Below are 72089 nucleotides of genomic sequence, written 5' to 3'. Positions count from 1 at the left end.
AGTGTGACCTGCTGCAGCACACTGTGCAAACTTTACAGCTATTCTATGAGCTACATATGTTCAAATATTACCACTCCAAGGACTAGAGTTGCTGCTGTCTCACATATTTCATTCCCTTTGATGCACAGGAGAGTCCCTGCACCGGGAGAAGCCATTCCCTTGCTCCCTGATTTCTCCTGTGCTGTTTCTTTGTTTATATTTGATTCCTCCTTTAAGGAAGGCCTTGAACAATGAGGAGCAGATAGTTCAACACTCTTCATCTGTATTTTCCTGCTTGGAAAGAGCCTCAAGGGGGAAATATATACCAAGAACTTCAGCACACAATGTTGTGATATTTTCCCCTTAAACTGTAATGATAAATACAGGAATATGATATGGGATGATGACACAGTGTTTGCTGTGGGATGTAAAAAGCTGTAGCTTCTAGCCTTGACTTGCATAATCACAGCTTTTTTTGGAAATGTTTTATATTGCATTCTTTCAATGAGTTATAAAAGAGAAACATACAGAGATACGCACAACCCTACTTTTACATATTCATGAATATATTTTTATGCATTTAAGCCTCGATAGTGCCATGGCTGTCAGGCAAAGTTACTGCATGAATGACCTTGAAAACAATAAAATAAAAGGTGATAAATACAAAATGAGGCCAGGTCAGCACCACACCTGGCTGCAATGGAGGCAAAAGGCATTACTGACTGCTCCTGATTTTGCTGAGTAACCTACACTTTCCCTTGGAGGTGGAGCACAGTGTGAGGCTCAGGCATGGTGAAATAAATCCCTGTGAATCCCTCCTTCCTTTCTGGGAGAGAGCTGAGGACAAGCCTTTAGGTGGAGCTCACTTACCACTGCTTTTCCTGCTGGACACAGCTGGGCCAAACCTGCAAGGAGAGAAAGCAGAAATAATCTCCTGATTTTCACAGCTCGGGTTAATAGCCAGGCTCTTCACAAGCTAAAAAATGAGATTGGAGGTGCTTTGAGCATGGGAGCATGGGCCAGTGGATGCAGCCAGCACATCCCACTGGATGGCTGGAGAAGGCTGCACTGGGCTGTGGGACAGAGAGGGCAGAGTGTGACTGGGACAGGAGGGCAGGATTTGTGCTCAGCGTGGGGAATCAGCTGCAAAGTGTGCAGTTCCTAATTCCTCCATCCTTTCTGTCAGATCTGGCCTGCTGGAAAGCAGTAGCAGGAATAGGTGGAAGAAAGCTCTGTGATAGCAGCAAACCCCAAATCAACTGGGGACTGAAATTAGTTAAATTTTTATCTACCAAATCCAGGCTTGTAAAGACCCATTTGTTTCACACTGTAAAAGTGCCACCAGGTATCACAGGCAGGGCCTGTGTCAGCTTAGGAAGATGAAAAATGAGAGTGCCCTTGGTAACATCAAGGGTAGCAGCTCTATACTGCAGTAGAGGACAGGAATGGTCCTTAAATCTACAAAATATGAAAAGGCCAAATTATTGCATTCCACTTTTCTTACACATGAAGCTGCCAGCAACATCACACCCTACTCACAGAGGATCATGACATGACCTCAAATTTTGCCTGCCATGTTTTTACACTCAAGGGTTTCCTGAGGTTTCCTGGTAAATCCCAGATGTTTGGGACAGCAAATTTATACAGAAGTAACTTTACACTGAGGGCATTCTGCTGGCAGCTGTGGGATAGTGAGGATCTTTCATGGATATCACAGAGTGATCAGGAAATGCTACTTTTCTTTCTTGCTTTTTAGTGCCTGCTTGTGTCAGTTGGGTTCTCATAAGTTTCTCATCTTTTTCTCTACTTTTGCAGGAAACCCCAACAACATAATGGTTCTGAAGATCTGTGAAAAAGCAAATTGTTTAGTAATGTTTCCCATAAAGTCTTGGTCAGCTGAAACTACGTCTGTGCCAAAAGTTCTTCACTATTTTGTAATCTCTCACAACCAGCATCCTGACCTCCTCCTCGTGTACTCAAGAGAAGATGTTTTGAGAGAAAATCCAGTTACAAGGGAAATAAATTTAACAGTGTTGCTTCTCATTCTGTTACTACTTTACTTTCCTCCCCAGCCCCTTGGGTTTTTATAGGATAATGCCTAATTACTGTACCTAATTACTGTAAGCAACATTAGTAATTCAGGATGATCTCATAGGTCAGTTAGGAAGATTCACTACCCCTTTCACATTACAGGTCACTACCCACCACTGTAAGAAACTATTGAGATCAGCAATAAAAAATTCCAGTGGTGCGGCATTACTCCAACTTGCACTGTAAATATTAACCTTTCTCTGGTTCTCTTACACACTCTAAAAATGTTCAGCAAAACTTGACTAGAACATCCTGAAGACAGCATGTTATCCTGTGTGTCAAACAGAATTTAGGAGGCAGGATGTGGCTCTTGAATTAAGAGGCTCAGAATTAGGCTGTGTTTGACTTCCTACTGCAGGTGGAGAAAATCCAGGTGAGACAACTGAGCCTAAAGCCAGCTCAGCAGACATTCAGTGTATATCTCTGGGTGAGCTGAGTAGCCTTCTAGGCTGACTGCCCTGACTAGATGCTTGTGGTCTATAACAGGAAATTAGACACCTATTGCAGAGGTAGATGTATCCTCTCCAGTTTTAATCTTTGAACTGAATCCACCTATTTATTAAAAAAAAAAAAAGGAATAATTCAATCAGTCTAATCTATTATTTTACTATCATAGCAGAAAGCCACAGATGCAGACCAATATACAGTACAGAAAAAAAAAGATAATTTTATTTAAAAAAACCCAGCTCCATGTACAGGCATACAGCAGCTGTGGAGACCAATAGGAATCACAGAGATGCTGTTAATGTAGTCTGCCTGCTGATATCCTCACAAATAAGATGAGGAAACATGGTCTAGATGGGTCTTCTGAGAGGTAACACCTAGAGCACCTACCAGGAGTAGCTACTCACAAACACTGTCCAAGTGTGAGATTGCCTCAATTCAGGCCCTTCACATTTCCACTGATGACTGAGATGATGGAATAGAGAGGATGCCTTTTGTATTTGCATGTGGCATTAAGCAGGAGGGGCTGCAAATACAAATTAGTATTCAAAGCAATCCTGACAAATGGAAGGCACTGCCTAAAGCAAACAGAAGGGAAATCTGAAAGATGCAGCAAGATAGGAAAGAATAATCAGCAGTACAAATACAAACCTTCTCCAGGAGGAGATATGGGGATTGTGGTGAGTCACAGCAGAGCATAAGTCAACATTTTATGTTGTTATGTGAAAGCTAAATGCAATACCAGGCAGCATTGTGAGGTACCTGAAGCAACTCTTCCACTTTATTCAGTGTTAGTGATGCTTCAACCAGATTAATGGGATCAATTTTGAGCTCAAAAAAAGATGTTCACTAACTGGGGAAAATAAAGAGGAGAGAAATTCAAATAATCAGAGAGCAGGAAAACATTGCCTGCAAGAAAGAATTGAAGGAATTGAGCTGTACAGTCTAAAGAAGAGAAGGATAAGGGGAAAATCTGTTGAAAATATTAACATAAGCAGCTGCAGGGATTAAACTCACAGTATCCATAATGAAAGAAACATTCTTGCACAGGAAACATGGAAATACAGTAGGTGGCTGTTCAGACACAGACACATCCATAGGAGCCTTTAAGAAGTTTAGATAAATATTTAGGTATAGCAAATCCTGCCTCTAGATGGTGCAGTTAATTAAATGATCTCCCAGATTTCTTTCCATGCTCTGGTATGTGTGCATCATGACCACAATATCTTTCTCTTGGGTAAATTCATGATGCATGACCTCCAAGGAGAGGGTTAAAACAACTGTGTCACTAAATTAAGCAGAGGAGCTCAAGGTTTATGTCCTTGGTGGAGAGGCTGCTCCAGAAAAATTTCATCAAAAGGACTCTGACTGGGAAGCAGAAAAGCAGAATCACTTGCAACTGCCACCAAAACTGAACTAAAAAGACAGCAGAGCTACAGTATTTATAAAAATTAAATATACTGTGAATTTATTTCAACAGCAGGGCAGCCTGAAGAGGCCTGGCAACATCTGGCACACTAAAGTGTAAGTTCAGGTACGCTATTTTTTCTGCCTATTCTTTGGCCAGAGAAAATCTAGCTCTAGCTTGCAGCTGTGAGCATGAAATCTCAGTGCCTGCTGCAGGGGGCTGTAGGTCTGATATAGATTGAACCCATAGTGTTGAAGAAAAAAAAAAACACTAAAAAAAAAAAAAAAAAAAAAAAAAAAAAAAAAAAAGCACTACTTGTGCTTTTACTCCTTTTTCCCCACCTTTTCTTTCCAGGAGTGGTAATTCTGAACAGCTGTGCCACTGGTCTGAAGTACAGTGTCCAGACCGTAAGAGGCTTAGGCTTTATAACTGTGAAGCTACATAGGAAAGGGAATGGTCAAAAAGCAAGGGAAAAGGTGTCTTGAAACCTCACAAAACAGTCCAAGAGAAAATATTTTGAGGGGAGAAGGTAGTGGTGAGAACCACAGAGCAAAAGCCAAAGAACCAGGCAGGTGCTGGTCCCATAGAGAACAGACACAGGGAGCTGCACCCCGAGGGCAGCCCTGTGGGGTGACTGGAGTCTCTGCTGAAGGCAAAGAGCCAAGGGTGAGTGAAGATGTTGGGTGAGCTTCCCTGGGGGAGCCCTGCTGTGTGTATGCTCCTGTAAAGCACTGTAGCTCTGAGATCCCAATTCAGGAGGGCTCTGGGCAGCTTCATTGGCTTCTGGTATTGCACCTTCACCTTTTACTGGCCCTCAGTGATGATTCCTCAGGCTTAGAGTCGACATCCAGGATGAGTTGTTCTATCACCTTCCTGGGGATGAAGGTGAAGCTGATGGGCTTGTGGTTTCCTGGGTCCTGCTTGCTGCCCCTTTTGAAGACAGGAGTGATGGTGACTACCCCAGAGCTCAGGCACCTCTCCTGGGGGATCACCTCCCTTGATCCTTGGGTAGTGCTCCCTGTGCCAAGGGCAGGAGTGGAGATTTCCCCTGGCTAGGGCTGGTGCCTTCAGAATTCAGAATGAGATTATCTGATGACCAATAAGAAACACCATGATTCAGAATTCAGATTGAGATTATCTGATGGCCAATAAGAAACACCATGATCAGGACCTTGTTCAGGATGCACTTTACAGTTGGTGGAATGATGAAGGCAGGCTATGAATGTTAGAAAATGTTTTTTATAAATTATACAGTTTCTGTCCATTACAGCATATAAACAGTTGGATTTGATGATCATAAGAGGTCTTTTTCAACCTAAATGATTCTATGATTATCTGCCTTGATCATTTGGGGAAGAATTATCATGAATGCATAATGCCGTCTTAAAATATAAACCTCAGAAACAGGTTGAAATGTCCCCAAGTTTAAGAAAGTCCTCAAATCCAAAAATGAGTGCCCTGGCCAAATAAGATTTACTGCTTGCCTGCAAGAGATTATGCTGAGTCCGTGGAATCATAGAATGGTTTGGGTTGGAAGGGACCTTAAATTTCCATCTCCCTGTGCCTGGCATTATTAGAGCATGTCCTTTTCCCAGGTTCCACGCCTGTTTCTGCGGTTGTTGGTCAGCTCTCATCTGGAGCCCAGGACACCTTGCATAGGCTGTTTTCATCAGTACTTTTCAGAGAGGAGGGAAGACAAATTACAGCTACTCCTAATGAAGAAATCAATGAACACTGAACAGCTGTCATGACAATGTTCCACAGCTGGATCAATTAAATGTCACTACCTACACTGCTCTACAGTGCCTGTAGACGTGCCAGTATTTGTGTTCCTGCCACCATAAAGTCTTTCATAAACCAGCTTTACCTCCATCACCCTGTGTGCTGTTCACTGCCAAAGTCTTCTACACCTGCCACCTCTTCCTCAGGAACAGCAAACCACTGTGGATGTAGGCTCAGCAGCACTGCCATATCTAGATGACAACTAGGCAACAAAATTTCACAATCTAGTTTAGAAGGCATGGTTGCAGTTCACAAAGAATTGCACAATGGGAAGCCAGCTATGGAAAATTCCAAACAATAACCTGGGAGAGAAAAGTCAAACTTTAAGGCAGAACAGAGTTCCCTGGAAGGAATCAGTTTTGGTTTAAGGCATGGCCCTCCACCACCACAGAGCTCGTATGAACCCTGCATGGGTTTAAAGGTCAATTTATCTCTGATCTTTTCATCAGCCTGAGTAAATACAGGCACTACTGGCCAGCCAGCTCTGCAACCCAGTTTGCAGGTGTTGAACCTAGAAGAGGGTTTTATGCACAGTGATCTCCAGGAGTTGTTCTATTCCATGCTGTGCAACACCTGGTTCATGGGGAAAGCTATACCTGCTTCTCAAGGGAATTATATAGTGTAGCAAAGGCCAGTGTTTGTGGGGATGTAGCTATTTCAGTTTAAAAGATACAGGCACATCAAAGTATCTCATTTCAGAATACCTTCCTTCATTAAGCAAGCCTCATGGTTATATAATGTGCAATCCCAGAGCCTCATATGAAAATGTCAGGATTTTTTTTTTCAGAAATACAAAATACCACATATATTTGCTAATTAATCATAGTGTGTTTACTTTGCTTATGGCTAATCTTTTCATTGGTCAGTCAATCCCTGGTGAAATGCTGACTTTTCTAATGAACTCAAGGTATTTGGAATCACTAACCAGTGTTCAAAAGGCCAGTTCTTTCTGGTGTTGTCTATACACATTCTTCAAGTATGAAAGTATGCAAATACACTTGGTTTATTAAAATTTTACCTCAGTGCTAAGGCACTTATGACTGTGAATTCAAGAGGACTTGACTGACAGAACTGCTTCAATTGCTTCACTTGACTGACATAGATTAAAAGTCATGTTTAATTTTCAAAAGAATTACCAGATAAGATATTTCTTGTACCTTTGTCCAGGTATCTCTGAAGAGGTACCAGCTCCAGAAAGCACTGTGATTTAGACAAATGTCTGTCTGCTTGCACATGTTAAGGTTCTTTTCATTTAAAATCATACCTGAAAAGCAAACCAGTTTTTTTTCCACACCCAGTTGTTTTAGAATAGCAATAAAAACCATAACAGAGTTTTTCAGAAAGCAGTCTCTGACAGCAGCAGGAATTACTTCACTGACCCTTGACAGTCACCAGAACAAGATTGCAAAATACATCAGTGATCTGCAACATGTCAAGCAAAAACACATGGCAGAAGCAGCAGACGAGTCAGCCCCTCCCACCAGAGTCTGCAAGATTAAAAACACCTAAACCATAAAACTTATTTAGTGACCTATCTCCAAACTGGTGGAAACATAGTGGATGAATCACCCCTGAGCTGGACAAACCACAAGCACAAGAGCAGTAAGGAGTGTCACTGCTCTCAGCAAAATGCCACAGTAGTTTTCCCAAGCACTGTGCTTATGTATATATATATATATGTGCAGATACATGCAGAGAATGGGAGTAAAGACTGAAGGAGTTCAGGCTCACACAACAAAAGGAGAGAATGCCAGTTGTGTGGAACCAAAAGTAAATAATGCAAATAATGCAAACCAAGACAGACCAAAAGGATGTTAGCAGGCAAGACTTCAAAGAGGGTACAGACCCAAATCAGTGCATGATCTGATCCCAGGGCATCATCTGGAGTTTTGATGGAACATTAGACAATGCTCTCAGGCACATGGTGGGATTCTGGGGGCTGTTTTTTGCAGGGCCAGGAGTTGGACTTTGATGATCCTTGTGGGTCCCTTCCAACTCAGAATATTCTACAATTCTAAGATTTAAAATAAAACAGTGTTTGAACTAGGAAAGTGGATGGGAATAGCCCTGCAGAGTACACTGCTGCTGAGTGCCTGCACACAAAGATTTACAAATACCTGACACATCCCCATCAGGTACCAACCATTCCCTAGACAGGCATGAGGGAAAGCCATGGCCTCTACATGCAGAAAGGAGTCAACCAGAAAAATGCACACAGTGCATCAGGACCAAGATTTTAATCCCATCAGCGGAAATGTAGAAGGCTCACCTTGATTTCTTTTCTTTTTTGCCATCTGCCATGAAAAGACAATTGCCACAGGGTGGAGGATCTCTGCAATCCTTCTCCCAGGCCTGAGGACAGTAGGGTCAGGTATTTGAACATGACAAGGTTCTGTTTTCACATTGCAGCCTAGATGGTTGATATTCTAGATCCTAGATGATATTCTAGATTCTAGGTGATATTCTGGTTCAAGGATCTTGTTCATGAAGATAGAGCCAAGACCAGGTGAGGTCTTGAAGTAAAATAGTCAAAGTTGCCCTCAGCCCTGGCAATTCCACTCAATGCAGTCACCAGCAACAATAAACTATATATCCTTGAGCTGAGGAATGGGACAAAACAAGGGGCCCTGATGCTGTTTGGTTTCTTGATCACATCTGTAAAGTAGCAGCACTTTAAAATACCCTGCTTGGTACTGATCTCCTCTAAAATTTGCTATTTGTAAAATGCAAGCCACAGTAACACTAACTACGTGCTGGCTACCTCATAAAACCAAAATACCGATCATGAGAAATGTGAGAGAAGATTGAATAATATTTCAATTTGAAAACTATTGTTCAGTGTCTGTATGGACAGCAGTTAAAATTCTGATGTATCCAAACTCATTTTTATTACATTGATAGTAGAAGATTGGCTTCAACAGGAGATGTGTAAACATAAAATGAATACAGCAGCCTCATTTTTCAGAAAACAAAGAGACTTGTGATCCTAGCTGCCCAACACAGAAGTGCTATTATAAACAAAGCCCCTTTGCAAGTTTAACTTATCAAAATCAAAAGAAGACACCTATAAAATGGAAGACAATAAGCAAAGTTAGCCCTAAATACTTAGAGACTAAAAATAGCATGAATAAGAAAAGCCCTGCTTATTGGCAAATCCAGACTCTATGAATTTTAAACTATTGTACATCTAATAAGAGGATAAATATGCAATTTTAAAATTGTTTAGAGGAAGTCTGTGTTTATGGAAATGAGTTAAAGGAAGAAGTATACAAGGAAAAGTTGATGAGAAGCTGGAGTTTGGAATTTATAGGATAATTAAAGATTTTGGATAAAGTTTAGGCCTGAAAAGAATGAAAACTGTATATAGAATAAAAAATAGCATGTGCATAGAAAACCTAAACCAAACCTCAGAGAATGTGATCAAGCCCTGACCTCAGAAGATTTAGCACAGAAAGATCTGGATCAAAACCAGCACTTGGCAATGCTGGGATTTTGTGTATTTAGAAAACACAGAGTGCAAAGGGCAATTGCAAGATAAAAACTTGATTCTGGTCCAGCACACAGCTCATGTTGTTTGTGTCTGTGGGTGCATAAGATCTGTACAATGACATTGAAAGTGTGCAAGGCCCCATCTTTCCCACACTAAAGGGTCCTTTGTGCCCACCCAGGAAGGTGTTTCAGCTTTGTCCCAGGGCACTGAGGATCAGCAGCACCACTCAGATCTTTGCAAGGCAGTCCCAACCTTCCTGGAGGAGCAAGGAGCCAGGTCATCTTGAGCTCACAGCCTCCTGCTGCTTCTCAGGAGCAAAGATCCCATGGTCTGTACAAAATAAAGCCAGTGGTAAGTTTTCAGGGAAGCTTTGTGTTGATTTCTCCCATTTTCCTAGGTCAGAAGTATTAGATACACTTCTGTCACCTTCACTGGAGAGCTGTATGAGTAACTCTTTGCTCCCCAAGCACGTACCTGGAGTAGGAGTGAGTTCACTGGTTCTAATAATCTCAAAGTTTATTTAGCTCAAGTCAATTAGGTGTCCTTTGAGAGAGGAGCAGGAAACTTGTCCTGCCTGTCTTGGTTAACTACTTTAGTACAGTATAAATTAGTCTCTAGAACTACCTGTCCCTCCCATGGCCCAAAGAAGGGATCTTGAGAACCAGTGCAGATGAACAGCATAAGATGAAATAAATCCAATCTGTATAAGCAATAACATCTTTACCTTTTCCTCTTTAAATTTAGATTTTTCACTAGCAAGCATTTTTCCTAATCTATTAATTATTTTCAGGGCTTTTCACTGGAGCCATTCCAGTTTATACTGTGGAAATGTGCAGGGAAAAACATCCCCCCATTATTCACAGCAGCATTGTCATGTACACACATTGTAACACCTAATACATGCACAATAACCTCCTTATCAATACATGATAGCCTGTGTCCTGTTGTTGATTACTTTAATTCTTTCCCAAGTTTGCACTGTAGGAGCCTCTGGAATATCTTCCTCTATGTTTTTCCCTTCAGGATGACATAAGTTAGGGAGTAAGGCAGAGCAAACATGGAGATAGGATAAAAAGAATGAGGAACCAGAGAAATGCAAACCTAGGAGCTTCTTTTGACTCCCATAAAGGTGAAATAAGTCAGCAATGAATTAATAGTGAAGGCTGATAGTGGACAGACTTGTCTCTTCAGGAACTCTTCAGATTAAGTTATTGGTGAAGGATATAGTAGATTTTTTTGTTAAAGGATGAAAGTGTTTCCTCATGTATTCTGAGGCATGCCAGTGCATTTGCACAGGACACTGTCTATTTAGAGGTAGGAGATGGAATTTCACTGTTGTCATCTGCTTTGTATCTTTAGCTTTTGCTCATCTAGTTCAAGAGAAAAAGAGCTGAGCTCAAATATTTAAACAAGGGTAAGTAAAAAATAGGCATTACATAGCAAAGACTGTTTGTTTTCAGTTCAGAACATGTCCTCTGATTGCTACTTTAAAAACACTGATTATTTTTGAGCAAAACACTTTGATTAAGTCTCTGTCTGAAGCAGCAATATGGTACCTTCTAAGGTACTTTAACTTTTGTAACTCCTTTACATCTGCATAAAATCTTGTTTTCCATTCTGTCATTATCCTTGACTGTATGGGTGACTTGTGAGCACCACCAAAAACCTGAAAATGGATTTCTTTTGGGGGAAAATTTCGCAAAAGAAGAGAAGCAATAGGAAATTGGATCAGCCTGAACTGTAGCTAATTGTCAGGAAGAGATTAGCACAGTGCAAGGATGAGCTTGACATTGGGGAATTTATGTTAGTTTAAGTGTTTTCCCCTGCTTTTTCTTTGTTGGTTGTATTAGTAAGTATACATATATTTGCATGATTACCATTATTGTTTTTAATCCTTACATCAGAATGGTGGTTACACCAGTCACATATTTGTAAAAGTGGGCTCATTAGGATAAACAGATGAGAAAAAAAACAGAGATTATGAAGTAGTCTGGAATGATTTGAGATATCACATCAGTTTTCTTCCACTTCTTCTTGGGGTTTCATTACACAGGAAGTTTTGATTAATGGCTTCTCTGTGACATCTAATGAGGGGACATGTGACTGACTCCCTGTTGTGCTAGAGCCTACATGGCCTCCCTCCACTGCTGCCTCTATACCCTTTTGACCAGGAAGATTCTTAGGTCCACACAGATAGATGATGATAATAAGAAAGCTAAAATAATTTTGTTCTAAAAACTTGTGTACTTGTATTAAATAATTATGGCATCAGTAGGGATCTAATTTTGGGTGCTGCTCCTGCCTGGGGGTGGGACAGGCCTGGGCTGTCACCTTCCCTTGGTGGTCCCCATGATCCTTGCCCCCATGCCCAGGCCTGGCTGCATTGTGGTAGTCAGACCTTTGCTCTGTTCTTGTGCTGTGGCTCTGCGTGTGCTCAGAATGTGAATGTTTACATTCACTCATTGCTTCTACTAATAGGCTTAATCTTGTAGGCTTTGCATTTAATGATCAGTCCTACTTTGAACACAATCAGATTGATAAGATATCCAATTTTTGCTTATTAGCTCTAGGTGAATGTCAGGCTGTGTATGCTGGATTAAAACCTTTGTCTCTTAACATTTACCTCTCCAGTTAACATTCACTGCTAATCAAGATACATTTCAGTCATGGCTGATGCCACTGCAGAGTGCAGGGACAGAGCAGACAACCTGCTGAGACACCTCGCAGCAGTTTTCTCCTAGTGGAAAGCCTGGCATGCAGCTTCTGCTCATTTAATTGTGCAGTATTTCAAAAGCTTTCACAATTTCTGCACTGATTGCATGAGGGATATTTGAAACTGTGTAAAATATATGTTTAGCAAGGTATTTAAATCTGCCTGTCTTCTGCAACATCAGTATTCAGCAAGCACAAAGACACTAAGCAGGAGATGGTTTGGTTGCAGATGAGGGAGGTGTCAAGCCATGATCACCCCTCCTTTGAGGGATTCTCCACCAGGGATGAAGTGCAAGCACCAGATTCACTGGGGGCCTGCTCAGTTTATGTCAGGACAGTGGTGGAAAAGGGTGGTGCTAATATAGTCTGCAGGTGACAGAGGAATCCATTCTGATGCTTTGACTGAAGGGGATGTTAATATCCATTTACTTGCCAGCAGGAAATTCCAGAGATGTGAACCAGCTTGTCCTGAAGAAGAGACTTTCCCCCTGAACACGTTGAAGAAAAATTGTGACACATAAACAACATAAAAGTGGGTTTTTAAAATGCACTATTTAAGGAGTAGAAAACTGAGAGGATGTGTAATTTAAAAAGCTGCACAGTGGTTTTACCAGCCACTGACCACATAGTGATCAATAATGTGCCTAAATTCTACCTCTTACACTTTGTAAATGTGGAGATCTTTCTTTGACCCCTACTCCATCAACTTTCCACTAAATTCTCAAAATTTAATCCATGGCTGTTGGTACATTTTCTACCAGACAGCATAGCTGTTATGCCATTTTATTGCCACAGTGTCACAGAGCCTAAGAAAACTTATGAAAACAATGTATTTTATCTCAGACAAGCTCTAGTCTGAGGTGAGAAAATGTGGAGGCTCTCAGCTACTGTTTTCACAGAAAGTTTGCTCTGCTTTTAACATCATGCATTCAAAGAACACTGTGCCAAAATCCAGGCACAAAACAATTTATCTACTTACTTAGTTAGAACCACATGGGATAAGAGGAGTAATAGGACCATAAAAACCAGAAGGTGAATCCTAATGTGATTACATGTGAGGGTTCCAGACCAAAAATAGAAATCAAAACAAAAAAATCATCTTTATGCCATCAAAGAGGCTTTATTAGAGTTATGTACACTATTCTGCTCATACCTGTTGAAGATAGATATTTTTGAACTGGGATCTGTGTATAAAATTGTTATTAGGTTTGGCAAATGTGTATCCCAATATTTGAGGATCTTAAAGTACTTGACAAGCATCACAAAATTGCAAACAGAAAAGCAAAGAGAGGAATACAGAACCTGTTTAAATGTACCATGGTATGCTAGCTCTTGTGATGGGGTTACCATCACACAGGGTGTAAACATTTCAGAAGCAGAAGATGCTGAGATAAAAAAAGAACCTTTGAACCAGACATATGGCAGGAGAGAGGAGGGAAAAAACACCAGCCTGGCTTTGGGAGAGGCTTGGCCTCCTCTGGACAGTGTTGGATTTATTCACTAGCAGGATAATGTCCATGAACATACAGAAACAGAGTTAATGACACAGATGTTTGCTCCACTGTGTCTTAAAAGGAGCCCTTTGAGGGCTTTGTGCCCTCCAACACTGCCATGGACCTTCATAGGATGTGCACCATATACCCTCAAATAAAAGAAACACAGCCTTCTGTTTCAAACACACCTATTAAAAAATAAATAAAAACCATATTGATTCTTAGAGCAATAGGAAGAGAAAAATAGGAACCAGAAGAATCCCAGGAATAAGTATTATATATTGGGAACATTAGGAGGTTGTGGCACCTAGCATTAAATATGTAAATATAGCCATAGTCTATAAAATTTCCCACTTCTGCTTTTGGTACAGCCTTCCCCAATTTTCAGTGTTTCATATGGGATTTGAAATTATTTCTGATAATTTGAAATTGTGTCTCAGGATAAAGAGGTCTTGGAGTTTGATTTAGTCAAACAGATTCTTTTAATCAGAGTAAAAATATGTATTTCTATTTTTATTCTACTTCCTGTACCTTTAATTTTCTTCCCTCACATTTTGCCTAAAAATGCAGGACATTGTAGTCAATATTTGTATTCTCTGTCTCTGAACGCCATAAACTCTCACTTGATTATGGAAGAGGGACAGGGAGCCCTCTCCAGACTCATGGCCTGCTTTTTGCAATGCACAGCTCCAGGACATGGGGAATGACAGAAACTGAGCAAGTGTCTTTGGCTCAGAGGATGCCCTGGAGCTGGGAACCCTCTGCGGGCTGTGGGAGGTAAAACAGAACCCTGAGCAGTGGAAAGCCCTGCTGGGTGTGTGAGGGACCAGCCGAAAGCATCGCGGTGGATTTGGTGACACTGTCGCTTCTGGACGAGCCACCCTTTGCGCTGTGGGGGTGTGCGCCTCTTGGGGGTCCCACTCAGCTCTGTGCTCAGAGGCCGGTCTGCAGGAGCACCGACACATGTCAGAGCCCCCACAGGTTCCTCTGGCTGCCCCAGGGTGGCTGCAGAAGTGGATTCCACGCAGAGAGCCCCGACCGCTGCGCCTTGGGAGCCAAGCTGCTCCAGCATGGCCAAATTCCCTCGCTGCGCCCTGGGAGCCGCGCTGCTCCAGCGTGGCCAAAGTCCCTCCGCAGCCCGTGCGGGAGGCAGGAGAGACCCCCCGGCACGGCTGTCCCTGCCTGGGCCAGTGCCCGGCAGCAGCAGCAGCGCCCAGCCGGCAGGATGCACACACAGGTGGATTTGCCCAGCAGGATGCAAACCCGGGTGGATTTGCCCAGCAGGATGCAAACCCGGGTGGATTTGCCCGGCCGGTGCACACAGACCGGCAGGATGCAAACCCGGGTGGATTTGCCCGGCAGGATGCACACACTGGTGGATTTGCCCGGCAGGTGCACACAGGTCAGCAGGATGCAAACCCGGGTGGATTTGCCCGGCAGGATGCACACACTGGTGGATTTGCCCGGCCGGTGCACACAGACCGGCAGGATGCACACACAGGTGCATTTGCCCGGCTGGTACAAACGGGCCGGCAGGATGCAAACCCGGGTGGATTTGCCCGGCAGGATGCAAACCCGGGTGGATTTGCCCGGCAGGATGCACACACAGGTGGATTTGCCCAGCAGGATGCACACACTGGTGGATTTGCCCGGCTGGTACAAACTGGTCGGCAGGATGCAAACCCGGGTGGATTTGCCCGGCCGGTGCACACAGACCGGCAGGATGCAAACCCGGTGGATGTGCCCGGTCGGTGCACACAGACCGGCAGGATGCACACACAGGTGGATGTGCCCGGCCGGTGCACACAGACCGGCAGGATGCAAACCCGGGTGGATGTGCCCGGCCGGTGCACACAGACCGGCAGGATGCACACAGAGGTGGATTTGCCCGGCCGGTGCACACAGACCGGCAGGATGCAAACCCGGGTGGATTTGCCCGGCCGGTGCACACAGACCGGCAGGATGCAAACCCGGTGGATGTGCCCGGTCCCGCAGCGGGGGCGGTGCCAGCGCGGGGCGGGACCGGCAGAGCCCGGCCGGAGCCGCCGCGGGAGCAGCGAGCGCCCGCAGCGCCATGGCCGAGAGATGCGACGTGGTCGTGGTCGGGGGCGGCATCTCAGGTGGGTGCGGGGCCGGCGGGGCGGGGACGGGGACGGGGCAGAGCCGCGGGGGATGCGCGACCCCCGTCCGGCCCCAGCGCATCGCCACCGGCTCGGAAAAGCCGGCTGAGCGCAGCCCCATGGGTCGGGCGGAGCGCCCTGTGGTGCAGGCAGTGTTTTATTATTATAAACTATTAGTCATGTTTTGTAGTGTTATTTTACTTATTTTTGTCTTATTTTTATTTCATAATTTACTTTGCCTTTGGTTTTATTGTTACTAATTTTTATTATAATTAATTTTTATAATTAATTTTTATTTTTATTTATTTCCATTATTATTTATTTCAAATATTATTTTTGTCCAGTATTATTTATTTCCATCATTATTTATTTATATTGTATTTTTTATAATTATTTTTATTATTGTTTATATCCATTACCATTCATTCTTACTACTATTGTTCATTTTATTTAATTATTTTTTTAAATTCAATCTTATTTTATGGATGTATGTTTTATATCTCTGGTTTTTCACTGTCCAGTCCTGGCGTCCCCTGAACATGTGCAATTTGTCCAGTACCCCTGGATCTTTTGGACAAGCAAGGCTAGAAGCACTCAGCATCCTCTGCACCCAGTCCAGGGGTGTGAGGCAGAGGCCCTCGGTCACATGTGATTAATTTGAATCCTTTGCTGCCTTTTGTTCAGCACAGGTAGAGGCAGAAAGGAAAAATGCCTGCAATCAGCTGGGTGGATAGGAAGTTTCTAGCTCCCCTTTCAGCACGGCTATGGGTTTGAGAGCATGAGCAGCCTGGCAGAATGGACAGACAGCACTGGGGCCCTGGAGCCTTCTTGCACTTGAGTGACAATCAGCTCTTTTTAACCCAACCTGGGCTAGAAAACCTCTGTGCCTATCCACAGTAAATCTCTTCCCTGTGCATTTTGTTCCAAGATACATATGCCAAATAAATTGTGCATGGGCAATAGATATTTTTTTCCCCGTGTCTTTGGCATATCAGTGTTTGCTTTTTGTCCCCTTAGCACAGGGAGGTATGGAGTGATAGCTCCTGTCCCACTGGTGATCTCCTCAGAGCATGAGGAGTGTACACACATCCACAGATCCAGCAATATCTCCTGCCAAACCACAAACAATTACTCGAGATCTGTTACAAAATTTGATTTTGTCCATCCATTTTTCACATGCCTTTTAATTTCCACTCTTATATATAATTGTAGATATCTGTTTAACCATCATGCTAAGGTGTGTAGCACACAATTTGAGTGATACACAAAATGCAGAGAAAAAATCATAGGCATTATTTCCTAAGGATGATTCTCTGATAACAAACTGCTGAATAATGTTTGAATGTTTCAAGTATGTTTATACAAACAGCAAAAATTAACCATTGCTTTTCTATAAAGCACAGTAGATTCTGAACACAGTGTTATGGCTAATTTTTAACTTACACCGTGTGTCACAGTGAAACTCAGTTAAAGTAATTAGCCTATGGTAAATGTCTGCTCATGCCTCATAAACAAAAACATTTCCAGTGACATGGGTTTGTACAGCAGTAGTGCTACATTCCCTCTGTTGAATGAGTTGGAGTGAAAGAGTCAGTGTAACAGCTTTTGAACTGCCCTTGTTATCCATGGTTGCCAAGGGAATATTTTTGTGGCAGGCCTGTGCAGCCCTCTTAGGTTTTTCTGGAAGAGCATCAGAGCAGAGGAGCAGTGCTAAGCTCTGGTCAGTCGTGTGCTTTGTTCTTTACCACCTGTAGACAGCAGCAAGTGGCAGGGGGAACCAATTTTCTATTTATTTCTTTTTACACTAAATATCCACCAAAATGCTCCTGTTTTGTGCTGTATCAACTTTTCTCCTGTCTTCCCACAAAGGCTGGAAGCATACAGGCACAAAAATTGCTATTGACTGAGCACTCCTCTTCAGTCCCTTTCCTCTAGCTGTTGTGTACAGCTCCTGCTTCACCTCTGATCCACACTTGTCTGTAAATCATTGACTTGCAGCCAGGTGATGGAACTGTGGTTTTAGATCTCCTTATACTCATCTAAAACTCCTGCTAACATGCACAGCTGTTGCAGAAATCTCTTCTCCTGTCCACCAGAGAGAGAAGTGTTTGATTTTTAGAATGAGGCACCCCTTGGAGACCTGCTGTTGCTGCTCCAGAATTTGTGTGTGTTCCTTCAGCAAATCTCTGGATTTGTGCTGCCTGAGGCTCTTCTGACCAAAGCTCTGTGGCTGCTGCCTGTGAAAACAGTAGAAGGTTTTTGTCACATTGAGGTGGCTCAAGCCACCTGCTCCAGCCCCCAGCAAAGCAGGGAATTGCAGAGCAAACAAAGACTTGCTGTGCCAGCAGGAGGATGCACACAAACAAGTGTCACGGAGCTGCCATTTGGCCATCTCCTTTCTCTTTATTTCTGCAGGTAAAACAAGCTGTGCATTTGCAGGCTCAGCAGCTCTGCCTGTCTTTTTATCCAGATGTCATTAGTAGGGTTTAAAATGTAAAGACTGAAAACCTGATCATGAAGTAACAGTGCAGGGGCCTTCACAACCCTGGCAGTCTCTGTTCTTCCATCTGAAGATGCCACTTCCTTTGCTGAATCATTTTTAGTGTCCTTTATTGCAGGTTTGATAAAAGGGAAGAATAAAACTAAGGAACTTGCCAATTTAAGTTTTATGTAATGAAAATCTACTCAGAATTAGTCTTCATTTCTTTCAAGTCAAAGTAATGGTCTGTGGCTTTTCTGAAGATGTTAGGTGATCTCAATATTGATGATAATGAAGACCTTTGAGGAGCAGGAGGATTTACTAAGGATAGATTCTGTTTTATGGGTAAAACTTCAGCAAAAGTTTTTGACATTTTTTGCAAATGGTGAAGATTAAAAAGAAATATTTTAAAATAAAATTTCCCAGAGTCAAAAAGCATATATGAAAATGCTTAGCCACACATTGCATGCAGTATGCCTAGTACTAAAGAATATTTAGATCAGAAGCATAACAGACCCTCTTAGAGCTGGAATGTGCATTGTGGCAGGTTCTTTTTGCTTGGAGTCCTGTCTTTTACTTTGAAGGGCTCCTCTAGCATGAGGGTCAAAACAACTATGAGAAAACAATAAAGTTACATCATCAGACTTGTTTATCTTCTTAATTGAGAAACCAATGACTTAAAATAAAATCTTGAAATTGGTCCAGAGATTTTGTTTACAGACTTTCTCTATTTTGTTGTTGCTGTTGTGGGTTTTTTTTTTTTTTTTTTTTTTTTTTTTTTTTTTTTTTTATTCAAAAGTGTTTTCTTGTCCCCGCTTTTGCCTTGGGAGCTGCTTTCCTTGTTGTGTTTTCAAGTAAATTATCAGATTTAATCCTAATTTTATGCCAGTCCTGCTTATGAAAATGCTTCTCTTAAGTCCTGGTGCACAGATTTTACAATGAAAGTGAGGTTAATTAATTTTTTTTTCCTTAAAGGTGAAATCTTTTCTTAATTATAGTGTTATTTGAAGTATGCTTGGTGTTTTGCTGTTCACAACCAACCTGCCATGTTCCTGTAAGCTTAGAACCAAAACATACTGCAAGATAAAGTAACTCTATTGTTATGTTGGATTTTAAAAATATTTCCATACTTATGCTTGCATTATATTGATGCCACTGTGCTCTCTACTCTTCTTAAGCCTCACTTTTAATTTGTGTGACAACTTAATGTGCTGTATAATTACAGTAGCTCTCACTGCATCTGTGAACCACTGACAAGTTACTTCAAAAATAACAATGAAACCAAAACATCCCAAAACAGACCAAGTGTTTTGAGGGCTATTATGTGATGGTATTCTATACGTTTAAAAATAGACTGATGCATAGGGAAAAATTGTTTTTTAAAATCTCGGACATGTTGTAAGAAAACTATAGATGAAATAGATAATTTTCAGTAGGTACTTGTTTCTTTTGGCATCTGATAGTAAATTACAATGTCTCAATACTCCTCCTCTGAAAAGGTGGTTTTCCAAACAAGACAATTTTTTTTGGAGAACATTACTAGTCTGGGAATCCTATGCTGGATGTTCATTTGGAAAAGGAAAAATCCCACAAACCAAAAATAGGGGTGAGTATGAAACAGCTGTTCATGATGAACCAGGTTGCATCGGTCAGTGGAAGAACTCTGACCCTCTGCAGGGAGTGCCACCCTCTCTGGGATGCCCTCTGGCAAAGGGAATCCAGGACATTTTCCTGTCAGTTGGCATGATGAAGCTCTTGGTTCACATTTTCAGTCGCCTGTCTCTGTATCTTAAAGCAGGAATTTATTCCTTTTGTACTCAACCTCTCTCATGGCTAAAGCAGTATGAGCCAGTTAGATGGGATCTGCATTGACTTCTAGACATTTCACATAAAAAAAACTTGGCAATGCACAGTAAACAGAACAGAAAGCAGCTGCATAATGTTGTGAAATGGTTTGGTAGCCTAGGCAGCAGGGGCAGCTCTTGTAATTCTGAGACCTCCTAATTGGTCTGAGAGTTGATTTGATAAGAAGCTTCCCAGCCTACCTGCAGGAGCCATCTCATCTCACAAAGCTCAGGGTGATGCATCATTAAGGAAAGGTTTTTCATTAGCTTATTTAACCATTATGAAAGGGAAAGTTCATTCAGTCTGTTCAGCAAAATGTGAAAACTACTATGGAAGGGGAAAACAGGTAAGTTAGGATGGCAAAACTTTGGGAAAGGAATTGCTGTTGTATCTCTTATGGGAAATATGTTAAACTATTAAGGGAAATAACTACTAGGGAACCAAAGTTTATGTGCAGCAGTGGGTGTTAAAGTTACAAGCTGGAGAGTCCACAAGATTTTCTTATCTGTGCTGCTGAATACCTGGGTTTTTTGTTTTTTTGACAAAATTTTCAGGAGAGACTGAAAGCTCTTTGTAAGCAAGTTCTGTGCATTGTCTGCTTGGACAATCACCTGCAGGGGTGCTTTTAGTTGGTGAGATTTGTCAGAGCTTGGTCTAGTGCTTGACTAGAACCTAACCACATTGGAGGTGGTGATTGGTGTTTGTCTGCACTAGGGAGTTGGTTCAGTTCTAGTGTTTGATGTTCTGCACTATTTTTTCACATAGGCATTTTCAGCTGGTTGTCTTGGGAAACTTAGTTTCCCTGATCAAAGATAGTGACATGGAAAGAGTATTTCAATTTTGTGCTCTTCTTCCTTCCATGAAGACACAGTTACAATTGGTCATCTTTACCAGAGATGTGCACCTGCATCCTTTATGTCCATCCTTTCTGTTTTCTCCTTGCCTGCTTCTCTTTCTTTCATTTTCTTGCAGCATCAAGAGGTTGCCAAAAGATCACATTCTGCATACTTATGAATCATGATTTCCTCATTTTACTCCCTGGCACCATCAAGGTCAGGAGTTATTTTCCAGAAGTGCAATTCATTGTGCTTCCCCTGCTGTAGGAGCGATCAGTGTCAGTCAGCCAGCAGCACCATGTCAGACAGCACAGTGACAAGGTCTGGGTTAAACACTGGTGCCTGTGGTCCCAGTGGCTGTGATGAGCAGCCCTCTGCTCTGGCTCCATCCTGGGGTGTTCAGGCTGTCTAAGATGATCTCAGGAGTGTGTTGACAGGAATGCTGTTGACTACTGGAGGTACTGTTACTGGTGTGTGTTTGCAGTCTTATCCAAAGCTGTGCCAAAAAGCTGTGTATACATGTTTGCAGCCTGAGCAGTGTGGGTTTACACAGCTCTGATAGTCCCAGAGGTAAACTTCCAGTGCTGCTTGTATTATTATAAACCAGCAGAGAGTTGGCTCTATATTTACATACCTTACACAGCAGCTAATGATAAAGAATTAGGCCTTACACTTAATTTAATCAATTCAGAAGGCTTTTCTTCTTCAGAAGTTATTATTCTGTATGTAAACAATCTGGGGATTTTGGCACATTTCCCACTGACACAATTTCCTTCTCCATAGCACAAATGACAGCTGTAATTAAATAGTTATGTTATTTCATGATAAAAAGCCATGTTGTCTCTCTGCCCTTTCCCAAAAGAGGAGTTGTTTGCCTTTGTGTTCTGTCTCTGTTGTGTAGCAGTTATGTAACAGAGTGCACTGATACAGCAGTGAAGTTTATCTTGCTTATAAAAGTTTAGTGAGCAGGGTCCTAGATTACTGAAGACCTTCCTTTGGATTTTCTTTGTTGACAGTATCTCTTGATGTATTTATAAACCACTCAGGGGTGATTCCAAAATCAGTCATCATTCTTGGGGAGTTGTAGTCATAGGACATTTTGGGCTGGAAGGGACCTCTAAAGGTTGTCTGTTCCAACTGCTCTGCAATGAGCAGGGACATCTTCAGTTAGATCACATTGCTCAGAGCCCTGTCCAACCCGGCCTTGAATGTTTCCACCACCTCTCCTGTCCAACCTGTTCCAGCTCTTCACCATCCTCATTGTAAGAAATTACTTTCTTTACATCTAATCTGAATCTACCCTCTTTTAGTCTAAAAATCATTATCACTTGTCTTATTGTGACAGGCCCTACTAAGAATTTCATCCTCATCTTTCTGATAAACCTCTTTAGGCACTGGGAGCTGTTATATGGTTTTCCCTGAGCCTCTTCTCGAGGCTGAACAGCCCAAGTTCTCTCAGTCCTTCCTTGTAGAAAAAATTGTTCCATCACTTGGATCATCTCTGTGGGCCTCCTCTGGACTTGCTGCAATAGGTCCTTGCTTTTTTGTGGTGAGGACTTCAGGGTTTCAGCCAGGCTTTGGTTTCTTGAGGAATTCTATTAATCTCATTAAACTTTCAATCATTTAATTTTTATATAGCCATTTTTGAACTTAATGTGATTTTCCTTTTGGGCAGATAACCTGTTTCATCCTTGTAAACTTATGTCAGATATTATTATTGTTGCTGCCTTGAAGGATGGTTAAAATTGAATCATTCATCTAATCCACTAGTTCTTTTTCCCTTTTAGACTGATTAGAGTCTAAAGTTTATAATTTTGTAATGCTGCATTATTATTTTCTAACTTTTTTTTTTTTGCTGGTTTTAGTGGTCAGTGAGGCTGCACTGCAGGCCATTGGTATTTAAAACATGAGTGACAAGCATTCCTCTAAATAACCCACCCAAACTCTTGTATTTTGCACAACTTTCTCTGTCTTGTCAGATTTCTGTGCAAACAACTTGCTTAAAAGGAAAATAAGTATAAAGTCACTTGGAAAACTGTTTTTTCTCCACACACCATTATTTGGTTTGGGGCTGGAAGGGAAGAGAAAGAAGAATGGTCATTAGGGTCACATTTGGGGAGACCCTGATTTCTGGACAAATTAGTAATAAAAGAGGTGCTGAAAAGTGCTGCTAAGCCAGAGAGGAATTGCATTGACCAAGTCAAGAAACAGTAATAATATTATTTATGGGAAGAGCAGGCTTCTGTCCCTGTGCCACCCACAGCCCCACAGGACTCAACTGTGTGAGTTTTGTGGGCTCTTTACAGCATCAGGAGCAGCAGCAGCAGCAGATGGAGGGCAAGGAACTGCCCATGGAAATTATGAGCATCAGGATTTTTGTAGGGGGTCTCTGGGTGATTGTGTAGGGGAAAGGAGAGCAAGGGAAAGGATGGGGGAAAGCAAAGTGAAAACCATCCCTGGAAGAATGGGTGGTCTAGTCTAGAAAGTCTGAGACCTTGTGGTTTATTTCTAGTAGCTGGCACATCTGGCAAAATAAATCACAGATGCATTAATTTTTACCACTGAAGAGTCTGGCTGTGGTTCATTAGAGACTTGGGCATCTTGCAAAGATTAAGTTATGGTGGTGTCCTGGCTTCTGTTGGTACTTCATTTTTCAGGTGTTTACAAAGTTCCCTGAAGTTTTGATTAATTTTAAAGCTGCTCATTTTACAGATATTACTTTGTACTATTCAACTTTTTCATGCTTTTCAGTTTCACCCAGCTGGAAGTGAGGAGGGTGGGAGGAAAGATGCCCCTGTAGCTTCCTGCCTCCCAGGCAGATGCTCTTTATCTTGATGTTATAATTCATATATAAAACATTGAATTGAGTCTGTTCAGTTGACTGCACGCAGCAACAGCTGATCAAACAGCAGGTTCATGCTGTGCACCATGATTACCTGGATTACTAGGATAGCTTGACTATAAACTGGGCTCATTTTTGCTTGAGTGATAAATCTGTGTTTGAATGTATTAAATATTGGAGCAAGACACCTGTTTTGTTCCGATTTTAATTAATTTTTATGAGGTAGCTTGGCCAGAGGCTGAATCACTGAGTTGTAATAAATAACGAGCACAAATGAGAAAAGGGTGTAAATGCCTTTTTCCCCCCCACTTTAGATATTTCTCTTTTCTTCTATGCTTCCTTCACCATTTTTGCCCCTGCACATTCTATCAGAATGGTACAATTTTAGTGGCAGCATTTTTTCTTTGATATCAGTGACGTTTTTATGAACTGTTTGGCTCAAACTTCCTCCTGCCTGCACATAGAGATGGGTGGATGGAAGTCACAAATCATCTTATTTAGTGGCTCTCTTTTGGGCTTCTCTAGATGACATGTACATTCTCAGCCTTTGGTATCTCAGCTGGGGAATGGTTTGGGCTTTCAACAGGGTTAATCTTAATTTTTTGGTTGTTCAAATAAATAAAATGTTTGCAAATCCTTGTAGGTTTTACAATTTAGCCTCTCTGTGTGTGTGCACACGTACTTGTATTTATGGGCTGTGATGATGATAGAAGTTTTCAAAGAGCCTCTGGGGTGGGGCTGTTTGGAAGTGACTTTGAGAAGTACTCAATATAAATCTGTAATTACTGTGTGCTATTTGTGTGAAAATCATTAGCTGAAGATCAATTAAATTGTGAAATAAAAATGGTAGCCATGGAATGAGGACATGATGAGTCTGCTGAGCTTTGCTGTTGCTCAGCCTGACCTAGGTGAACACCTGAGTCATTAGATGCTAAGAAATCTGGGAAATTACATGTTAATCTTTAATGTCAAGATATGAGAATGATACTCTGTTTATTTTTTAAGTTCACCTCTTCTAGTTAATTGTATTTTTTAAGCATTTACTTTTCTCAGAGAACTAAAAAAAATTGAATTTGTTGCTTGAGAACAAGCAAGACTTGGCAAACCAGATAAGCATTTCTCTTCTGAGACAACTTGCATAATTTTGCAAGAGTTTGTAGATGCAGCTTAACCTTTTTTTTTTCTCACATTGCTGTGTATGGAAGGCAAAACTATTCTTCAGAGTAAATCTGGATGGCATTTTATTTCCTTGTAGATCTCTTCATAATAGTAATGCCTAAAAGGAGCCTTTAGGAAACTGCCTGTATAGACCCTCAGCCAGTTCACTGTGCTTGGCTTTATTTGATCCAGTACTGTGATCTGTTTGCTGTAGCACTTGCAGTTCACTCTGTCCTTTTTTCCTCCTGTGTTATGTCTGTTGTGTTTTGAGGCAGCCCAGATTGAAAACTAGCAGAAAAGGATGACAAAAGCTAAAGGAAGCCCTGGGACTGAGGGTGTGTGATAATATCAGAGTATAAATTATAATTATATCATTAATGTTATTATTAACTTTTTCAGTATATTTTGGAGCCATAACAAAGGACATGCAGAATGTGTTTGGCTTTGGTTTTTTACCTGCCTGAAGCCTAGAAGAAGACTTCTGACATGCTTTTAAAGTATGAGGTAGCCAAGGCTGTTCATGACAAGTCCATTAAATGAAGAGAACACAGTAAATGATTGATACTAGAAATAACTCAACCTTTGAAAATCTGGAGTGCCCAGTTTTGTCAATATGAAGTCTCAAGGGGAACTTCAGATGTAAAAGTGAAGTAGAAATGAGGGAAGCCTTGGGCAGAGCAGCTGTGCCTTCAGTGCTTAAGCCTGAGTACCACTGTACCAAAGGTGTTGAGTTTCCACCCAAATGCTACAAATTGTCTTCATCCCATGCTTGGCAGGGCTTGAGGTTAACACCCCACAACTTTGGTCATCTCACTGATATCTGCTCAGGCTCTGTATCGCTTAACCAGCTGCAATGCTTGGGACAAGCATAGGCTGAATGTTTGTAATTCTGGTTTTAAGAACTTAGTAAATGCTGCTCCTGCACCATGGATGGATCATCCAGGAGCTCTTGCAGGGAGGTCACTGAAAGCTAGAGCTAGAGTTTATGCTCCCTTGAAGTCCCATTAACTCCTACTGACCTCGGTGGCAAAATTACAGAAATTACAGACAGAAAAACTCATTGCCTTGGCTAGACAATGAAATGCCAACAGAAATAAATTATATTTGCTCATAGAGTGCTGTATCTTAGGCAGAAATGTTAGGTTCTTTGTACAAATATTTTAAGTAAATGTACATTTTAAGCAGATAGGTTGATAATGTCTCTTTTTGCTCCTTGGGGTTTCTGAAACTGTAATTTTGTTGTTTTCCTAAGCTCTGTAGTATTCTAAATGACTGATATTCATTTTAATGGCGTTAATTGCAGCATGGTGATACAGTTTAGGAAAACAGAGTATCTCCCCCCATGGCCTAAATACTTGGGTCAAAAAAGAGTTGCTTTGCTAGTTTTCACTGTAGTGTTTAGACATGAAAGCAAGGCATGACTGAGAGTAACAACTTACATTGGCCCAGCTCTACCATGGTTTTAGGTTCTGAACTAAAATTTTTGAATTTTCTTTGATAAGATTGAGTCAGATACCTAAATTAGTATTGTTAAGATGGCCCAAGTTAGAGAAGTTAAAAGGTTGCCGTCACACTGAAGGCACAGTATTCTTCACACGAGCAAAATTCCTCAAACTTCCCATACTGTGAGGAACCTTACAAAACAATCCTGTGCCACCTTAACGCACCCAGACCCTGGGTTGTGCTTTTTTAATGCTGTTGTTTTTTTGCTTTTTGTTTTATTTACAATCCATATCTATAATGCCTTGCAGGCATTACTGTCTCAAGCCATTATTTCAATTAAAACATTTTAGCTGGCAGATGAGGAGTGACAGAGCTAAAGGTGACCAGCGCCAGGTTCGATCTCTCAGTGGTGGAGCAGTAATCAGATTGTGTTCATTAGGGCACAGACAAGACCAAGGCTATTAAATTCCAGTTTCTAGCACAGCGATGCAATAAAGAAGCTGTGGAGCACAAAGGAAAAATCCCACTGGTGCAAAACGGCTGCCTGGCTGTGGGTGAGGTCTTCTCCTGCTCCTGCCCTCTGTCCCTCTGGGTCACAGTGACATGGAAACTCATGCTGGTGGCACTGAATTACAGGATGTTGTGGGGACATTTCTTAGAAGGAGGTCAGAGAGCCCTGAGTATAAACAAGGAGGGGTTTTGTTTGAATAGTCAAGTAATTTGATCTAAACAACAGCAAACTGGATTCTTCCACTAACTGATATAATTTTTACATGCTAGAAACTTAATTCCTGATTGAATGAGTGGTTTTTTTTTTTCTTTTTTTTTTTTTTTGCTTTCTCCCACAATTTACCTCACCTGCCTGGGGCATGTTCCTCTCTTCTTCTTCTTCTTGACCTCATTCACTGCAACTGTGTTGACCATGAATGATGCTGTTCTCCCCAAATGTCCTTCTGCAGCATTAACAAATGGATTTTGTTTCTTTGGGTAAAGTGCAGCAGTTTTGGCCAAATTCTTTTATTTGCTGTATGGATGTTACAAGTATTTTGCAACCATTCCTGAGCATCAAAGGTGGTAGGTCAGGGATACTGTACCAAGACATCTAATAATGAGGAAATTTGTATTTCCCATGTGATCTAACAGCAATAGCAGCTTCTATAACTTTTTATAGGTTTTGACAGATTTCCTATGTTTTTCTTAACATTTTAGATACTTCAGGTGGGGATTTTAAAATTTATTTATTTGGGTTTGGGTTGTTTTTAGTGGTTTTTTTTTGTTTGTTTTTTTTGGTTTTTTGGGTTTTTTTGAGACTCATCACTTAAATTAAGAAAATAAGTTAAATTCATTACATCTCTGGTCCAAATGAGACTTGTATTCAAGATCAAGAAGAGGAATACAAAGATTACTAAAATAACAGCTTCAATGTGTTCAATATCCATGGACATCCATCTGTTGAATAATTGAATGGTTCTGTTAAAAATACTTGAGTCCATCTACCTTAGACCCTGAACTGAAGTCTTACTTATCTCTATATAATCAATTGCAATATGTTTTGGTTTTTTACTGTCATTCTTGTGAAACATTTCTGCATCTCACAGTTTCTCCATTAACAGAGGACTGGGTTTGTTCTGCAGGCTGTTATCCCATTTCCAAGGTGCATTTTTAGGCACATCCTGATGCTGAGCCTGGTGCAATGATTGTTCACTGCTCTGGACTGCACCAGGGCTGCTCTGCCCACTGGCTCTGTGCAAAGCAGCATCTGCTACCTGACATCCCTGCAGACTCACTCATTTAGATGTGGCTGAACAGGTTGACAGCCAGGAAAAAAAACCAAAAAAACCATCATTTGCAAACATATCTTTTGTGTCAGAATAAATACAGGGAGGAAAATGTTGGCAAATTCCATAAATTGAAGGAAGTTCTGCATTAAGACCTGCAAGTTAATACAGCACAAGTACAATGGCAGCATTTCTTCCCACTCAATGTGCAATTTTAGTCAAAGGGAGGAATTTTTATGGTTATAAGGTGAACAATTTTTTTTGTGCCAGCTATTTTAGAAGTTATTAATTGACTGCCTATGGCTTAGAATTTTCTTTGCTCCCCTCCATGAATTAAAATTTAGAATTAGTAGATGATTTTTATAATTATATGTAAGAAGCAATTTTTTTCCTAGAAAGGAGATAATAATTATGGAGGAACATGATAAAGTAGTGAGTAATGCAGAGAAAGTAAAACAGGAATGCCTTCAGAAATTTACAGCTTTTCAGAGATGCAATTTCCAGTCATGTCCTTTCTAGTGGGTTTTTTTTTCTGAAATGCTAAGATTAAAGGGCATTTCAGTAAAATTGCTGATTCCAGGCAGAACAAAATGGTGTTATGAAATTTCATTTTTTTTTTTTTTTAATAGACTTTAGAATACTCTTTGGATAGTCAAATGTATTTGATCATAGGGCTACATTGTAGGGCACATGGGGGTCAGATGAAAAATGAGATTCTTCTCACATTTTTCAATTCAAATATAAATATAATAAATATACTATTTATATTATATATATGCAAGTATATGGAATAAAAATACACACACACACACATATATATATATACGCAAATATATATCATAAACATTAGACTCTGTGATCTTGGAAATATTTCTAAGCTTAATGATTCTATGAAATAGCAGTTTGGATTTTGCCCTAGCATAAGTATTTAAAATTTTTCTGTTTTAAAAAAGAATTACAAATCTGAATTAGTCATTCTCTCAGGATAAGAAAACTGTTGATGTTGGGAAGTGAGGTTATAATGGAGCTGTTCAGTGAAATGGTGCAGTTTAAGGTGTTTAGTAGGTACAGAGACATCAAACAAGAAAGAAAGAAGTTGGAACTGAAGATGAAATAATTACTGTGATGATTACATTTGAGTCCAATCTGTGTGAATGCACAGTACTGCACGATGGGGAAAGAAATGATTTTCGTGACTTGAACTTGTGTTATAAGATTCTGGGGGAGGCAATCTCCCACCAGCATCTCTGGGTGGCTGCTTTGGGTACCGGGTTGCCATGGCAACAGATGGAGACTTGCCCAGTTAAGCATCCTCTAAACACGGTGGTATTTTCAGTCTAGGACTTCAAATAATCATCTTTGCTTCTTTGTTGTTTGCATTAATTATCTGACTATTGGCTCTTTGAGCAGACCTGCAGGTGAGGCTGCTTAACTTTGATTTCTGGTTTATCTCTCTATATATATTTACATATGGCTCTCTGTGGTCCCTTGGAGAAAGCTGACCTGCCCTGGACACTGCACCCAATTTCTGTCTTCTGTGAAGTGATGGCAAAAGTGTCTGAGCCCTTATATTGCAATTCAGGTCTGATTCTACTGAAATGCTCCTGGGGAGGAGGAAAAGGTGCCTCTGGGTGACAAAACACTGTGCATAGGAGCAATAATAGAATCAGTTGCAGTTTTGGATGGTTTTTGCATTTGAATGCAACTCTTTGCCTCACTCATGAGGAATGGGGGAAATGTCAAAGATCTGCCTTCTGTTAGTGATGTGTTAAAGTGGCAGGTAAGCCAGAGGCAGTGCTGGAATGTGTAACATGTGAAGGGTTAAACTTCTCAAGAGGAGACCTTATATCATGTGTGACTGATTTTTTTCCAGGCTTTGCTTCACAGGTATTGTGTGTGCTCTGTTTGCAGCAATCGAGGCACAGAGAGACCACTCTGACTCTTGCCCAGAAAAGAGGTTGTGGTTTGTGGGGTTTTCTGTAGCAGTTGTTAGTTTGTGAAATGCAAATATCAACCTCATGCTCCAATATTCACATTCTAGTGTTCATTTCTATTTTAATATGCTTTTGCTGCTGTTTCTGGTGCCTTGCCTGCCCTTGTACCACTTTGGCTCAGAGCCTTCTCTCCACAACTTCCAGTCCCCTCACTGTTATTCCAGTGGCAGTCCATGACTCCATTTGGGGCCTTGGGTCCAGCTCCAGGAACAGATATGGAGTGATGTGGCATTACTGTGATTCCCAATGTGTGAGGTACCAAAACCAGCAACTTTCCCACCTGGCACTTGCACTGTAATGTGGTATCTGTCACCAGCAGCCTTGAGTTTTCCTGTTCTGTGTGTGCTAAGAGACCTGCTTTAGTCCTTTGCTGTGTCCTCTGGCCCTCCTGAGTCTCTGCTTCTTCCATCTCTTTCCTTATGTGTTTGTGCTGATTTGTGCAGCAAACCTGAGACCAGGACAGAGCTGTGATGTGGCTGAGAGGAAAGGGAGGCCACCAGCCCTTGATTAGGAGATGCTCAGTTTGGGGACCCTGCAGACTGCATCTCCAAGCCGCAGGGACACATCCCTCCCCCTGCAGAGGTCAGATCTGCTGGAGGATGGGCATGGATGGGGCAGTGAGATACAACGAGCCTGATCCTTCCCTCAACACTGTTCTGGTTTTTGTTTTTTGCTTCAGGAAAGAGGAAACTCTTGTCCATCTTTAACAGGTCCATGTGTGAATGTGGCAGGGGGTGGGGGAAATAAACATTGGGGAGTGACTAGTAGGTGCAATCAGATGGATGAAAGGTGCAGGAGGAAATGAGGAGGTGGTGCCTGGGCTGCCAATCAACAGCAGTTCAGTGGAATCTGGAGTTATCCTTTCACAAACTTCTCTGTTGGTTCAGCTCCTGGGAATAAACTGCTTTTGTTCCCAGCTACACTGAAATGTTTATTCATTAGATTTCAATAAAGAAAGTCAAATCTCATATCCCTTAATCAGTGTTGGTAACTGAATGGTATTAATTGATTACTCAATACCTGTTAGCGTGAAAAGCCAGCAGAGACCTTCAGTGACAACAGCCTTCAGTTAATGCATTCGTTCTGTAAATTATTAATAACTAATATTGATCCTCTCCCAACTGATGAAGTATTTGTCTTTTTTTCTTTAACAGATAAGCCAGATTTATTTAGGAATTTTGTTGCTTATTTTTCTCCAGGAGTCAGTTTCTCCTTGCAAGTTGTTTGAAAGGATTGTCCATGTTTACATACCACAGCTGTTTCTGTATTATGTTCTTCCTTGGTATCTTCAAATATTTTTGAGTGTAGTCAAGGCTACAGATCCAGCCAGATGTTTTTGCAATATAATTTCCTCAGTAGGAAGTACAGAAAGACCTTTATCAGTTTCATTACTGGTTTTCTCACCAATACTTATGTGAAAACCCAAGATAAATAAGCCCATGAAACTAGGAAAAAAAAAAAAAAAAGGTGGTGGGAGGGTATGATGTTCTAATGGAAACATCTGCAGCTGTTCTTCAGAAAATGTCAAATTCTTCAGATAGATAAGTCTACACTATTATTTTTTTTTTTATATTTTTTTTTTTTTTTCAGATGGGGAAAGAAAGAGCTTAACTGCAGCACGTTGCAGCAGTTTCACTACGGGGCTGGGAACATTCTCCTACTCCCAGTCCACGAGTTGGTGACCAGAATGTTCTGTAGCCTCTCCCCAGGACTGCTATATTTTCTTCATTTTCATTTCATTCAGTCCTACCATGTTAGCTTGGACCATCTGTTTTTGCTGTCAGTTCTTTTTGCCATTTCTTCCACGGCTGCTTTCTGCTTGGAACAATCTGTTTGGATGACAACCCAAAAACTGCATGTACTAGGACACACAGAGGGAGCTGATTGCATTCTCATGGTAACAAGGCAGGGAGCCAGAAAGAGTAGATAAATTACGATGTAGGAGTGTGGCTTCCAGCCTGGCCTCTTGCTGAACTTTATTCAACACATCCTGTTGGTTCAAAAGGATGATACAACCTGCTAGAATATAACTCTTGTCCTACTAGAAATTCACATGTGGCCGAAGTAAGCACCTCGGTTTATTTAAATCTCAGTTTGTGTGCTGAAGTAAAAGGCAGAGATGATCTCAGGAAGTTGAGAGGTTGTGGGCTGGATTCCCTCCATGTGCACCCTTTCTAGTTCTCTTCATTTCCACAGCAGCTTGACACACCTGCTGCAGGGCTTGACTCTGATATTTTCCACTGTAATTGTGAGGATTTATGACATCACAACTAAAAAGAGATATTGCCTCCTCTGTTTTTACTGTTCCTTCACTTGGGTGTCTCAGCTTTAAGAGTCACAAGATGGAAATAAAATTTATTAAAAAATGGATGAGAAAAAAGCAATTTTTTGGGGTTGTCTTACCCATACTTTTAATTCATGTTGCCACACACAGCTGCACATTCTGTCTCTTAGTCAGACCATGTGTTCTTCTGGAGATGAAACCTCTGACCTGAATGTGTGGGAACTTTGCTACTGTACTTCAAAATATTCAGAACTGGAAAGCAGAGACATAGAACAAGTGTCAGCAAAACCTCACAAATTTAGGACAATCCTAATAACACTTCTTCCTTTTTTGTTGTTTTTGGGGTGATAAAAAATGAAATGTTGGGGAGGACAGCTTTCTGTTTACAAACAGTAAAGTTTTTCAATTCTCTGCTGGCTGATGCATCAGAATTCCTGAGCATGTGGTGCAAAACTTGCTCAGCACATGTAAAATAGGACAACAAATTGTTTAATTAGGTGGCTTCAGTTCCTTTTAATGATTACTGGGTCTTGAGGGTTTTAATTCCACCACCTCACCACTCTGGCTTAGTGTTTGAATGAAAAATTGAGGATTTGGATGGACAGCTATGAGAATATTTACATATCAAGTCACAAGAGCTGTGCAGTGCAGATGTATGCTATAATTGCCTTTCTTTTTCTCTTTTAGGTCTCTCAGCAGCCAAGCTACTGACTGAGTCAGGCTTGAATGTGGTGTTGCTGGAAGCCAATGACAGAGTTGGTGGAAGAACTTTCACCGTAAGGGTAATTATCCCCAGAGCCATTTACATATTCATGCTTACAGTATGTGCCGTGTCGGGGAAAGTTTATAGGGTACCAGCAGGTGGGAAATTTCCTGATACTGTACCAATAAGAGGAGGGAAAGACTGGCATGATGGTGGGGTCATAATATTTCTGTGATCTTTGGGCTCTGGAGTCACCCATCTGGGAAGCAGAACACAATGAGCTAAGTTTCAAATTCATTTCCTGGGGAAAGACACTGCAGAAATCTCTATGGAAGGAACACCCACGAGGCCAGCCATGCTGTGAACAGTCTTGAGCTGAACTGTTGCATGGCCCATACAGAATGGTGTAGGGCTGGTTGGGAAGTAGAACAACTCCCTTCACTCCATTCTTCTGCTCTGTCTTGATGTGGGACATCCCCTCTCACTCTCTGCCCATTAGAAAATCTTGCTTGTGCTGCTTCCTAGGATAGTGTGTTTTAAACTGGTCCCTGGTGAGATGCCTGACTGAGCAAGAGCTGCACAGATGTCTCTGACTTTCTCCTCTCTCTGCCTGCCAGGCTCTTTCCTTTTTTAAGGCTGTAATGTAACAATGGGTAACCTATTCTGGTTATGAGTTCCAAATTATAATCAACATGCTGGTTTTGAACTCAATAATCACCAAACCAGAGCTCTACCAAAGAATTTGTTTTCCATGGGGAGAAGAATCTTAGCCAAAATGCTTTGGGAGTATTTAATTTAATTTCATTCCTCTAGATTGCTCTTTTAACTTGAATGCTATTTACAAAGAGCTTACCTCTTTTGGTTTTGGTTTTTTTCCCTTCCCTTTTGTGTGTGTTGTGTGTGATAAACCAGAATAAGCAAGTTAAATATGTGGACCTTGGAGGGGCTTATGTGGGGCCAACACAGAATCGTCTCCTGCGGCTCTCTAAAGAGTTGGGGATAGAGACATACAAAGTGAATGAAGTTGAGCACCTGATTCACCATGTCAAGGTAAGAGATGCTCTCAAGCTGCTGCTGTAAAACATGAACGTTGTAGTGCTGTCCTCTCTCCTTGTTTCCCACTCTTGCTGCAATAGAGAATGCCTGTTTGAGTATGCAGCATCTGAGTTTGTTCGTTAAAAAATAAGTGTGTTGGTAATGAAATCACCAGCAAATTGCTATGCTAGTACAAATTATGACACACACACATATTTATGTGTGTACCCCATGGGTGCATCCTGTTAGCTCATGCTGTGGCTCAGGTTAGATGAAAGATCTCAGAAAACTTCTTTGTTTTTTGAGAGTCACAGCAACTCTGACTCTTCTGTGCAGGTCAGCTCTGATATGCATTGCCCAAAGTATCTGAAAATCCCTTTCAGAAGTCCTGGATGTATCTCCAGGGGGGGCTGAAAGTCTCTCAGGATGGGCTTCCTAAACCAGTGACAGTAATTATGCCAATGAAAGAAATGTGAAAGTCTGTGTCTGGTTTGTGCTGATGGGGAGACTTAACATGCAGAGCAGCAAAATAGTAACTGCAAAAGGCTCTGGGAATCACAGTCTTGTGGAGGCAGATCTGAGCCTCCACATGGTCTGAAATAGAACAGATATGGCAAAGCTGTTAAAAAGCCCACGTATTCTCAGTAGTCATTCTCCAAAAGAGCATCCTTTCTCCTTTCCTGATACAGACCAGCGCTGCACTTGCACAGAAAAGAAACTTTCCTTTTCAGACCCAAGGAAATTAACTCTGGGTTTCATTGTGTGCTTAGGAAAAGCCATTGTACAATGACTGGCAAAATATTTGTAGTTGATATTTGATCAAAGGTTAAAGACCTTGACAGTTTTTAAAACAGCTGCAGAGAGAAGATGTCCTGTCATGTTTTCCATTATTGTTTCCACTCAATTGTTATAAAAAAGAAGAGTGTTCTCAAAGTAATTGTAATTACCATTTCTGTGGTAGAGCTAATGATACTTCCACGCTGCTCTGTTTTGTGTGCCTCTGGCATCATCTTCAAAGCCAAATTTTCTGTTTGCTCACAGTATTTAGCCTTCAAATCCTCCCAAACAGTGATAGGATGTCATACCACGAGGGGAAACACTTGATATGGCCAGTCAGGATGCCCAGCTTTTCAGGGCAACCTGTTCTAGCATGGTGGCATTCCAAAATACTACTAGAAATCAGTTTCTTGAGGTTGTTCCCAGTCAAGTGTTCAAAGTCTCCAAGGAGAGAGATCCCAGCTGCTGGCTGAGTACTCCCAAGCCATGCTAAGAACCTAAAGGTTATATGGAAATATTTTTTATGCTCAATTACCTGTAGGAACTCCTGAAGAGAGGAGGGAGACAACTGTGTGCCAGATCTCCCTGGTAGCCAGGCAAGAGGTAAAGAGAAGAGATAATTCCACACTCAACAGCCCATCCTTTGCATTTTGTGATTTCATTAATTTAAAATAATTTATTTCCATTTTTCTCCTGTGTTTATCATTAACATAGTTGAAGAATTACTCACAGTTAAATAATCAGAATGTGAGCACTATGTAATAAACATATGCACTGGCTAAATTTTTAGCATTTCATGTATCTTCAACACATTCCTTGCAGGTTTTTGAGCCATGGGACTTGTCCATGGTTTCCCTGAAAATGAACAGTGCTTGTGTGCTCCTTGAAATCTAGGCAGTGCTCCCAAGTTGTAGATTCAAACTACACAAAAGGCCGTGTTCCCTGTGTGAATTTGAATTCACATGCTGACCCAAGCTTTGTGACTGTGGTCAAATGTAGTTAAATTCTGGACCACAAAATTATCTGAGCCCAAAGAGGCAATGAAACCTAAAGGTTTTAATTCTTCTTTTGCTGCACAAAAATCAGGCATCACAGTGCATCTTGTAAAATCAGTCGCTGTTTTTACTTATACCCAAAGGCAAAATAAAGCCTTTCATAGTTAATTAAATTCATTTTAGAGGCTTTTTAATACAAGTAATATATGCAGCTTCTTTGTACTACAAAATTAAAAGAATTCATTTTGTTGATCTCTGGGTGGGTCTTTGCTAATTAGGCTTTACTAACTTGATTGGGTTGCATGGTTCTTTTCTCCTTTAATCTTTTTTAATGCTAGGTTCTATTGTGAGATTATTTTTGGTCTTGCTTATATTACGTGTGATATCTTCACAGAAACTCAAAATTATGTTTCTTGCCCTACATTTTTTTATTTTCCCTCCACTTGTTAAGCAGCCTTTTCCATGGTCTTTGAAAAGAGATTAGTATGTTCTTTTCATTTTTGTAAATAGTGGTTCATCAGCCTTAGTGAGAAAATTAGTATAGCTCTGTAAGTAATATTTTGTAGGCAAATTGCTGCCTGAACACCATTGATTTTTCAATAGCCTAACTGAAATTAGGTTCATAAATCCAGATTTCAGAAGCAAAAGCAGAACTGCCTGAGAGGTCGTCATCTCCTAACACTTCTCCCAGTGGACAGGTAGGCAGATGTAAAATCTGTGAAAATGCTTCTTAAAATCAGATAACAGCTACCCAGGAGAGGATTCAGGGTCCTACCTTAGATATGCAAATTTGCAACTTTTGCAAATAGTGGTGTTTATTTTCCTCACCAAAATGACAGCTTTTGTCTTTTAAAAAAGAAAGCTAAGAGCATATAGTCATGGTAACTTTTACCATGTAACAGTATCTGGAAAGCCTGAACTATGAAAAAGTGCCAATTATTGTGGGGGTTTAATTAACAAATTTTTATTGTTAATTCAACTGTACTTCAATCCTGTGGAGTCTCATTAGCTGTGCCAACTTTCTGCATTTTAAAACACGAATTTACCATATTTTCAGTTGTAATGCAGGTTCATTCTCCAGGATAACTGTGGAACTGGTTTACTCTGCTATCCTAAATCTCTGTGAGGAAACATTTCTTTATGTGAATGTCTTGCCCAGTGAATGTTTTTACATGATTGCTTCATGTGCTGTGAGGATGATCCACTCTTTGTCCAGCTGTGGTGCCAACTGAACATCCTCTGATCCTATTTTCTGCCAGATCTTTTTATGGGATAATGCCATTGATGCTTCCTGCAAATTCCATATTATAAGAAATGGTAGAAACACTTGTTCCTTCTAATCTCTGTGTTGTCTCAGGGCATGCTGTGACTAGTGCCAACAGCTGGCTGAGGTAGCTGGCTATTTTCACAGCCTGTTGCACCTGAAATATTCCCCATGTGGTTATAATTGGGCTGTTTCTTTAGCACCAAAAAGGCCCCATTGCCATCCTGGGGGTCTTTGAGGTTAAGATATTGGAGGAAACATGAAACATCCCCTCCCCAGTCACTGGAAGAGTTCTTGACAGTGACTTGCCACCACATCATTATCTCAATTAAGTTCCCTGTAAGAGGATGGAGTTTCCTCATGCTCATCCCTCTGCCAGCAGCACTGCCTGGAGGTGTCTGGATGCATGACATGCCCACTTGAAGTTTGGCACCACTTTCATACTAAGATAAATAATTGACAGCTCTGGAGAGAGTGATAATGTGAACCCTGCCTGCAGCACCTCATGCAGGTGAATATTTAATCCTATGCACACAATACTTTTAACCAGCACCCCAAATTTGCACTGATTTTGCCAGGTTACCAACTGATCTACAGTAGACTTGCAGAATAAAATTTTACAGCCCTCTTGAGTGTCACTCATTTTCATCAGTATTGTGCTTATTAAAATGCACTTTGCAGTGGTCTTGTTCATTAATTAGAAATACGATGGTCATGTTGTATTGGGATTTAATTAACAGCTGGATAAGTGACTGCTGTGTCTAAAGCTACAGAATTTAGTGGTGTTTTTTCTGTGATATAAGCACTGAAGCTAGGCAATATGATTTATTTAAGCTGCTCACCTGCCTTGTCTGCAAGTCTAAGGGCAGTATCTTCTGGCATAGTCTGTAGTATAGAACGTAACTGCTAAAATGCATTTTTGAATGACTGGATAAAAGTGCTTTCATTTTTCTTTGTATGTCTCAATTTGAGTGAAGTGAGAGAATGGAAAGATTGTGGACACAGTAGCTATCAGTTTAAATGAGGTGAAATAGTCTTGTGTCTTTTGTTTTCTCTCCTTTTTGGTGACAATTTGTGAACAAGAGCTGAAAAGAAAACATCTGAATGTTGAAGAAGCTGGGCATCTGGTGTCTTGAAAAGGAAACCAAGTAAATTCAAAGACACTTAAATTGCTGCAGGGCCTTGATAGTGTCATGTGTCATTACTGGAACACTGATCTATGTTCCTTTAACATTTTACTGGAGAGGAGGATGCAGACATTCCTGCCACAAGATGCTGTGTCATTATCACGCTCACTTGTAGCTTCAAAAGTGAGTCTGAGGTTGACCAGGCTCAAATTGGTGAAAGCATCTTCCAGAAGGGATGTCCTCCAGTTGGAGAATGAAGAGCAGCTTTTGGCAGGAGTATAGGAAAAGCTGGATTTGTTTGGTCTCAGTAGACCTGCCCTGTAAGTAGAGGGGCATCTTCCCTTTTCTCCATTTTCTATTTGCAAAAAGAAATCTTCTAATTAGGACTTTTTAAATGAAAATATAGATATTTGTATTAAAGCAGCTTAAAAGAAGCAATTATGGACAGCAAATCTGCAAAGTGACCTCTGTCAAGGGGGGCTGTAAAGCGAGGTCTTGCAAAGGGTATTTATTGATCAGGAAGATTGAATGGAAGGCTGGAAGCTGTGATCTAATGGTAGCATGAGGATGAAAGCAGTAAGAAAAATGAACTGTGAATAAAGTATGCATTTCTTAATTAAATTTGAGGGGAAAAAAAAATCTTCCTGAGTCTTAGCTTTTCCAGACTCCACAGTCAGTTCACGAGGAGACAAGGCAAAGGACTCATGCTCCCACCTAGATTATTTAATTGAGGCTGCTGGGAGAAAAGATTCAGTTGCATCTGATTGTAGAACTGATTTTGTTTTACTTGAGAAGCTGATTAATGTCTACAGTAAAACAGGATAAGGGAAATGTATATTTAATACTGGAACAACTGGCTGAGCATATTGGGTTTCACATGGCTGTAAAATTTTATGTAAGCTTTCATACTTTTAGTGACCCCAAGGTCACATTCTACATAAACCCAGTGTTCTAGCTGTGGGACAGTGTGTCTACTCTGTTGTGTTGTGGTTAAATGCTCTTTTAAAGGCTTTCTTTCAAATGAATCCCCACTTTTCTTTTGTTTTCATTTTCATGCCCCACTTATCTGTTTTTAAAAGGGAAGGAAAATTTTTCTTAAGACTAATTCTAGAAATACTGAATAGTTTTCAACTGATTTTATCCATTTCGTTGACTGGTTTAATTTAGGTGTTGAAAGCCACATACAAGCTCAGTATCCAAGAGTATTTAGAAATAAAGTCCCTATAAATCTGTGCTTCATAAGATATGTTAATGTTTTTTCTAAAGGTGTTTTTCAGTGTCTGAAAGCAAAAAAAAATCTCATTCTAGTAGGAAGGAGAGTTGGTTAATTATTTTCAGAGCTGATTGGAACAAATAATTATGTATATATGTAGTTATATATAGACTTTAAATTCAGAACAGATCCTCAAGATCCTCAGTTTCACTTTCCATATCACTTTGGTGGTGTTTCTCTAATTCTGTTTTTTTTCAAGTATGACAAGTATTTAACAGATTTCATGACCAGTGCAGCAGAGTAAAGATGGACTTTATTTCCATAATAAAACAGAAATAAGTTGGTCCCAATTAGCTCCTTTCCTTTTCAGAATGCATATTTCAAGCCACTGTGTCTGGCTTTGCAACACTTAAAATGGAATTAGTTTTCTTAATGAATTCCCAAGATGTGTTGGCATCCACAGCTGATGAAGTCAAATTACATATTGAAAGATATTTGGCAAATATTTTGGCTTATCTTAATGTTCTAGCTTTGCATCATCAGTTATAAGGCTTTATTTTTTTTTCTGCTGCAGTTATGTTTTCTAACCTACAGATTTTACTACCTTTAGAATATCTCTCAGTATAGTAACCAGGTGAGCATTTGAGATCCTGAACAGTTTTGCAATGAAGGGAGCTTTATTGAAGCTCTGCTCTGTTACAGTTTCTAAGTAGCTTGTAAAATCCCTCTAATTTTGGTCCAGCTACTTGCCATTTTTAAATTGATAATTATGATTATACAAGAGGCTTAGTCTCAAAAACATCTTGTTAGATGTTATAAATTAAAAACAAAAAAATCCAAACAAACAAAAAAAAAAACCAAAACAGCAAACAAACACGGCCCCCCCCCAAAAAAAAAAAAACAACCAAAAAGTATCCCCCCCAAAAAACAAACCAAAATTATACTTTTCCATAAGGCAGCAGATTAGAAACAAGCATCTGAGACAGGAACAGAGTTACAGCCTGAAGTGATGCTTTTCTGTTTCTGATTTTCCTTGTCACAGCTTGGGATCTTATGACTCCTAAGCTTTGTATGAATGACATTTCTGGGATTTTAAACGGAGAAAACAGGGGCTGTGTGCTGTACCAGTGCTGGGAATCAGCAGAGGGCACTACGTGCCAATAAACCTGTGTGGCTGTGAATGAACATGCAGCGTGACAGTCTTGGTGAAGTGAGCATCAGTTAGTCCAAGGTTTAGATGGTTTAGCTGAGGGGAATATCTGTGCTCAGCGAGAGCTGACTTTATTTATAAAATGTTTATTCTGTGCTATGAAAAATGCATGGATCATTGTCACCAGGGGCTTCAGTTCACAGTGCTGCATCTCACTCTGGCACTACCTGGGTCTATAATGTTTAGGGGACCCTGAAGTTGTCCTGGGCCTGCAAAAGCAGGTTTTCTCCTGAGAATCCCACTCTGCATTGAGATACTGATATTTCCTGGCAGTCCTTTCTCAGCCAAGCATTTTCTCACTGTCACCTTCACAGGAGAAGGCATGTGAGATCTGGTCCCTGTGCCCCCCTGAGTGCTGGGGCTGATAGTCAAGGGGCTACTGATATTCAGTTGTCATTTTATGGGATTTTCCCCCCTGTAATAACCCATTTCTTACGTCAGCTATTTGAACTGAAACAGACCTGATATATATAGAAATCTTATTTCTGCACGACTTACGTAGGTCCAAATGTTGGTTGACGTGAAGCAGATGGCTGAGGAAAATCTAGTGGGAATTGTAAAGTTTGTGACAAACATTGGGTTTCTCATTTCCCTACTGGTTTATTCCTGGGACAGCTGGGTTGCATGAGTTTCCTCCCTTTAATTTCATCTTCTTCAGTGAGCTTTAGCCCCCACTGCACCAGCAGCCTTTGTGAGCAGCAAGTGGTCCCTGCAATGGCTGGTAGATCTGAAAGTGCTGATGCTGCTGCTGTGGCTTTTTTTGGAGCATTACAAGTGGCATCATAAAACCATGTCTAAAATTTTATATGCAAATAAAAAAGGGTAAGAAATACTTCTGAGCATCATAGAACTGGTGTTGAAATACCATGTCAAATGATTGGAAGGGATGGTTATTGTTGGTGGTTTTATACAGCTCTGATTTAGTTATAAAAACCTTTGAAAAGGAAATGTTTTGTGCATCTTGGGGCATGCAAGTTCCTTGTTATTCTTTAGAGATTACACACCACCAGGAGGCACAGAGAATGCTATTCCCAGCAAATAAGCAAATTTTGCCTAACTATCAAAAAGGTTTTTGTGTTTGCAGAAATGCAAATTTAGCACAAGGGAAGCTGAAATGTTTTGGTTTGTTGGTAACTACTCGGAGCCATCTGTAGTCTTTCTTTGCTGCTGCTAATTTTGTTTCTGTGTAGAGCCTAGTCTGGCAGTCTCTTCTCAAACAAAATTCTGATTGACAGCTCCTGGAGTTTTGTTTGTGAAAAAATAAGGATCAGGCCTTAGGAGCTCTTGAAAGTAACTTTCAGAGGAAACTTGCTAACTTTGATGGCTGTTTTTATTTCTTTCAGGTAGAAGTTTGTTCAGGTGCTTTATGAGACTTCCCACCCCAGATTCCTACACAAGAGACATACCCAAGGTTTTGCTTTTGGCAGTTCAAAGCAGTGAAATAGAAGAACAGTAAGACAGAAAGATAGTTTGTGTGTCTCTTAGCCGTGTGCTCATGAGGAAGCACCGCAGGGAATTCACAAGACTTGAGTTAACTCAGAGGGGATAACTGGCTAAGGGTTGCCTCTGGCAGGCCAGGAAGCTCAGAACAAAATCAATAATTAGAATAACCCATTTTGATGCTGTCCTGGTTTTCTTGAGCACAGCAGTATGTTTGTTTCATAAACCTACATTTGGGAAATAGATAAATTTTGAAACCAAACTGGTAAGCTCTGGCTTTGGAATACTTAAAGGATGCTGACACTAATGAAGGCTCCAAAGTGCAGAAGAAGCCACAGTAAAACTGACTTTTTGAGCCATAGGGCCAGTTATGGTATTTTAATGTGCCCCAAATGTCTAACAGATAATTTCCAGCATGGTTGAGATGTTATCACGTGGACAGGAAAGCACTTGGTCTGAGAGGTTTTGCTCTTCTCTCCCAGCCCTTTGGCAGCCAAGTATGAACTGATGTGTGTCCCAGTATAAATTGATTCCATGTGAAGAGACTCCATAGTAATACCCAGATGTTCATGCTGGCACTGCATGCCTCTGATGAAGAAAACTTTTTCTGTTCATCTCCATCTACAGGGATATATTTTCCTGATTCCAGATTTTGTTTTCCTGATTCCAGTATTTTCATACAGTTGGGTACAAAATATGTAGAAATGCACTTTGATTTCCTGCTGAATGAAAAAATAAAGACCACGCTCCATTTTCTGGGTGAACTTGTGCCATAATGTCCATCCTTAAATTGGAAATGCTAGGTTTAGTGGAAGGTTTTCAACTTGGTGCCGTGGCACATGAAGTGACTGGAGATCTATTCTGGCTGTGACAAAACTTCTGATTGAAAACTTCTAAAAATTTGATTTTGGCATTATAAAAAGCATAATTTATCCTCCAAAGCACTGTGGAATTAAATTGTTGCCTTGTAGCTACTTATTGTCTGTTTACCAAAGAATTAAATTCTTTCATCTCCATTTTGCTTTCTTCCTAATTTTCATTGCCTTGGTGTTTTTGACAAGGATTCCATTAGGGTCTTCTGTCCATAAAGACTAGGTGAAAAACCAGTTTCTTCTTCACTTTCGCTGACCTGTTTGAGATTTTTGTAAACTAATTTTCTCTTATTCATAGATTTGATATTTTTCTTACTGATTTTTGAGTATCTTTCTCTTTGAATTGAAAGTCCTCAAAGTTATTAGCCAAAGTTATATCTCATTTCAAAGTTATATCTCATTTTGTTATTTCTAGACCAAGTTTTGAGTGCTTCAGGATTCCTTTGTGCCCTTTTACTGTATCTTCTGGTGCTTGCAGACAACTGCAGATTTGAATAATTTGCTCTCTGTCCCTTCTTTCACAGTATTAATAAAGAGGCTAAATCAAATCAGGCCTGACATTTCTTTGAGTAAGTGGTCTTTGGATATTTCTTTTCAAAAAGACACTGTTGTTGTTACCTGGTTATAAATATTGAATTTGGTGCAGTATGATTTTGTTAAGCCAGTGTAAATACTTTATTAATGATGGATTGGTGTGGCACTGTATCAAATATCTGTAAAAATTAGTACTTCTACTGTTTGACATTCATGCTCACACAGTGCACACTTAAATACAAATACAATATGAATTAATATATATTTAATATAAATTAATATAAAATTTGAAAAATAAGCTGTGGCCTGCAATATGGCTTTTATTATTTGTATATCTTATGGACTCCTGAATTCATTGTGAAAAAACAACACCCAGATAATGCTAATGAGCCTTTCTTTGTGAATTTTTAAAGCTATTAGGCTGCCATTCATATAGTCAGCCAGGGAAATCCCATGTAAATAAAACAGCTCTACAGATTTCACATTGTCTTCCACTCTTAATTAAGCTAGACTTTCTGAACATCTAGTAATGGAGATTTAGATACAAAAAAATCTGACTATTAAATATGTAATGATGTAATTAGGACATAGATAATGGTAACACTGTCCCACTCTGTAATTTACAGCTAGGGCTCTTGGGCTGGAAGTGTAAGTCTCATCTGTAAATGCTACATTTTCTGCTGTGCTGGTAATTTTTAGGTTAGCTGGGACTTTTTTTTTCCCCAGGAAGGTCTCTGAGCTATGATTTAGCATATAATAAAGTTTACCACAACTACTTTTGTCTGATTTTGAAAGGAAAAAAAACCCCAAACTGCTAAATGCAATTAACAGTCAAGTGTTTTCATGAACAACTAGGAGGGAAAATTTAAATAAATAAATAAATAAAATAAACAAATATATATATATATACAGACACATATGTACTTTTTAATAGCAAATAGTCAATTTTTCAACTCAGTCAAACAATTCTGTTTCATCTCATTTTTTTGGTCTGATATTAGTGGCTCTACTGCAGGGTGTTAATTTGGTTGCCCAGAATTACCAAATGTGAAGCTTTGAAGGAAAAGTATCAGTTCTGCACTGGCTTGCTAAAGTCTGACTTGCTACTTCAGCTGTGTATCACACTAAGTTGAATGTGCAAAAAAACAGGAATAGCAGAATAATCCCCTAGAGCTGGTTTCCACAATCATGTTCAGGCAACCTTTGAGTATCTCCAAGGATGGATACTTCTCTGGGCAATTTGTTCAAGTGCTCAGGCACCCTCATGGTGAAAAAGCATTTCCTGAAGTTCAGAAGGAACCTCCTGGGTTTTTTTCCTGTGTCCTGCACACACAGATAGTGACCCATCAGAAGCTGCCACTTGGATTGATTAAATTTGTGCTTTTTGTGAACATTTAACCTTTTGGCGCCGCTTCCCACGCATGGAACCCATGATTATGGTTATCTTTTGGGGTTTTTAATGATGTTTTTGTTTGGTTTTTATCTTTTAGGGTAAATCTTACACTTTTAAAGGCCCATTCCCTCCTATGTGGAATCCCTTGGCCTACCTGGACTACAACAACCTATGGAGGACCATGGATGAAATGGGAAAGGAGGTATGGCATGAGCATTGCAGCTGAGTTGGCTCAGCTTGTCTCCATGAGGGAAGGAATTAGAGTGCAGACAGACAAAGCTGCTCTGCCTTGAGCAAACCCAGTGCTGGCAAGAGCAGCCACCCATTTTGGTACCCACTGATGGCCAGAGCTCATCTGAGAGTGGCCACCTGGGAAGCTCTTCTGAATCCCGTGCTGCTGAGGCTGTCTGCATGCATCCCTTGGTTTTTCTGGAATATCAAGGTTTATGTCTGTGATTGATATTTACCACTTTTCCTGATGATTTGGTATGTAATATTTTAAGAGGCTTGCAAAACTCAAACATCTGTCTTTTTCTACCCTGAAATTCAGCTTGTCTAGAATTCATTCTTGTCTTGTTCTAGTTTTTTCCCAGTTTTCCATTGACTGAGCTACAAAATTTAGAAGACATTGCTCTTACTTGTCTAGATAAATGTGAGAGATATGGAATAACTTGGAGACATTTCTTAACTCTAAAACTGTTCTCTATTTTTCAGTCTAAAAGAAGAAAGAATAATGTTAAAACAAGCAAACAAACAAATCCCTTCCCCCAAAAGTATTCTCTGTTAAAACAAGCAAACAAACAAATCCCTTCCCCCAGAAGCATTCTCTGTTAAGTTTAGTGTTACTTGCCAGAAATTTGCAGGCTGAATTAGCATTTAAAGACAAGTTTATTTGTATTTCTCTGCCATTCATTCACTAGCTGATAAATGCTGTTATTTATGTCTCCTTAGATTCCCAATGAAGCTCCATGGAAAGCTCCACGTGCAGAAGAATGGGACAAAATGACTATGCAAGATTTCATAGATAAAATATGCTGGACAAAGTAAGAAACTTTTTAATGTGAAATATAATGGCTTATATTTATATCTTTCAGAGCTCCAAATAAGCATTACTACTTTGCAAACAGATATAGCTATCACTAAAATACAGCCCTTTTAAAGAACAGGGGTGAGAAAGTTGTGTAATAATGGGCCACAACACCTGTCAGCACACTCAGTAGATTCTGTTACATTTCTCTAACTTTTTAGACAAAAATAAAAAGAAAAAGAAATACATTTGGGAAAGGGATCTTTCTGAAGAGATGGATGGTACTCTAATCTGTTATGTGCACTTTCCTGCTCTTTACTGTGTGTTTAGCCTTTCAGAGAAAAATGTTATGGTTACAGCAGGTTTTTGAATCAAACTCTTGATGGGACAACACACATTTATTCTGTGCTGGACCAGCTGATTTTACCAAAGTGCTATAAATATAACATTTGTCTTTCAGTGGCACTAAATCACTTTAGAACTCATCATTCTATTGTTTAGCTGTAGCACTATATACCACCTAGGGAAACTGAAAATGCTTTCTGTTTTTATGTATACATCAAAGCAATTTTTCTTTACTTGCCATTCAACAGCAGTTTGATTGTTTTTCTTTTTACTGTAGGGAAAAAAAAAATCCCATTAATCCTGGTTGCTGTGGAGCAGATTGATTTCTACAGCAACCTTTTCAGAATTGCTGAGTATCTGACACGTGGCTGCTGTGAGCTGGAGCTTGGTGAAGAAACCTGTTAGTGCCCACTAGGACTGGTGCTGTCATTGACATTTTTATGGGGCATTTTTATGGCTTCAGGCAGCCCCTAGAGAGCAACATGGCCTTTGTTGCTCGTGTTGGGCCTGTTGGAGTGAGTCCAGGTGAGGCCACAAAGATGATCTGAGGGCTGGAGCACCTCTGCTGTGAAGATGGGCTGAGAGGATTGTTCAGCCTGGAGAAGAGAAGGCTCCAGAGAGACTTTATAGCACCTTCCAGTGCCTAAAGGGGCTACAGGAGAGCTGGAGAGGGACTGTGAACAAGGACATTAGTAATAGGAGAAGGGGTTCTGGCTTTACACTGACAGAGGGCAGGGTTAAATTTGGTATTTGGAAGACTTTTTTTACCATGAGGTGATAAGGCATTGTCACAGGTTGCCCAGAGAAGCTGTGGCTGCCCCATCCAGAGAAGTGTCCAAGGGCAGGCTGGAAGCCACCTGGTCTAGTGGAAAGTGTCTCTGCTCATGACAGGGAGGTTGGAACTGGAAGTGATAAAGGACACTTTAAATTCTTTCACAATTCTGCAGTTCTGTGATTGTTAATGGACAACAGGCTGTTGTCCAAAAACTTGGAATCTTCATCTTGGGTTCATGGTTTTGCTTTCACAAGAGTGACAATTGCACAGGAGCATATAGAAAGCCTTTCTCATTTGTACCATGGTCCATATTGAGTAAAACCAAATGGAAATGTGTGCTGACAGCTGTGCTGGCCCTCTGAGCCTTGGACAGGGTGAGGAACTGTGCAAGTGAGCAAAACACCACACACTGGTGCTCACTCAACATCCAATAGCTCCTGTGACCACAGTCATGTTTTTTCCAGCTCTGATGGAATAAGATTTGACATTTTACCTGAATGTTGGCGTAAACTGAAGATGCTTTTCAGATTTTATATGTGCATCTTGGCTTGATTTGCTCTGTTTGTTCAAGACTGAGGTAGCAGGCTGCAGAAACATCCCACCCTGGAAGGTAATGATCCAGAAGGGCAATCTTCTACTCTTTCCTCTTAGCTAACAGACTGTACAAGTTTGCTTTTTGCTAGAGCTGCATGCTGGAAATATCCTGAGTGCTTTTGGTTGAAATCATACTGCCATTTCTAGATAAAACATCAGGAATTGAAAAGCAATGGGAGAAGGTGGCAGAATCTGGTAGAATGTAATCACCATGCAATAGCATCTGCTTCTAAAGTATTAATAAATACATATACATTAAGCAAAATATCTTACAGAGTTGGTAGGATTTTACAGTATGTGTTTATACAGATTAAAAACTTATTAAAAAGTCCTGTATTATTTTGCACTGTCAAAAATGAATTCACAATGCATCCATATTTCAGAATATGGACCAGCTTTGTACTTGAGTGGGACTTGGCAATTTTAGAAAGGAAAGAAAATTCCTTTTTCTGTAGAGATCTAGTGTTCTTTGAAACAGTATGTTAAAGTTTTTTTTTTTTTTTTTAAGTTTGAAGACTTAAAAAAAAAAAGAAAGAAGCAACCAGAAATGGATTCTGCACTGGGTTTGATGCCTTGCATATGAAGTATCTATAGAATCTTCATCCCTCTTAGTTACAATGCAGTTAAACTGAAAATCTCCTAGTCCTATCCATGTCTCTTTAAATTCCTCCTTAGACTGAAGGCAGAGGGAAGTGTTTACTTATAACAGGAGGAATATTTCCCTGAGTCTAAATTAATCCTCTGTCTTACTGCACCCCAAAATCTTGCACAGGCTTATACAGTAATTTACAGTAGAGCTGCTATGAAAGAACAGCTTACAGAACATAAAGCAGTGATCTCTTTTCAGACACAGATCAATTTTCTATTTCTGTGTTCATTGCCACTGGATACCAGGACACTGTTTAAAATACTGAGTTGAGCTACCAAAAGTGTCCTTTCTTTTTTCTTGCCAGACTCTGGCATGAATTTTGTCATTTCTGCTATGGCTTCCTACTTACATTTCTTTCCTTGTTGTGTTCCAGCTGCAAAACTCCCTGAGCAGAGGATTGGACAGTGAATGGATGCTGAGCAATCCAGCGACCTTAGAGAATTATCTTAGAAAAGACCTCTAACTTTTTTTATGATGGGTTTTGAATAATCTTTGTGCTGTGTTCTTGAGGGAACAAGCATTCAGCAGAAGCAAACAGGGATGTAGATCTGGATTGTAACCCAGGAACAGAGGACAGTGTGGTTTTGGAGTCCAGTGAAGACAGGAGGGCTTGCTGTGCTTAATCCTGAAGCTAGGATGACAGGCTAACTTTGCATTAATAGCATAAAATGATATAATCTTGGGCTTTGTCTCTCTGTGTCCTAATTTTTTTGGCGTACAGGAGTGTTTTGTTAACATTTTTTTTCAGGAATACTTGAAAAATGTTGCATAAAAGGAATTGATAATTCCTTACTTCAGCTGATATTAAGGAATTCTTTGCCCCCACAGTGAAAGAAAAGGTTGCCAAAGAGAGGCTCCTGCCTACTCAAGAGCAATCTTGTCAGCATTATCCTGTTTTTAAATTAACTAGTTTCCTTTTCTTTGTTGCAGAGCTGCCAAGAGTTTTGCAACTCTCTTTGTGAATGTGGATGTCACTTCTGAACCCCACGAGGTCTCTGCCCTTTGGTTTTTGTGGTACGTGAAGCAGTGTGGGGGCACAGCTCGAATATTCTCAACAACCAACGGGGGCCAGGTACTGTCAGCCATCACCTCCTGCAGCTCCTGGCAGGCCTTGCTTTAATTTCCTTCTTTTGCTGGTTTATTTTAGTCCAGAGACAACCATGACTTTTGAGCAGTAGCACACTGATAACTAGTTGTATTAATTTACTCCTTAATATGGATCTTGTGAAACTAGTGTTGAAGATTGCTCCCTACTGATGGCATTGCCCCCAGGGATCAGAAGATTTGTATCTGGCTCTTTTTTGGATACAGATTAAAGCATTTGCTTTGCTTATTCTCATTGAAAAGATAAAATTTTACTTATGCTTATTTTTGTTGCAAGGCTGAAGCCATCCTAAGCATTGCAGAAGCACTTAATGGAGATGGCAATGTCAGCTTCAAGTTAATACTAAAAATGTAGCCTTGAGCTGGGTTCCTAAGATGCACATTTCCAAGCATTAACAACATTAAGATTTTAAAATCAGTCTAAAGAAAATGAACACTCCTGCTTAAATATGGTATTGCTGTGAAATGTTTGCAATCTGGTACATTAGAACTGATTCTGCATTTGAAGAAAGTAAAGACTCTGTTAATGGTCTTCTACTTGAGAAGTGCAAATTTCATTAATTGTGTTAGAAATGGATATATTTATAGAAATGCGAGTTATTTAATCATAAACAAAAATGAAAATACATTAACCATATTGAAATGCATAAATATGAATAGATAAGCAATTACTATAGGTAATTTAAGTTAAATATGTTTAATTAAATATGATTTGAATTCTGTTTTATGTTAGAGATTATTTCAGTTTAAGTTGGGTTGAATTATATAGTGCAGCAGACATTTTTGATGTGAGCTATGTGACTTCTTACACCTTCTTATTTATTATGAAGATCAAGTTTCCTCCTTCTGATACACAGAGCTCTACAGGGATGAGTAAGCTCAGAGAAAGGTTTGAAGGTTTAAGCACTTTTCAGAAGTCTTGCTGATTCACAGGCCTGTAGAATCTTTTTGGAGACCACATTTGGGGAAGGGATTTTCTTACAAGGTTACAATTACTTTTAGTTTTGACTAGAGGTCAAATGGTGGTCAAATGTGGGAAGGATTTGAGAAGCTGATGGAAAAAGAAAGTAAAATAGGTGCATTTACAGTTGAGACTGCAAAAATTCCCAAAAATGGTTCGATAACAATGGAAGAAGGAGGTTTATTTTGAACGCTGAGAGAAATGCTTGCCGTGGTACATGTTCCACAAGCACTGCTCTGCTGAGCTGTCTTTTCTGTGTTTCAGGAGAGGAAGTTTGTCGGGGGCTCTGGGCAGATCAGTGAGAGGATGATGGAGCGCCTGGGCGGGCGGGTGAGGCTGCGGAAGCCGGTGGTGCGCATCGACCAGTCCGGGGACGGCGTCGTCGTGGAGACCCTGGACCATGAGATATATGAGGTAATGGCACGTCCAGGAAGAAATCCTTAGTGGTGGGATGGGTGGCTACAAAACCTTTGTCTTTTCCTTTTTGGACTTCTCCAAAGTTCTGTACAAAATACAGCAGAGATTTCAGTGGCTATGACAGAAAGTCGCACGTTCCCATTGTCTTGAAGTAACAGCAGTGTAGGAGCTTTAAAGTGCTGCCTAAAATCAAAGTGTGGATTCAAACTTTTCCTTTCCTGGCATTTCTTTGTGTTCAGTTACCTTCTGAATTAGAGGGCAATTGTAAGGTGTAAAATACAATTTAGCAACAAACTTTGAGTGAAAAACACTGCAAGTTTTGCTTCCAAGTTGTAACAGAGGAGTCCAGATGGAAGGGAGACCAGTGGACTCTTAGAGCACAGTGCTTTCTTTTAAACATCAGGGGAAGGGCAGCTGCCCATCATTTGAACAGATGGCTGTTTATGTAATGCTTGCTTGTTATTCAATGAGCAGCATTTTATGAGGGTTTAGTTTTGCAATTCTTATGCTAAATGCCAGAACTGCTCCACAAGATACACCCTGCAGCCTCCCCAGATGTCCTCCAAGACTGTTAGAGCAGTACTAGAGCAGTACCTACTTGGGCTGAAGTAGGGGAGAATGTATTTGGCTTATGGCTAATTTCTTTTCCAGTGCAAATATGTGATCAGTGCCATTCCCCCAGCTCTTTGTTTGAAGATTCATTTCAACCCACCTTTACCCCCAATGAGAAACCAGCTCATCAACAGAATCCCCATGGGCTCAGTCATCAAGTGTATTGTGTACTACAAGGAAACTTTCTGGAGGAAGAAAGGTATTGCATTTTAATGGAAAGGAATATTAGTGATAGAGAGAGGGAAGAGAATACCTGGCAACAGAACAGACTCTTTGTTCAGAGCATGCTAAAGCTTAGAAGGAGACTTCATATTCTTCTATGCCTTTTTTGCCTTCCCCTGTGAGAGAAACTAGAGAGATCACTTGGGAGGAGAGGGTGGGTGAGGGAGTGAAAAAAGGAGGGAGTCATGAAGGGAGAATTCATGCCTGTTGCTTATTGCCTTGGTTGTTCTGTTGTACTCTCCTTGAGTGGCACCTGGGTATGGGATGAGTTTCTCACTTGTGCAGGGTTGTAAAGGTACAAGTGATGTGTGATGGAAGGGTCTGCAAAAATTCTGCTTCCTGGATGGACTGGCCAGCATTAATTGAAAATGTCTGCACACAGACATCCCCAGCTGGGCTAGTCATCCTGGGCTCCTCTCACATGCTGAATGCTTCCATCATGACTCCTCTTTTGGAATTCACTGAATCCAAGGCAAACTGCAATGCAGTAACACCCACTTCTCATTATTTGCTATAATGAGCCCACATCTGTTTGCCTACAAATATCATCCACCCCCTACCTTTGTAAATGAACTTGAGAGTTCTGGATTCTGTCAGGTTCTGGCTGTTAGTCTTGGGATGGATGAGCAGGAGGTGACTGAGCATTTTACAACTTTTTGTTTTGATTCATGGGTCATGGTTGCTTTTCCATCTTGTTCTTCCCAGGGTATTGTGGTACCATGATCATTGAAGATGAGGAAGCTGCAATTGGTCTAACACTTGATGACACTAAGCCTGATGGCAGCTTTCCTGCCATAATAGGGTAAGAGACAAATAAAGCATCTTGTCTAGTTAATGCTTTTTATTTTATCTTAGAGGCAACAATTGAAGTGAAAGATGTGATATTTTTGAAAGAAAATACTTTAAAATAATTAAAAGTTGAGTTTCTCAGTGTATGGTAATGTTCTATGATTATTGTACTTCAAAATTTTCCTCTAATTTCATTGCTAACTCAAAAAGTTAAATTCTACTTAACTTTCTACTTTTTATCACTATAATCTTTTGCCTTTGTGTGTGGCAAAGTACAAACTTGGAGAAGACAAAAGGAAAGAGAAGAAAAAAGAGGATAACTGCAAAAATGTAAAGTTTTCTCCAAATATTTCAGTTCTTCAAATTAAAATTTGTTTTCTAGAATTAAATTTTATTTTGTTCTGGTTATTTTAGCAATCAGAGAATATGATCAGTCTTAAAAGTTTTATTAAAAAATTATTTCCAGCTCAATCCCAGGTTTTGTGTCATTGCTATATGCCTTCACCCACGGCTGTATAAAATTAAAGTAATTGGGAAACAGCTCATGCAAATATTCTAACATGAATTTCAAAGTGGTTCATTCCTAAATGAGTCCTGCAAGCAGCAGGTAGAGCTTTATGCAGAAAGGTGAAATGGATGGTTTTATTAGAGACCCTGAAGCTATTACTGTGAATCACAGCATCCCATCATAAGTTATTGGCATTTTAAATAATGCAGGAGATGTAGCAGCATAATGGGAGTAAATTGTTTGTGGTCTTCCAGCTTCATTCTTGCTCGGAAGTGCAGAAGACTGACAGGTCTCACGAAAGAAGAAAGGTAAGTACAAACCATGGAGATCTGTATGGAATTCAAGTAATTTTTTTTTTTTTTATAAGTGACCAAAGCAGGAAAAAAAATGCCCTGATTTGAAAGAAGTTGTCTGTAAGCTTGTGCCGGTAGACAGACATTAAGTGGTTTTGAATGAAGGACCCATGGAATTCCCACATAGCTCCTGCCCTTCGGAAACTCTCTGGTCCTGGTTCTTATTTTCCCACAAGGCTTCTCTGTTTATGTGACTCTTGCTAAGGAACAGCTCTAAGGTGTTCAATATGAAAATATTGTAGATATTCTGCTGGAAAGTGTCCAGGACCAGCCTCCTTCTCCCACTGCTGCCTCCCTGGCTTCCTGCAGGTGCCCTGAGTTCTTGGAAAGTTTGGCAGAAGGGAAAGGTTTGGCCTTTGCATTTGATTTTATCTTTATTTTCTATTCACCCTGGAGGGTCCTTTCAGTGTCTGTAACTTGCAACTTGAACCTGTAGCTGCTATGAGCAAGCTTCAGCATCACAAAGGGATCAGAAAGCTGCCTCCATCTCTGCACCCTCAGTATGGGGAAAAAATGCCCTTCAGGCACAGATGAAGGTCATTTTACTGTCTTGTTGAAACAAATCTCTGCATAGAGTAGTGTTCTTTGGTATATTACTAAAATGGAATTTATAAAGTAAAGATTTTTTATTTTCCATCCCACTGATTCACTGTATCTGATCAAATCAAAGCCACAAGTAGAAACTGTGGATTAGGAGGAGAGCCTTGGTTTGACAGGGAGAAAATACATTTGATTTTAAAATATGATAAAGGAGCAGTGTGTCCAAGTAAACATTTTTACAGTTATAGATGATCTAACTAGAGAAGATGCAGTCACCTCAGTCTGGCAGTCTGGGGATAATGGGTCTAAATGGAGCTGTTTATGTCCCAGTCTTTTCAAAGCCTGGTACCACAGAGCCCTTTGCATTTTGGCAGGAATGGACAAGCACTGAGGCTTTGAGATGGAGACCCAGCAGGTGCCAGATGATAAAAGTCATGTAGGTGTTGTGAAACCCAGTGTGCCCAAAATTTTGATCCATCCTAAACACCAAATGGTGTCTTACATTGTGTGTCAATACTCTCGATACAACTGGGTGTTTGCAGTCCTTGAGAACAGCTGTTCTTGCTATGAAATTAGGGTCTGTCCTGGCTGTTTGCAAGGCACCATCCTTTTCCCTGAGCATTAAAAGCACTGGCACAATTATCTTACTCTGCTGCTGCCAGCAGCCAAGTTTCATACAGGAATTTTGAACTCTTGTCTTTTGTGGACTAAACCTTAGACTAGGCAGGACTTTGCTTTGGCAAAGAGTGGTTAAGGAATGTGCTGGCTGTACCCTGGAGCAGGGCTGCCTCTGGCTCCAGCAATCTTGGCCACAGCCAGAAAAGACAGGAACAGCTCCTGTCCTCCCCAAGAGCACAGCTCTCCTTCCAGTGGAATTTGGGGTCCAGGAGCAGAGCAGAACATGAGCCCAGACCTTCTCCGAGTGTACACTCAGGGTGCAACCAGTTTGTATAATTTAGATGAGGGCTGTGGTGTTGCAGGGAGGGATCTCTTCTGAGCACAGGCTTCTTGTGACACCCTGCAGAGGGTGAACCTTGCTGAGATGCTGTGCTTACCTACCAACACAACCTGGGCTCTCCCTTCATTGTGCTGAGGACAGGGTGAGGGTTTTGGTAATCCTTGGCTATGAAGAGTAGGGTGTAGATAGCTGTGGCAGCTATCCTAAATCATTACTTGGAAGCTGTGGGAGAGGATGGAAATCTTTTTACAGCTAAGCCAGACTAAAGGGAGTAAATTGCACTGCTGCTTCCCAGCTGGTCTTCCCGGGTCAGGTGCCAGTGGTGAGATTGTGCCCTGCCTTTCAGAGCTGTGCAGTGAAGGCTGGAGTAAGAGACCAGGAAAGGAGCTGAGTGTCTGCATGAGCACTTCTTCCACACTGGGCACAGTGTGACTCTCAACAGGAGCCTATCTTGGTAGCTCCAGGCATAACATTCCTCTTATTAGTGCTTATAGCAATTTCACAGCTGAGCACAAAGCTAAGAAATAGGGGTTTACTCACTGCATAGTCTATGTAGTGCTGTTATGTTCCATACTACCATTAAGTCCATTAATAAGAATTTCTTTAAACTTCTCTAGGACAAAAAGTGCATATCTTGCAGAGAGACCATCAAGATGTAAAGATTGCTCTTATTAGGGGTAATGTCCTCAGTGATTGATTTATGTTAATACAACTCAATCCTTTAGAAACTGCTGGTTTGTTTTTTTTTGTTTTGTTTGCTCATTTGGGTTTTCTTGTCAAATAATTCCTTCCAATGTCTACAGTTCTTAAGAGTTTGAAGATGGCTTTCACCTGAAACTTAATATTTTCCTTTGCACAGCTGTCTTTAACTATCTGTGTTTACAATGTACTCAGGACACAGCTGTGAACTGGCACCTCCGTGGAGCCCTGCAGCTGGCCACAAGTGACAATACCTACCTGTCACTGGTGTGCTATTTCCAGGTTCCCTGGAAGGGCTGCAAGTCATTGTGTAAAAAAGACAGGGCACAGGCAGGTCCAGCAGGGTCTTTCTCATCCCTGCCATGGTGCTGGGAGGAGCAGATGGGTCCCAAGGTGATAACTCTCTTTCCTGTGGAGCCCTGTGGTGTTTCTGCTCTGAAAGGAGGAATTGATGGTATTTGTGAGACATCAGCAGAGGCTTGGCTGGATCCTGCTGTTAAAATGGTTTTGTTCTGTTCAGACAACCTCACTTATGGAGAAATTGGGAAATCGCCCTTTTCCTTATGGCTGTTGCTGGATTTGTGTCACCCCTGACTGCAGGGGAATGTTCATATTCATGTCCTGGAGCTCTCTGAACCTTCCTGTCCTGTCACTGCTTCTGGAGCAGGCTGATCCTTGTCCTGTGCCCCAGGGTAAAAGGATGAGGCTGTTTCCTTCCCTCTGCTGCTGCTGGACTTGACACCAGCCAGCAGCAAAACCAGCCCAGGGCCACAGCTCTTCTGAACTGCAGACACCTTCAGTTCCTTGCTCAAGCTCCAACCTGCATGTGAGGACACTTTCAATACCCTTCAAGTCATCCTGTTTCTCTTCATCCTCTTTCCATGGCATTCTTTGAGTTCAGCTGCTCATGGGTATAGCTGGACTCCTGTAGAGCTGAGTTGCTTTTTACAGCAATTATGTGCAGTTTCCTCACATGCTTTTGTAGCTGAAAGAGTACCCCCCATAGTTACATAGCTGGGACTCCAGTGTTTCTGTGCCCACCATGGTTTTTTGTGGAGCACTGGACTTTCTTCCAGAAGTAAATGTCTTTCCAGAGCTGTGTTTGCTTTCTGTAATTGTTGTTTCACCCTGATCTTCTTGCTTTGGGGAATTGATGCAGTGTGGCTAAGAGTAAGACCCAAGGGCTTGTAGGAACAAACATAATTACACTTGGTGTTTGCTACAGAATGAAGTATATTCAATGATTTATAGACTCATAAACTTAAAACACAAGGAAATGTTATATAAACAGAAATAAAGTACTGATTCCCTGAGAGCCGCAGTATATTGAGGCCTGCATCTTTGTAGGAACAAGCTGTAAGTTAGACTGTGTGCCAAGACAAAAGAGTGCAATGCCTTAATTCTTTTCCTGACAGGCTGGAGACCATTTGGGTAATTTGAGTGGTTGGGCTGCTAGAGTTATGTTAAGAGAACAGCTTGCAAAACTGCTGGAAAACCAGCACTTATGCAGCACAGGAGCTCGGGTTATTTCTAGGGATCCAGAGGCTGATGAATTGGGGTGGATCCTAAAAAGCTGGAACCTCAAATTCAAGCAGATACAATACTTGTCTTCTTAGAAGGAGGGTTTATTAGAAGTGATTTGTTTTCTCTTTCCTCACACTGGAGTCTTCTGTTGCTTTTCTCTTGCAGGAAGACGAGGCTGTGTGAGCTCTATGCAAAGGTTCTGGGATCAGAGGAAGCTTTACATGTAAGCACAAAATCTCTGGAAAGGTACCTTTGGGAAAGGTACCTGCTGTGAGAGCTCTTGCTGCCCTCACTAGAGGAGTGGAGAGAAGATTACAGCAAGCCTTTGGTTGGGTTTGACAATGAGGATAAGAACGAGCTTTATGAACATTAATGAAACATCAAAAGGTGTTTTTTTGGGTATATTCTTTCCAGCTCCATGGGTGGGATTCTCAGTGCTTGCCACTATAAATCTCAGCTGCTGTTACACATGACAGGCTTTTTTTGCCCCTCTGTCCATGTTGTGTCTTCTCTCTTACTAGTTAAGATCCACTGCTGCACATGTTGGGTTGTTTTCCTTTTGCTTTTCCCTTGCCTTCTCTTTCTGTAAAGGTAAATGACTGTTAAGATTTGTGTGATCTCACACTTAGATTATATGATGAATGCCACTTTTAAGGACAATTTAGAGAGTTAAAAGTGGCAGATGCCAATCTGGAGAAAACATGATTTTCAACACAATGATATTGTACACAGAACCATGCAAGTGCCACATTTTGCATTTTTAACAGTGTATATTTGTACCCAATGTACACATTACAAGTATTGCAGCTGTATACACTGGGGGTTAATTTTGCTTTACATGGCTCAAAGTATGTGCACAAAGCATAAATTAACATTGACAGATTAAGAGGATTATGCTCTACAATGGCAAGATTAACTATTTTTTTAAACAGTGTATTCCTATTTTTAAAAAATTAGGGCTTACTGTGTTGAGTTAATGCTGCATTAAGAGACTTGTTAAATGTTCTCATCTTGTCAGACGTTGACATGCAACCAATGATAAACTGTTCTCTGCTCTCTCCTCAGTTCTGTTATTAACTTCCTCAAGGCTTTGTCCTTTCCCTGAGTGAATTAATCTCTGTTTTACAGCCCGTGCACTATGAAGAGAAGAACTGGTGTGAAGAGCAGTATTCCGGGGGCTGCTACACAGCCTACTTCCCACCAGGCATAATGACTCAGTATGGAAGGTACAGTGTCTATTTATAGTGGGCTTTGGAGTGCTAAGATAAGACCAAGTTAATAAATATCCTCAGAAAGGATCATCAATCCTCTGTCACTGTTTGCTTCATACCTTTAAGATCACTGGGGGATGTTTTAAACAGATGGGATAACCTTCCACTTGTGTCTGTTGGGCTTTATGATGGATGAGTACAGTATCATTAGGGGCTTTTATCCATTCCTGTTGTTTGATGAGTTCAGCTGAGGAGGTTCTGGGAAGAGAGTTGGGAAGCTTCCATGGTCTGCTTACAAAAATGGCTTCGGGTATTTGAGATCAGTGTAGGCACTTCAAGCACACCTTTAGCTGATGATTTAAAAATACTGACAGAGAGTTAGTTCTTGCCAACAGTGACAGTAATGAGTGATTTCTTTGGACCATTCCTTTCTTTTTAGCAGTGAAAGCTTAATATAGTGATCAGTGTGCCATTGTATACAGTCCTCTCCCACTTAAGTTTTTGCATTAAAATAAAATTTATTAAGAAGAAAAAGACTGGTGATTGGATTAATTCAGACTGGTGATTGGATTTAGATACACAGGTTTTAATTGGTAGAAGAGCTGTATTTTTGAAGTTTAAGTTCTTATAATTTAGAAGTAACTTAGAGCAATAAAGCATTGTAACAAAGAGCTTATGGAGATCTTAGTATTTGAAGCAATGAAAGTTATAATTATTGCAGGTTATGGCAAATATAGAATTAAAACAATGCTTTTTGTTTATTCAAATATTATGGGGATATATTTCAGAATTCTGCCCTGTGCCAGTAATGCCTGGCATTAGTACTTATGTCACAGGCTGGAACTGTGAGATAGTGTAAGTCTCATCCCAAAATAGTTTTCCTCTTCACCTATGAACATGTAAACATTGAAAAAATGTGAACACTGGTGAACACTGTAAGAAATTAAATGCAACCCAGACTCCTCCAGCTCCACTCACCCAGTGCTATTATCTTCAAGTGCTTGCTGTCATTTAAAACACTTTTATTCCAACATACACCCAGGTATTTCAGTTCTTTCCTGATCCAGCTGATGTTTTCCTTTTTCCTTTTTGCTTGTTCCCCTCCAGGATCATTCGGCAGCCCGTTGGCAGGATCTATTTTGCTGGCACAGAGACAGCCACTGAGTGGAGTGGATACATGGAGGGGGCTGTCCAGGCTGGAGAAAGAGCAGCCAGAGAGGTACAGATGCTCAGGGGACACTATAAAATGTCCTGTGGAAAATAAAAGATCTTGTGGTTGGAGGGGAAATGCAAACTGGGTGTTGACAGCTTCAGGTGTTCTGAATTTTTATGCAAATCCCTGCACAGGGGATTGACTTCAAAAAGGATGAAGGTTTTTGCACTTAAATTTGAAATGTCAGGAAGGGCTCTGGCTATTTTGTCAAACTCTCCTCTTGTTTCTAGGATTAAATTGTTTATTCTTTTACAGAGGTCCTAAATTCTCCCTCAGTCATTTTTCTCCCAGATCTGTTAGTCATCATATGGAGAGATCCTGGCTGTTGGAGCATGGGAACAGCTCAGTCCTGCAGCTCTGCACACCAAGCCAGGCCCTTCCTCAATGTTTCCAACACAGTGATGTTCCACTGAGACAACCTTAAGAGAGTCACTAAACAAGGACTTAGATATTTTTCTTCTAAGAAAATTCCAATTCCCTGAGTATTTTTAGGAATATTGCAGTTTATAGAGCAGCAAAAGAAATTTAATCTTTGTTTTATGAGGTGAAAGGAACTTTGTGTCTAGAAACAAGTCAAGGAACACAAACTGTCCTGGAAGGAATGTGGAGAGTTCATCTAACCCATGCCCCGTTCCCAAGAGACAGAGATCAATTGTTCATAAATTATCTCATTTGAAAAAGTTATAACTAAGGTGATCCTGAAAAGATCCAGAGGTCTCATGACATGTCTCTAAGGACATTACAGCAGAGCCTCCTCAGCAGAGGACTAGATAGGTGCACTTGACTGGTAAAAGTTTTTGTGTTTTCTTCTTATTTACTTATGAAAAGAAAATGTGTTGAAAATTCAGTGCTTGAAGGGTTGACATTGTCCATGAATCTTGTCTAAACTAAAAGCCCCTTGTAAAAGATGTTAAATCTTAAATCTACAAGTGCCTGGAGTAGAGAGAACATTATTATCACCATCTCCATTTTATTTCACCTTAGAAGAAGCTAATTTGCTGTCTTCCCTGCACATAATTTCAAACAGTCTTTGCTATCCTACTGATCTCTGCTATCTCTGATACTTTGAATGTGATCTTTCCCATTGCAAAAGTTTTTATTTTAGTTTTACTATTCTCTGGCTGAAAGTAGTGGTCTGTCATCACTGCCAGGATGCTGTTCCTCTTCCTGCATCATGATAAAATTTGCAAAACAAGCTGTTACTTGTGGCTGGTGTCTTCATGTCTCACTTTGACATGAGTACCTGCTTAACTCTTAGTTATAATCGCATTATCCTCTTCCCCTGGGACTGGCCAAATTCCAGTATTTTGTGTGGACTAACTTAGCATAAAGAGATTTTTCTGTTTCTATGTTCCACTAGGAGGAGTGTCTTATTAAATATCAGCCCTCCCCAGAAATAAGTGTTAAAAGGTTGAGTTTTCTTCTAAAATTTTGAATACACTGTGATTTATGTGCTCAGTCATCATGCCATTTTTAAACAACAGTTGAAGCCAGCTTTTTTATTTCTGTCTTGAAGAATCAATGGTACTTATTGAGAATGTTATTTATTTTCAGATACTGTTTGCTATGAGGAAAATCCCAGACAGTGAAATTTGGAAGCCAGAACCTGAATCAGTTGTAAGTATTTATGTAGATAAAAATGGATTGAGGGTTTTTTATGCTGCTTTGCTAAGATAATTTTTTTTGTCTCTTTTTATATAAGTTCACTGAATCAAAGCAACAATAAACTTCCCCTTATTCACAAAAATGTCCCTTCCCTAAAAAAGGAAGAGGATAGAAACCCATCTGACAAGCTTGTAAGGCAGGATTGGAAAGAGCTGCAGTTTTTAACTAGGCTGCAAATCCTTTCCATGTGTGTGTTCTCCCCTTTAACTGAGCAGAAAATTTGGATATACTGCTTCTTGCTAAGATATTACTGCTTCAACCCAGCTCTGTTCCTGCTGCAAGAATCTCTTGATTTGTATCCCTTCTCACAGTGGAGGTGGTATGTGGATAATGGATGCTCTCCCCACAGGATGTGCCAGCTTTGCCCATCACTACAACCTTCTGGGAGAGGAACTTGCCATCTGTGCCAGGACTGCTAAAGCTGATTGGATTTTCCACTTTCTTCACCTCTGTGGCTGCAGCTGGGTTATTTGCCTACAAAAAGGGACTTCTGGTTCGAAACTGAAAAAAAAGGTGCCAACTCAATGCCTCACAGTTGAGGGAGTGTCTCTTTTTTTTCAGAGGATTTCTTTTGTCATGTACTTTTCTGTCTCCAAAATCTGAGGAAGAGGTGAAAACAGCAGAGAAAATAGGGAAGAGGGAAGGGATATAGTAAAGGGATCCATATTGAAAAAGAGCCCCTAGGGTCCAGGCCTACTTCTAACAGTAAGTTTTTGGTTGTTGAATTTCTGGGGTACCAAGTGTTATCACCTTGAGGTTTTGATCCAGATCTCAGGACAGAAGTGACAGAATACCTCTCTGAAGCCTATTCTGATGAGATTTCTGGTTGGTTTTACTCTCAAGTCAAACCAGACCCTGAATCCCAAGTCTCCACAGGCCCTATTTGTACTGTACTGCACAGCAAAATCTCTAGTTGTGAGCAGAGGATTTCTGCCTTCCTGTGGGGTAGATTGAGAAAAGAAATTCACAATTTACAGCTAGTGAAACTGTTAGTGTTTTTGTTTCTTACCCAGATATCCAGAGATTAGGGAGCACCTAAGAGACAAGCCAGGCTAAATTTATCCATCTGAGCTATGCAAGTGCAACCACAGGATGCTGGCATTTCCAGTGGCATATATGTCTGTAGGACAAAAGTTCTGCTGTGTTTGGCAATGTGGTGAAATTTTAGGCTCCCCAAATATGTTCACAGCTGCCTGGCACAACAGAGCTCCTGTCCAGTGGAGTCTGTCTCTGTGAGCACCTTGAGGCTGTCTCTTGCCTGCTAGGGCACAATGGGCTTGAAAGTGTAGTATTGGCATTAAACAAGCAAAATAAAACAAACAAACAAAATTAAAAAAACCCAATTTATCTGCCCCCAAAACTCTTGCTTCATGCTGAACACAGATTTGCTGATTTGAAGTTTTGGTCTTTCCTAACAACCATATTGATGGGATTAGCACTTCCACTTCTACCTGCTGTGCTGTGTTGTACTGACTATGCACTTTTGATAACTGATAAGGGATCTAAATGATAGTGAGATCAAAGAGAACTGTGGATTGGAGAGTCACATGCAAATGCTTCTGCTCTCCACAGCTTGGTACTGTTAAAAAAAAACCCAAAAACCAAAAAAAGAGAAGATAGAAAGAAGGCAGTATGCAGGAGTATGGGGAGAAGTAAAAAAAAAAAAAAAAAAAAAAAATGCGCACACCAAAACCTCAGTGCCTGCTTGTCAGTGCATTGGTGCCTTGTTCTAGATATTTCTGCTGTGCACAAGATGAGGCAGGGAGACACAGGTATGGCTGAGAACAAGATCTGTGCACGTGAAGTTGGAGACGTCTGGAATTTTTCAGAGCCTGTTTGCTGCACTCCTCCCTTCAATGAGTAGCAATTTATATGTAAAAAATATTGGGTTTCAGTAAAGAGGCATGGAGGGAAGTATAATAATTTCAGCAACTGGTGTGAGCAGACGGTGCAGGAGCTGTATCACCAGTCTCATGCAGACTTTTTGGGCTAGCATCTGATCTTACTTGTGTAGAGCAGCACTTTGTTCTCCAAATAGTCCCATGGAAATGTACTGAACTGCTTGGAAAGCTGTCATATTTGTGAGCAGCACCTCACTTTCTGGCCCTTAGGTTTTGTTCTTCTTAACTTGATGTGCCTGTTAAACATCATCTTGTAGCAGCAGCTTGGATTTTATCACAAATGAATAGCCTCATAACAGCCTTTTAAAATGCATGGGGGAGCTTTTCAGGCATAAAGATCTTTAAGGCAGAAGAAAAGTGCAGCAGTGTACATATGGCCTCTCTTGTATCACATCAAGCTCTAATTTGCTGGGACATTTGCCTACTGCAGAGAGCTTCTACGTGGCTTTCTCTTCCTGTGATTTATTTACTACATGAATTAGGAACTGAAAGCTGAATGGGAAGTTCAGAGCTTTGGCAACTCACACAATTCTCAGGCCAGAAATAAACACAGGAACCTAAATTTGGGAAGACATTTTTGAAGTCCTGGCCCCAATATTTGTAAGTGGTAGACAGTGAATACATACGTTAAATATAAAGAGCTGCTGCATTTGCAGATGATTTTTCTGCCAAAACTGTTTGGAATTCAGGTCCTGCTTCTGCCCTAGAAATATTCCACATTCTCTAACCAGGAGAAAATTCATTAAACTAATGAGGATAAATCAGTTTTATTCACATCCAAAATGTATTTGTCTCTTGTTTTCTCCTGAACCTGGCAGAAGTTTCTCCCAGTTTAACAAGATCATGTTGTGTGCCACAGGGGGAGAAATTCCAATCAAAACCAGAAATTAGGTAGTTAAAACTGAACTGAACCATAATTTAAGATTTTCATGACATTAGCCAATTAAAATAAAAAAAAAAACCTGAAACGTTTCTGTACTTATAAACCTTTCTTATTCTTAATTTCAATGCAAAAGAAGAATGGAAAAAAAAAAATAAAGCAATCCCACAAAGCATTTCTCATCTTATTCTGCCACAACTAAAATAGGTGAGACAGGGATTTATTCAAATAATTTATTAAAAATAAATTTGGATTCCCTGAGATTTCTAATCAAATGTGGTTGGAGCTGGGAGGTCTGAATTGTGACATTTGCATTAACAAATCTAAAATCTCTGTCTTCTTCCTTGCAGACTGCCAAACCTTTTGGAAAACTCTCTCTGTCTTTACAGCCGTGTCTTGCTATGATTGTGCTGTGGACCTTACCACAACTATGGGATTAAAAAAGGATTTGCCACTGTTTTCTCAACATTTCCACACAAAAGAAATACGTGGCACCTTGTGTATATGAGGGAATTGACAAATGGAGGTAGAGAATCAAGCTGCTTCCCTATGGGTAGAGGGAACTGTTAGCACTGGCTTACATTTTGGAAATTGAAATTCATGCCAGCCCTTTGAAGAGAGGAATGAAGTCTGTTTTAATGGATAATCAGTCGTGCTGTATTCTTAATTTATTAACACAGTTGATGAGAAAACTGCTATCATGGAAGTTCCAAGAGTTTACCAGCTTTGTAAAATGTACTATAGGAACAACCATGGAAATAATTGTATTTGTCCATTACAAACTGAACTGTGTTACCTTGCATATTTTGTAATGCTCATAAGAGTTTACAAAAAAAAAAAAAAAATTACTTTATTGTACACTGTTCTGATAGCCACTGTACATTGCAAGGAATGATGGGTCATGACATAAAAATCTGTGTTAACCAAAGTCCTTGAAATCTAATTGTATAAAGTACTCAACAATAACAAGGATGTGAGCAATCTGAGGCAGCCCCCTTATCTTCCCTTTAATTTGTGCATTTTTTCCCCAGTGCAGCTCTTGATTCCAAATAGCATATCTTCTCTCAATATGAAGGCATTAATCAAGTATTTAAATTCCTTCCTGAGCATTGTCCATCACTGGAACCCATGGCCTGGACAAGAAATTATGGGGCTTAAAGAAATCTTTCTATATCCACAGTGGGACTGTTGTTTCACTGAAGTAGGCTTTACAGATGTGCAGAAATTTTCAGATTTTTTTTTTCCCCTTTTTTTAAGACATGAAAAAGTAATATTTTTGAGGAAGAAGGAATTAGGGAGTCAAGATTAAATAACAGACCTGCCACTGCTCTTGGGCAAGAAGCAAACCCCCTCAAATCACAGGTAACATTCACAAATAAACCTGACCTATGTTCAAACGAACTAACGTTCCCTCTCCTGTCTCCACCACCTTAAGATCACCCTGATCTTCTTTCTGTTGAAGAGCAGAGTGTAAAAATGAGACAGCCAAAGCAGCCTGACTTTCCAAGTGTCTCTCCAGTGAATTCGTTTAGGCGTTGTCGTAGACTGCCGCTTATAGCGTGTCTGCTGTGGTCCTGTGCAGGTCAGTGCTCAGTGGTGCCTGCCTCTGTGTTTTGGAAAAAAAAAAATAAATTAAAAAGAGTGACTTCACTTTGCAGGAATATATATGCTGTGTGTGTGATGAATTTGTGCCTTTTATAACTGTAGCATTTTCTAAAGTGCCTCTGTGGTGACTGTCTCCCTTGGTTTCCCCCTTCAGCTCTCTTTTAAATAGGCTCTGCAGATATTTTTATCTGACAGCTGTGAAATTTTTTTAACCTTAATTAGAATCAATAAATATTGTCATGTCACATGTGTTGTTTAAGGCTTTTCTTTTGTGGAAGCCCCTTTTGACTTGGTTGTCGTGGTATTATTTACTGAAACAGCATTTTTCATTTCTCACTGAAACCTGTGAGGTAACTTCAGCTTTTCTTAGTAAAGAAAACTCTATTAAAAAAAAAAGAGAGTATAAAAGAAAAAAAACACAAACTCACCCAAGCAACCCCCCAAAACAGTGCAAAAAAACCCCACTCAACCCCTTAAATACACAACTAAAAAAAATCAAACCACATTTGGTAGTAGTATAGATGACCAACTCTCTTACACTCAAGAATTAGTTTTTACTATTATAGGGCAGGTGGCTCAAACTGAACATAAGAAACAGACCTTGTAACAAATATGTCATGTAAACATAAAAACCCTAGAAGAAAAGAGGGACGAAAATCACTTAATTCACCCACTAGCTCAGTGTCAGTGCTAGTGAGATAATGGAACTGAAGATCAAATTTGCTCCAGGGAAGGGACCTGTGTTGCACAAAACTCTTGGCCATGAATACTGGAAAAAGTGTAACCATCCATGTGAAAAACATCTGAAGTGTTCAGTGCTCTTTGTATAGGCTTAACTTTCAGCATTACAAGTCATAAAGGAGCACAAATACAATGAAAGCAAACACCCTCAACTAATCCTTCCCACACTCTAAAGCATCTGTCCCCTAAGAAACGTGTCAAAACCGGCAATGCATTTCACAGCCCTCAAAGCAGCCAGCTAGTGTTTATGCCTCTAAAACACTGCTGCTGTGTGGGTTTGTATGGCCTGGTTTTGGAAGCAGAGGGGCTACGGGGGTGGTTTCTCTGAGAAGCTTCTGGAAGCTTCCCCCATGTCCAGCAGATCCAATCCCTGACAGCTCCAGGATGGAGCTGCTGCTGGCCAGGGCTGGGCTGGTTAGAAAAGGTGGTAACGCCTCTGGGGTAACAAATATAAGAAGGAAAAAAAGCTGTGGTGCAGATGTGACTGCAGGCAGAGGAGAGCAGGGTGGGAATGTGTGAGAGGAAGAGCCCTGCAGACACCAAGGTCAGAGCAGAGGGGCAGGAGCTGCTCCAGGGGCTGGAGCTGGGATTCCTGCAGCCCGTGGTGAGACCCTGGTGATGCAGCTGTGCCCCTGCAGCCCAGGGGGGCACAGGGATGCAGAGATCACCTGCAGCCCGTGGAGGAGAGCCAAAATGGAGCAGGGGATGCTGAGAGGAAGCTGGGAACCCATGGGAGGCCCATGGAGAGAGGAGCCCACCCTGGAGCAGGTTTCCTGGCAGGACTTGTGACCATGTGGGGGACCCACATTGGAGCAGGCTGTGCCTGCAGGACTGACCCCATGGAACTGTGGCCATGTTGGAGCAACTTATGGAGAACTGTTGGCTGTGGGATGGACTCACAGTGAAGAAGTTCATGGAGAAATGTCTCCCGTGGGAGGGGTCCCACACAGGAGCAGGGGAAGGACTCCTCTCCCTGGGCAGTGGCAGGAGCAGTGTGTGATGAACTGACCACAACCCCATCCCCATCTCTCTGTGCCACGGGGGGGAGGAGGGAGAGCTGGGAAGGAGGGAGGGATGGAAGTTGTTTTTACAATTTATTTGTACTTCTCATTATCCTGCTCTGATTTTGTTGCTAATAAATTCAGATAATATCCCCAAGCTCAGGCTGTTTCCCCATGAGTGATCTCTCCCTGTCCTATCTTGACTCATGAACCATTTGTTAGATTTTCTCTCCTTTGTCCACCTGAGGAGGGGAGTGACAGAGTGGCTTTGGTGGGTGTCTGGCATCCAGTCAGGGTCAAGCCACCACAGGGTTTTTGGGGCTGAAACCCGGGATCATGAGGATTTTGAGATAAGGATGGTAACTGGGGGAGTTTAGGCAAAACACGGACTGAACAATGTTAGAGAGTAAATGTTCATGGTGATTTTTTGCTGTAATTGTGGTGAAGGCACAAGGGGTGGATTTTGTGTGAATTGCCAATTTTTGTTCTGTGTTTTAATAATGTTATTTTGATTTCTGTGTGGGGAATTTTTCTTTGGTTTTGTTGATGTGAGTGCAGGTTGTGTGATGGATGTGGATTTTAATGATAATTCTTAAGTAGTTCAATATGTGATCCACAGAAGTGAGGAGTGGAAAGTGGAGTCAATTTGACCTATCTTTCTAACTCTTTATTCAGACATCCTGGAGCATCTCAGAGGACATAACTGAAATGGTATTATTATTAATTTAGTTATTTACAAAGCTTAAATGTGCATTTCAAAGATACTGTGTCAGCCAAGGGGTTCTTCATTATTTCCATCAGTCCAGCATACAGAAAATTAATGTGGACAGATTAAGACAGAAGAAATCCATTTTGTTTAACATCTATAAAAGATACAATTGTGATTTCCCAAGAAACCAATTAGAAATCCCACACACTGTTTAGAAGAGGATAGGATATGTGTGCAAATTATTTGGCTAAATCAAGTAAAACTCAGTGTTACTTCAAGAGCTGAGGATAATTTTTTCTTCTCGTCTTGTGTAATTATACCAATTGCTCATCTGGAGCAGATCCCAAAGTGTTGGAGGGACTGATGAGTTTTGCCTTTTGGCTCAAGACAGGATAAATTCTCCCTGAGCCTGTGGAATTACCTCAGAAAAAAAAACAAAAATCCAAGAATGATAGGCCTCAGATGGTAGAACCAAAGTACAGTTTGGTATCTGCTGGAAAAAAGACCCATTTTTTCTCAGGTTGGTCCTGCTCTGTGGTGTGGGTGTGGAAGGGGGCTCCTCATCCTCATCTGCAGTTTGAAGCCATGCAGGTACTGTGGGACTTTGTCCATGCAGGAGGGATGGATGGGATTTTGAAAGTCAGTTATTGGATGGAATTTCCTTGCATCTCACTTTTCCTGCAAAGAGCACGTATTTACCCACTTACAGGACAACTCATGAGCCAAAACTCAGCTGCTTTGTGCCTCTCAGACATTCGAGGCACCTTGTTCAGCCTCCAGCTGCTGGCCCAGAAGGAGGCAGCTCTTCCAGAGCCCCAAGGGAAGCATGTCCTCAACCAGCCCTGCCCTGTGGCACAGATGATCTTTGGGTACCAAACTAGGCAGCTTCTGCCAACTGCTGATGGCAATTAGGCACTTTTTGGGGCATTGAAGAGATGCACCGGGAATGATGAGGGCTCTGTGAATTTAACACATTGCATGTTAATAGGTAGCTGCACATATTAATACACAACCGTCCTTTACTCAGGCAGGCTACAGATGAATTTGTTTATCACTGGAAACAGAGTCATGATATTCCAGTCATAATATTAGCAGAGTCTGCTAGAAAAGCCTTCAGTTAGCAGCTGAGTGCCAAGATAAGCTGTAAAAAAATACACCTGAGTAAGAGGCTTTGTAAGTTGATTTTAGTGTGCATGATTTGTACAGCCAGTAGCAATAAGCTATTCTGAAGCAAGGCTAGAAAAAGCTCAAAAAATAATTAAAAAAATAATCATAAAATAGTTTGGGTTGGTGGGGATGTAGAAAGGGGATCTTTCTAGGTCACCTGGTCCAAACCCTCTGCCATGGGCAGGGACATTTTCAACTCAACCAGGGTGCTCAGAGCCACATCCAGCCTGGCCTTGAACATTTCCAGGAATGGGTTATGTACAACTTCTCTGAGCAACCAGTTCCCTTGTTTCACCCTATATCTAATCTAAATCTACCTTCTTTTAGCATTAACCCCATTGTTCTATCACAGCAAACCCTGCTAAGAAGTCCCTTTCCAGCCCTTTTAGGTACCGCAAAGTTCTCTGAAGGTCTCCCCAGAGCCTTCTCTTCCCCAGGCTGAACAGCCCCAGCTCTCTCACTCTGTTCTTACAGGGGAGGTGCCCCAGTCCTGTCATCAGCTCAGTGACCCTCCCCTGGGCCCAATCCAGCAGGTCCATGTCTTTCCTGCTGTCAAAATACCTGTGAAACACACTCTGCTTCATCCTCTGGGGCACTACCCAGTGCCATGCTGGCTCATCCTGGTTCTCCACTCTTCCTGGCACTGCTGAAAGAGGCAAACCAAGTTGTTTTGAGTCCAAGCTGGTCTCATCCTGTGTTTTGACAGAAGGTGAGATGCTGTTTCTAATTTAAAAGCAAAAGGTATTAACTTTCTTCTAGGACTGCTTTTTTTGCTCTGTGCACAGTGAGTTTTCTGATAGCAATGTTTCTAATCTTTTCTTAGCAGAACAGTCTTAACAAAATAATCCATATCCATCCAGCTCCATTTACTCTGACATCTACAGGCTCTGTAGACTCCTTCCCACCACCCCTCCAGCTTTGTGGGGGAGAAAAATCCTCATCCAAATCTAAGGGATCCATTCATCTGACCTACAGCAGAAAGGGGCTGAGCAAGCACAGACCAGCCTCATCTGCCCAAGGGCATAATGTCACTGAACTTCAACAGCATCTTTGAGAGGGGGAGTGTCTTTGAGTCCCATTCCCCTGCAGCAGCAGAGACTCCAAGAAGCACTTGAGGAAGTGGTACCCAGCAGAAACCCCAGCCTTTGGATGATTTGGTTTGTCAAGTGGCTCTGTTTGCCCCACTGCCTGCTGGGATTTAACACTGCACTTGAATATGCTCTGGTGCTTGGCTGGCAGGGAGCAGGGGAAAGGAAACATATCAATAATTCACTGAGGCATCCTTGTCAGCCCTCAGGCTGTGCCCAATTTGCATATGCTCCAAGCTGTAAGAAAACACTTTGCACAGCAGTGTTGCATTTAGCAAAAATTACATTATAATTTCAGATGTAGAAACTTCTATTCCAGGTCTGAGGCAGGGAGGTGTCCCATTGGGCTGTGCAGTCATTATCTTAAACAATTGAAATGCATGCTTGTACTTCATCAAAATCAAGGGAAGGCATTACTCCAGCCTCTACTTGCCAATTCAGTCCAAAGTGGAGCAAGACTATTTAACTAAATTAGAAACTATATTATTTCCCAATAATTCTTTATGAGATGGAGTTTGGCCAGAGCAATTTTTCAGAATGTGCATATTTAAGCCAGCACCTCTATCCATCTCTGCAAAGCAAATTGCCCCCACAGAAACTCCTTTCTTTGAGAAGGGGAATGCCTAGGTGCATTTAGGATCTGTGCTCACACTTTTCTTGCAGCTCCTTTATGCTGCCAAGCAGGAGGCAGGACTGGAGTTGCCCTTTGGAGGAAGTTTTGCAGTGCTGGCAGGGGCTTGGTGCCTTGGCCATTTCACTGCCCTGATTTCTGCCAGGGACTGGCCAGGGCCAGGAGGCAGAGGCTGCAGGGATGGAGCTTCTCCTTGTCTGCTTCCTCCAGTGTGGCACATCAGAGCTTGGAGATGGGGGAGAACTTATGCCTAAAGCTGGGGACTTGCATCATTTTCCTTTAGTGTGCTTCTCTTCCAGAGTTCAGCAAGAAGGGTGAGCACCAGTACAGAAATTCCCAGAGAGACCTTTCTGCACACCAAAGTGTGAAACTCCTGACACATATTTTTTTGGGAGGTGATAAAATACTGCTATGAGGTAGGCCAGAAGATGACAGCCTTAATTTCAGCCTGTGCCATGCAGCTGGCTTGCTTCAGCTCAGCTGTCTGCAGCTGATGTCTGCTGACAGAAGTCATCCTCCAATGCCAGCCTCTGCCTTTTGGAATTCAGCCAGGTGTCCTGGATTTAACCAAGGTTTTGATGAAAATGATGGGGCTCAGGCTATAATCCAAGGAGTTTTCAAGTGAGTGATCTGGTCATGGAAGTCCAAATGCCAACACAAGCAATAATTACATCCTTTGTCTAATTTTCAATCTCATCTCAAGTGTCAGCTGCCCTCTTGTCCTGTGAGTGGCAAGTATATTTTATAAAGAAGAACTGTAGGAAAATACAGATGGCAAAGGGAATCTGTCTTATATTTTCTTGTGCTTGGTAAGGTTAGAGACAGTGCAAATTCATGCCCCTGTCTAATCTGGTCATTATAGGCCAGGGAACACCACATCCCTGGGACTCTGGAAAAACAGATGTGTGGCTTGAAGGCACTGCTGATCTCCTCTGGCATCCAGCAAGGTGCCAGCACCACTGCAAAAACTCCCCTCTCATCTGTAATGGGCTCTTGCTTGGGATACTTTTATACCTGCTCCTTCCTGTCCTGGGTTATTCTGTCGCTGTTATGTAAGATGAGTCAAAAAATAAAACCAAAACAAAGAGAGCAAGGAACAGGGAACAGAACCTGGAAAGCCAAGCACTACAAATAAAGAGCAGAATAGGAACTGCAGCTGGAGCCTGAAGCATTTGCTGCCAAGTGCAAGAGCTGAGTGAGAAAAGAAAAAGTTACAGTTCACTCACAAAGAGCACATTTGATTTCCCCTCCTGGATTTTCACCAAGATGAAGTTTCCTTTCTCTGTGTGTGTGTGAAAAGTGACTGTTGCAGGGGACAAAAAGCCCACAAGGAAGAGAACTGACATGTTTCACAGTAGAGGACTCTCTGGTTTGTCTGTTTTTCTGTGTTTGGAGCTGGGAGCTGAACTCTGTGCAGAGCACAAAACCAGTCCCCATCTTGACCCCAGCATAGTTCTGG

The 72089-nt window shown here is 41.0% G+C and overlaps 1 protein-coding gene across 1 annotated transcript; it reads left to right on the top strand.

Moving 5' to 3' along the window:
• Nucleotides 1-15389: 15389 nt before the first annotated feature.
• LOC110474874 (amine oxidase [flavin-containing] B) lies at nucleotides 15390-65538 on the top strand. The gene is made up of 16 exons (XM_021538643.2): nucleotides 15390-15519; nucleotides 32866-32960; nucleotides 33794-33931; nucleotides 44839-44943; nucleotides 45693-45784; nucleotides 49062-49203; nucleotides 50461-50610; nucleotides 51265-51424; nucleotides 52153-52249; nucleotides 52999-53052; nucleotides 56984-57041; nucleotides 57947-58044; nucleotides 59137-59248; nucleotides 60797-60859; nucleotides 61257-61420; nucleotides 64039-65538. Exons 1-15 carry the CDS (start codon nucleotides 15474-15476, stop codon nucleotides 61410-61412), a joined length of 1566 nt encoding a protein of 521 aa, XP_021394318.1. The 5' UTR covers nucleotides 15390-15473; the 3' UTR covers nucleotides 61413-61420; nucleotides 64039-65538.
• Nucleotides 65539-72089: the final 6551 nt, after the last annotated feature.

The sequence above is a fragment of the Lonchura striata genome, chromosome 2 (assembly GCF_046129695.1).
Source record: "Lonchura striata isolate bLonStr1 chromosome 2, bLonStr1.mat, whole genome shotgun sequence".
NCBI lineage: Eukaryota > Metazoa > Chordata > Aves > Passeriformes > Estrildidae > Lonchura > Lonchura striata.
This window is presented reverse-complemented; position numbering and strand designations above follow the sequence as displayed.

Coding starts and splice junctions, on each gene's coding strand:
- LOC110474874 (XM_021538643.2), top strand. CDS start 15,474: ATGGCCGAGAGATGCGACGTGGTCGTGGTCGGGGGCGGCATCTCAG. Junction 32,961..33,793: donor GAAGAACTTTCACCGTAAGG/GTAATTATCCCC, acceptor GTGATAAACCAG/AATAAGCAAGTTAAATATGT. Junction 57,042..57,946: donor GATCAGAGGAAGCTTTACAT/GTAAGCACAAAA, acceptor TCTGTTTTACAG/CCCGTGCACTATGAAGAGAA.